A 60,948-nucleotide genomic window follows, 5' to 3' on the forward strand; every position below is an offset into this window, starting at 1 on the left:
GTAAGGCGTAGCGCCCTCGGGCACGGACTTCCCTAGTGTCAGGCATGGTACAACTTGTTTGGTTTTGGTGCCCAGAAGGTGATGCGAAGTGCTGAGCGAGGCGGTCTTGAGCTCGGAGGTATCTATAGGGCAGGTCAGTTCGGCGAGGTGTATCCTAAACTGTTACAAGGTGGGTCAGTTCGGCGAAGTGTATCCCGAGCTGTTACAAGGTGGGTCAGTTCGACGAAGTGTATCCCGAGCTGTTACAAAGTGGGTCAGTTCGGCGAAGTGTATCCCGAGCTGTTACAAGGTGGGTCAGTTCGGCGAAGTGTATCCTGAGCTGTTACAAGGTGGGTCAGTTCGGCAAAGTGTATCTCGAGTTGTTACAAGGGTCAGTTCGGCGAAGTGTGTCCCCTTGTTCCCGCCTAGGCTTGACCCCTTTTGCCGAGCTGTTGTTTCTGCCACGTGTCACATAATAGAGAGGTCGGGCCAAATCTTCCTTCATCAATGACCAAAATACCCCTCCAAACAACTAAAAATGGCTACTTTTTAGGGTATTTTGGATAATTGAATTATTTTCAATTCCTATAGATAGCCTTATCCGCCACCATTCTTATCCCACCAATTCAATAATTCTCTTAATCTCTTCTCTAGCTCTCATACTCTCTCAAGTCTAAATCTCTCAATCTCTCATACATTCTATGATTCCCCAATTCTTAACTTTATTGAAGTTTCAACAAAAAGAAGGCTTGTTCAACAACTCAAGTATCTCAATTCTCAAATTTGGGAGGCTTAAACTCTTGGAGTTGAAAGGCTTCAACAGTTGAAATCAAGTTGGAATTCCAAAACGACAAATTGGGTAAGTACAATTAAATTATTTTTTTTTTTAGAATTTAAAAAATGGCAGGCTCCTCCCAAAACCAATTCCCTAACATGTTCAATGTCAACAATATTCAGTTGCATCATGGTAGTATTAGCACCGATATGGATTCTATTGATATTGATGGAACTTCCACCCTTAGTATTGATACTAAGGGAAAGAAAAAGAATGCTACTAAGTTGATTAGCCCAGTTTAGAAAATATTTAAAATAAAGGAGGTTCAGGGGAAGAGAGAAAGAGTTGTTTGCTAAAAATGTAGAAAAAAAATTAGCTATTGTAGTAAGGGTGGTACTAGCCATTTGGGTAGACATTTGTTCACCCATGAGAAAGAAGAAGAAGAAGAAGAAGAAGAAGAAGAAGAAGAAGAAGAAGGGTAAGAAACAACACAAACACAAATTGGGTGGGGGGTTTGGTACTTTTAAATATTCTCAAGAAAAAATGAGCTAAGAATTAGCAAAATACATTCTACATGCTAAACAACCATTTTTGTTAGCTGAAGATACTAAACTTGAAAAATGGTTACGTAATTATGTAAATCCACAATTTAAAAATTTTTTTAGGAATACTATTAGATTAGATGCTTTAAAAAAAATTATTCATATAAAAAACATTTAATTTATATGTTATCAAATCTTAATTCTAAAGTTGCAATTACTTATGATATTTGGACTTCTAAATTTAACATAAGTTATATTTGTGTTATTGGTCATTTTATTGATGAAAATTGATTTTTAAATAAAAGAATTTTAAGTTGTACTAAGCTTGAATGGCCACAGGCCTAACTATTGTTGCAAGTATTTTAAATACTTTACATGCTTATGGAATTGATAATAAATTATTTTCTATTAGTTTTGATAATGCTAGTAATAATGATTCAACAATAAATATTTTAAAATCTCAATTAAAATTATTTTTAAATGGTAAATTATTTCATATCAGATGTGTATGTCACATCCTAAATTTATATATTCATGATGTTTTAAATATTATTTCTACTCATATTTCTAAGATTATAAATTGTATTATATATATTAAAAGTTATAGAGCAAGAAAACAAGAATTTAAATATTTATGTCAAAATTACGGTTTAAAATATAAACATTTTATATTAAAAGTTAAACATAGATGGAATTCTATCTATGCTATATTAGAAAGGTGTATTTCTCACAAAAAAATTCTTAGTGATTTTTATAATGCAAAAGTGCCTATTAATATTATATTTGAGTAAGATTGGGAAATGACAATTTGTATATGAGATTTTTTAAAACATTTTTATGTTGCAACTAATGAATTATTGGGTATTTATTATACAACTAGTTTTAATTTAACTTATCAATTAATGATGATTAGTGATTGTTTTACAAAATATAGAAATAATCCACAATTTAAAAGTATTGTTGAAAAAATGGAAAATAAATTTTAAAAATATTGGGAGGAGATTTCTCCTCTTTATTACTTAGCTACAATATTAGATCCTAGAATTAGGAAAGATGGTTTAGATATTTTACTTGAAGCATATTGTGAAAATATGAATATTGAAATTGAAAAAAAAAAATGAATAGTTTATTATTTGAAATGTATAGCTTATATGAATCTTAAGTAACATGGAATGGTAAAAATTCTACAACTTGTACAGTTGGATATTCCATTTATGAACTTGAGTCTAATAGTGGAAGAGAAAAACTTTTTTATTTAATAAGTAAGAAGCAGAAATCCACTACATCGACAACAAGTTCATTTACTGAACTTAATTTTTATTTACAAGCAAAATTTTCTACTTTAGGTGATTCTTCCTTCACCTCGAAGAGAATAAATAATTTTGATATTTTAGCTTAATGGAGTGAACTTGCAAAAAATTATTTAGTTCTCGCCGCCATGGCACATGATCTACTAATGCCTCTAGTGCCTAAGTTCCATCGAGGTCTTGTTTCAGTATAGGTACTAGGGTGTTGGACGACAAGAAAATCTTTATGAATGATGAAATTCTAGAGATGTGCATCTACTTTAAAGATGATTGGATGCTGAAAATAAATTATAAGATAAAGGAGGGCATGGCACTACACTTGATGTTTCACCTGAAGCAAATAATCAAAGTCAAGAACAATAGTAGAAAATGACGAAGTCAATATTTTTTGTATACTCAATAGTTGTATAGCATTTTTTTTTTCAAATTATTGTAAATTTTGTTTTAGTTTTATTTAATTTATTTGATATTTTTTAATAACATAGTTTTTATTTTCAATTTGTAATTATATTATATTTTTATATTTTATTAATTTATTCAATTTTCATATTTCATTCATCCAACCATTGTATGCTTTGTATTATTCAAAATTAAATGAAGTAAAATTCCTATTTTTCTTTCAATTTGTTATTCACTTTTAGTCTTTGGCTTTGGCTTCTTATTTGGTTAAGTATTTTTATTTTTAATTTCTTTGATAGATTTCTTATTTTCCAAATAATTCTCAAAGAAAAGTTAAGTATTTTAGTTTTACTTAACAAAAAAATAAAAAAATAAAAAAATATAAAAAATAATCTGACCCAATCGACCCACATTCAAGACCTGGCCTGGCACGGCCCAAGCCCGTTTGCAGCATGGCATGGACCCTCGTAAACTTGGGCCGTGAGTGGTGCCAGGCCAACCCCAAGTTATCCCGGGAGAGAGCGGCACGGCCAAGGACGGCACACCTCTGGTCTAAGCCTATTATCAAACCATTCCAATTTTACCATCTAATAAAAGTAAAAAGTACATAATTAATAATTGTAGCTGCAAGTTGTTTTCTAGATTGGAAAAGAGAAAATGGCTACCCATCACCCACCACCTGATAAGTGAAGCACGTGTTTCTCCCGGTCTAGTTAACTACCAGAATGGGGATGGAATCATGTGATGACTAATTTAAACAAATGTCACATCTGCAAATTAAGGAGCAGCTTCAAATATTGAGCATGGAAATTAAGGATGGATTAGAATTAAATCTAAATGGGTTTAAATTAATTAGTTGGTCAGTGGAAAGCAATTAAAACTGTACTGAATTGCTTGTCGGTATTAAAAAGGTGTCGAGGGTACAAGGGCTATCACATCACAGTATAATATATAGTACTGGTTCATCCCCCCTTGCATATAGGTTATATGTCGTTTTAAGTCTACTTTGCTGGATGGTCCAAAGATGATAGAGAAACTCATACCAGGCTAGTTTCAAAGGCCAACAACTGAGGGCCTACTTCTCTGGCCATCACCAAACAAAAACGTTTCCCATTTGAGAGAGAGAGAGAGAGAGAGGGGACCATGACAATTAACCTATCTTCAACAACTTCTGTGCTGATCATTTGCTATAGAGAGTACTGTTCCTTTTTGGAAAGCATATGTTATGAACTTAATTCGTACGAATGAGTGCAATTTGATCAAATGGATACATACAATATCATGATCATATTGCAACCTTTTTCTTTCTTGTGGGTAGGGAAGCGCGCAGGTCTATGACCAGTCATTGCAGGTTGAAGACAGGATATCATCACAGGTAAGTTATATAGGATAAGAAACCCCCCATGATTTTCCAACTTGCAAGCCAGCATTGTCCTATTGCATGCATTAAGTGTATTTATATGGCATTCACAGGATAAAGACTAATTCAAATTTTCACGAGTGGGCTCAGCCCATTAAAGGGACTATATATATATATATATATATATATATATATATATATATATATATATTTCAAAGGTAACTGATTTTCTTAGCATTCAACCAATATAATTAATTAGTATAAGTATTATTAAATATGGGTATTCCTATTAAGGTAAATATCTTGATTTTTCTTTATTTTAGTTTGATCAAATAGATAAAAGAAATCAAGGAATCAATTGAACTATTGTTTCTATTATTCGTTTGTGCAATGGAAAAGAAAATAGCGTGATTAGGTCAAAGAAATGATCTTACATATGTGCTTATCAATTATCATATGGTTAATTAAATATCACAATCAATGCTCTTTCACAACTTGATGTTTGGTAATGGATGAAAAAAGGATTCAAAACATTATGATGGATATGCAGGTTTCTTTCATATACAATTTTAGAGAAGGCAATCAAGCTATATTAACAATCTTATGATCAAAATGGAGGGACTAAGACACCCTTTCTTCATAGTAGATTATTTTTCTTCCTCATTGAGAATCTTCAGATGTATTAATCTTTTTTTTTTTTTTTTGCGTATACTTATTATGAACTATTGGTCCCTATGTATAGATTTTTGAGAGGGGTAAGGTGGTGTGTTTATATGTCCCTCCATAGGTTATTTTCTAATTGTTAACAAAATAGTGGTGGCTGCCCCTCCATTGGGAGTAAAGTTTGGGGGTTAAAAAATGTTCTTTCACAAGTAACTTGTTAAGACAGGACCATCTAGTGGCAGGTCTTGATTTTATGGTCCCAAATCAATTTGCAGCTCTAGTATATGATTGCACTTGATGAATTACTAACACTATGATAATCTAATTACTTGAGTCGTTCTAATTAAAATCCATGAGAAAATGGAATACATACAGAAATGAACATGAAAACAATGATATTATTATTTTTTTGTTAAAAATTATGGAAATGGGTAAATGAAGAATAGCTATGATGGTGATAGTGATAAGGAAATTTGAAAGGTAGGACTCATATTTAATGCATTATCCTTCATGATCATGAATTTCTCCACTAGAAGAACATATTCAAATTTTGCAAGTGGTTCTCCAAAGTATATCATTAGAATACATGGCCCATATGTTCTCTTTATATGGAAGTATGGCCACAAATATCAAGAATAATGGTGACTTTAGAAATATATATATATTATATAATAAGGAAGCAAGTTGCAAGAGAGAGAAAGAGAAAGTGAATGTTCAATGGAAAAATAGATGTGATTTTTTATAGGTATAGGGAATTTCATTCTCTCTAATTGTATTGTATTTCATTAATTCTGTAACCTTTCAAAATATATTACTAATGATAGTAATTAGAGTGATGATTTGGTAGATTTTTGTAGGTGTTAACAAATAAATTTAATAGATAAAGAAATAGAAAATCAACTAGGATACAATAAACAAGATTCTCTCTAAAGTTGATATTAATTGAGATTCCTTGATAAAACCTTTGAAAAAATGCATGCTTCAAAATTTTACCTCTCTAAATGTAAAATATATATTATATAAAATATAATATATTTATATTCATCACCATTATCATCCAAGCCTTATCCTAACTATATGGGGTCGGCTACATGAATTCTGTTTTTCCATTCCTGTCTGTATTGTTAAATTATTATGTGCATATTACATATTTATATTATGTCATTATATTATAATGTAAATATGATTAAATATTTTTTTTACCGTATATATGATATGGGGATACTATGTGGACCTGTATGGTCGAGGACAAAATTGTCAAAGCATAAGGTTGTTCAAATGACCTCTTTAACTTAAATTTAAATGACTATAGAGGGTAGATTACCAATGAAAAATAAGATGTTTTTCTTTCAAAATTTATAAGTGCTTTAGGATGTTTTATTGAAGGATTAATTACTTAAGTATACCATATGGTTTGACCAAAATACATAAGTATACCTTGTGGTTTGCAAAACTACTTGGATAAACTTTGTAAAATGGCCCAACATAACATAGTCTCCATACTTCTAAGTTTTCATTTGAAGGTCTAGTTCATGATCTATGTTATTGGATCTTAGGACGACAAGTGGTAGAAGTCATGATTAAAATAACCCCATTTAGATCATATAAATGTATACATGTTTTGAAAATTTAATGAACTGTGAAAGGCATTTGTTAATAATTTTAAACTTTCCTTTATATGCCAATTTTATAGAGGTTGTGAGTATCATATGCTTAGTTATTTGTTAATAATTTCTCTGTGTTATTTATTCAAATTTAATAAAGGACATTGTATTTACTTCTATGACTCGTTTGTCTACTTTTGCAATATTAAAGATGTTGCTTGAAAAACATATAAAAAGAAAACATGCACAAACTCTCTTTAGACAAATTTTAACAGTGTAAATCTAATATAGTTAGGAATAGAAGCATTTCTTATTTGTTTTAGACTCAACTCTATTAAATATTAATATATCTCTAATATAAAAAAGGCAAATATATAATAAAGAATATAGTGTCTAAGATATTGTTATGACTATATTGAATCTAGTAGTTAGTTTATGAGTATTAATGAAAATAGAATATTTTATGACTATTTAATGAAATTATATTAATTTTAGTAATCACATATTGTATGAAAAAAAAAATCATGTAGCTAGGCATAGTTATGATGCATAAATGCATAAATAACCATCATTTCTTTTATAGATCACTAACAAGGTAGCCTATAGTTTTTATCACAAGATTCTCTTAGTAAAAGGTATTTAAAATTTACTACAATTTTTGGAAAGGAGTATTCATTATAAAATAACTACATTTTTTATGCTAAGAGAAATAAGTAAGCATTACGATATACAGTTTCAACTGATATGTTGGCCTAAGATGCAACTAAATGAATTACAATATATAGTTGCAATTATTTTCTTAAGCTTAAAATAATTCTCAGATATAATGAAATCTCAAGTAAATATTTATGGAAAAAGACAAAAATACTAAAGGTATATCGTGATTAGAAAAAATAAAAAATAAAAAATAAATTTGTGATAAAATACTTTAACTTTAAAAAGACATTGCATAAATATTAGTGATGAACATGTTCCAAATGTCTTATAATGATTCCTTTTTGCTAGAAAGTGATTGGACTGGAACTATTACTTGATATGACGAAGATACAATGAAACATACACGCAAATCTGACCATTTCTTTTAAGGTTATAGATTTTTTTTTGTTACTCATAAAGTCAAAATATACACGCAAATCTACAAAAGTATCAATAAGGATCTTTCTCAAAAATAAAACCTAATGGTTCGATAAGTTTGATTAAATAATATATAATTTCATAAGCAATGTTCAATCTACATTACATATTTACTTAACATAATTATTTGTTTTTTTTTTTTACATCGATTTGTTTGTTTAGGAATCATTCTCAATTAAGTCCAATAGTTTTTTTTTTTTTTTTTAGAAGAAACAATTCCAATGGTTGACACTTGGTATTTGAATTATTGCTTGTGAGATTAATTGAAGTTTTACTATATTATTTAATAGGTTTTACATAGACTGAGCTTTGTCAATACTTCTTTATACTTTTGTGTGACTATCTGATATCTTTAGTGAAAAATTATTATTATGGCTGTGTTTGGTACCATTGCTGTTTCTACCTGAAGTGTTTTGGGTTAATCAATACCAAATGGTAAGAAATATATATAGTGTCACATCGAATATGGGAGTCACTTCAAGTAGAAAAATGTATGTGTGGAAACAACAATGCTACACATCAAAACCTATATATTACCACTAATTGTAGTATTTTATATGGTAACTTTGATAAAAAAAGGGTTATGATTCTCATAAATAGATGACTTTTGCCAACAAAATTAATAGGCGAAGATAACAAACTTTTTTTTTTTTCTTTTTTTGTGGTTAGAACTTTAGTATTAGAAGAAATGTGCTTCCTAGTCCCATTAATTAATTAGTTTCTTTACGGATTTAAATTTAAATTAATGGGAAAAAGGAAATAGAATGTTCCATAATATGTCATAATTGTTGTCAGCTAATTCCATTAAAATTAATTACATAATAACCTTTAATTTAAAAATCATTTTCAAGAAGGATTAAAATGGTTAACTAAGGAATTAATTAAAACAGTCACATATATATACCCCAATAACATACATATTAAACTTAAACCCAAAGAAAATAGATAATTAAATTAATGCATCTCTAAGGCAAATGTTTATAACCCTAAAAACACATTGAGGACAGAAGATTTGAAGATGGTAAATTTGTCAATAATATTGCTTTCATGTTTCGCCACGAAATTAAAAGGGTTCGAGCACCATTCCTCAGGATCCACTAAGAAAATGTGTCCTGGATTAAAAACTCGCCCTAACCTAGACAACCTAATTAATTGCATTTCTTTAGTGTCAGCTTCTCTCTCTAAGCGGGCCTTACTATCTTTTATTAGAGATATATCTTACATTGAGACAATCAACACTGAGGATGACCAAGACAGGCAGAGGTACATGGTACTCATATATAAATAATAAATATAAATACTGAATACTGGTTCCAAAATCCAATGTTGTTGTATAAAGCTCCCTTTCTCTTCACCTTTCCGTATCCAAGTTGAAGCTTTTTAATTTAGATACATGCCTCTCTCTATCTCTCTTTTTCTCTCTCGGTAGCTAGGGCTATATTTGAAGATGACATTTAATTATTAGAAGGAACCCAGATGGCCATATATTCAGGGGATGGAAATAGCTTAAAGCTGTCGTGCCATTTCTGCTGGGTGGAATAACATACAGCTGGTTACATATAAATTTCTTCATAAGAACTGTAGAAACTAAACAAGATTAATTAATTAACAAAGAACAAAATAATTAATGAACAACTGTAAAAAAAAGAACCTAAATGAGAATTTGATTATTTTTCGTCCCACCTGGTTTCAACATCTTCTGCTTTTGTCTTGTAATAATGTACACATCAGACCACCTTTGCAAGTTGGCACACCCACCTCCCCTCAACTTTCCTTTCTTTCCCTTTCAGCATTTACAGGGAAAAAAAAGAAAAACAAAAAGGAAAAACAAAATCAGGGAATGAAAACTGCTACAAAGCTCCTAATACGCGCTGTTTCTTGCTGCAGGGCTCTAATGAAGAAAACTCATCAACATCTCTCAATCTTTTTCCATTCCAACTGTTAACCACGCTGCTTACTGGTATTTTGAAAATATTGACGCCAAATAATCTAACCACCTCGACCGGTTGAGCTGCTGGGTTTAGCGGGTGAACCAGCTGTGGCAACGCCATGTAAGTCGACGCTGCTCTGGGCTTCCAGTCGATGAAAAGCTGCTTGTCCGGCACCGTCGATCGCTGAAAACTGACTACATCGCCGGCCTTCAAGTTCTTCTCCTTCACGAATCGGCTCCACCCTTTTGTGAGCACGTAGCTCTGACTGCTATTCCAATACGAGTATCTGAATCGCCACACCTTCCCTCCATTATCCTCGAAATTCAATAACACACCCTTGGAAGTGCTTCCAATCTGGAGCGGGAAGTGCTTCTCTGCGTGTTGCTTTGGTATAACCAACCGGTTTAGCTTGCCGACATCGCTGGGCGTGACGGCCTTATCGAAGAGCAGCTCACGAGCCTTGGCCGCTCGGTCTGAGCCACCAGAATCACCGAAGTACCCATCACCTCTATTTCTTTTACTCACATCGCCATTGCGCCCATAATTACGCTTACTTTGCTCGAGCTCGTCATTGTATGTGTGTTTTCGGAGCATGTCGACAATCTCAGCCTTGGAATGCGAATTCAAGAAGATTGTCTCGATGTCATCCTCGTCCGTCTCCGATAATGGCTTGAAGTTGGTGACGGCGTCCCGGCCGCGGAACCTCTGCGCTGCGATGTCGTAGGCCCTGGCTGCCTCCTCCTCTTCATTGAACGTGCCCAGCCACACACGTTGGTGCTTCTCATATATCTGAGCCCCCCAACGTCCGTTTGGCTGGGGGACGACTCCCTTGTACTGGGACGATGGGAGCTTACGAGATTCGGCTTCGACCCCGCTGTCTGAGTCTATGACTACACTAGCGCCACTCCCCATCCGGCATAGCCTCTCGGTTTCTTTTTTCTCCGGTAAAGAAGACACCGGCGCCGGCGAGACTGATATGGAATTGCTGCTGCTTTCATCGATGCAACTTCCGTCCATTTCTTTTTCCTTTTTTTTTTTTCCTTCTGTTGCTTCAATTTCTTTCTTTTTTCTTTTGCACTAAGCAAAGCAAAAGGAAGGAGATTACACGAGTGGTGTTCTGTGACTGTGATACACAAAGAGATGTTGAGGATATGTACATATATAGGAGAGACCGAGAGAGATGGGTAGGGTAGTCTTTGAAAGATAGAGAGAGAGAGAGAGAGAGAGAGAGAGAGAGAGAGAGAGATCAAGACGACTCAAGAGCTAGCTAAATATGAGTTGGGTTGATTGAATGATGGATGAATATATAAGACTGGGCAAGGTGAAAAACTTTTTTGGAATATTTTAAGTTTTGATATAAGAGTGTTGGGTGTGGGTCAACTCATGAAATGGTGGGAAGATTCATGGTTAGAGAGGAGGGGGAGGTGGGGCTGAGGAAGGAGGAGAAGGGAAGGGGAAGATGAAAGCTTATAAGTATGTATGTGTTTATAGGTTGTATATGAGAGGTGTGGGACCCATTCATGCAAGTTGATGGGATTCACATGACTGTGGACCGTGTTTTTGTAAGTTCATCCCCCCTGAGCTTTGCTGCCAGTGCTGACTATGTGGATAACCTCCTCTCTCCTCTCTCCTCTCTCTCCTGTTTTTATCTCTAATTAGGCCTTTAAAATTCATTTAATATAAATTTTATTTTCTTTTATTATGCATCAAAAGATCTTCTCTCTTATATTTTTTAACGGTTTTAATGCACTAATTATCATTTAGTTTTTTTCTTTTTTTTTATAGGTAAACTTCAGTTGGTGGGTGAGAGAGAGAGGTGAGAAGCTTGCTTAGCTTAATTCTTCTCAGCTAAGGAATAAGGAAGGATATATGATGGGATTTTTGGGCCTGTTGATTTACAAAGAAAAATGGATAGGCATAAGCTTGAAGACAAAGCTCATTCGGCAATAAATTCCCTCCAGACTACGTGTCAAGCCATGATTGGCTGAAATACACTAAGGGCTTGTCTTATTGGCCGTGTTCACCTTTTATATCCCTTCATCAGGTCACAATTCCAGTATCTCCAACCAACATTGACAGATGACAAGTTTCTTCCTCTGCTGGGTTTCTTGTTTGGCATGCGGCTACTTTTGCTTGTCCATGCTCCAAAAGGGATGTATTATGTATACAAATACAACTAATGGAAGGTTCCAAATTTTCCTTTTCTTTATATTCCACATATAAATGAAGCTTCTAATGTTGCTGATTGCTGTTCATCGCTTTTGAGCTAATCTCTTTCCACCTAATCCATCCACATAATAATCACTGTGCTTACGGTCTCATCGGACGGTGCCGATTCTCAGCAGCCAAGTTGATAATGGGAAGTGATGGGTGGGGCTCATTAAACAGTCTAGATGCATGCATCATGTTGCTATAGTCATCTGTTAGAAAAGAGAGAAAAGAAACAAAGAAAAGGATGAAAACAGAACACCAACAACAGTTGATTCATTGGTCACTAGGGTTTTACATTTTTTTTTTTAATGTATTGTGATTCCGTACGGACGAGCCTATGGCCCATCTAAAGGGTCCCACAACCACAAGCTACTTGTTAGAAGCAGACTGAGATGGAATCGTGGTGCTCAAGACGGTGGGTTTATGGGCTTCATGGGAGCTGCTGCTGGTTTGGTATTTCCTGCGTTTCATGGGACCCGCCTCCAGATTCCATTCCATCAGTCTTATCTATTTTCCGGTTTCCTCCCCCCTCACCGGGCCTCACTTGGCTTATGCCCAATTATTAATTACTGCTTAATTAATTAATTTGCTTATTCAAACCAAACGCAACCCCATTTCATTTTATCATTTATGTGAGTAGACGTATTTAGACTTTGAGAGGGTTGCTCGTTGTATGGGCCGAGCGATCTTGCGGAAACGCTGTCCTTCCGTTATTGGCACCCCACAAACGTGGGAAAGGAAATGAATACGATACCCACCATCCTTAATGGACCCTACCCAATATAAAGCCCATAATTCTTTGATCTGGGGTGGGCTACAGCCCGTAAACCCAACGACCCAGATGATCATAACCTCTAATTAAACAGAGAAGGTGAGAATTTGCTTAATATATACATTATAATCTCTCTCATTCCCCCCCCCCTCTTTCTATTCGGATCCGGGTAGATCCGAATAGGTAAATACTTGTTGTTAGCTACCCTTGCTTATTTATATATTGTAATGTTGGATAAACCAAATTACAAGGAGAGAGCATATCTGCCTCGTGATGCTGTGGATTTTGTTTTATTTTTTACAAGTAGTCTATGTGGTAAGGGTAGTACTACCAATCAAAAGCTTTTCTAGTTCTTGATAGAATAAGAAATTGATCCCATTTCCTCTTTTATTAAGCTTTATTGAGCTGTTGTTTTCTTGATACTGTTCTAGCACTAGTGACCTAGTACAATTACAGTCATTAAGTTGATTAATTATATTCAAAAGTAAATATTCTAAGAATATTAGAGCAAATAAGTACCTCTTATTGGCTCCTTCATTTCAACCCTAGTACATGGTTTAGGGAGGTTCTTGTCATCTTCAAGCTTTGTCGTTTTAATGGAAAACAAAACCCCGGGTGGTACTCTGGTAAGAATCGACCCAACCGGATGACTACGGTGATCGTTATTTTTTGATGGTTGGAAAAAATTAATAAAAACATCAAGGAAGGAAGAGAAGTCAAGTGGGAGAAGAGAGATAGTCTTCTTCTAACCATTAAGTCAGACTTTAACATGTGAATTCTTTCCACTTGAGTCAAATTTGATGGGGTCCTAACGCGGCAACCCATTATAATACAAGTACTAATGAAGTGTTTTTAGTAAATTGCCCCCCTCTTCAGCAACTCATCAGTATCAAATCCTATCAAGCATCATGAGCATTGTTACATTTTGTTTTTTTTTTTAATTATAAATATCTGTAATTTTTAGCCAGTTCATCGCTTTCGTCAGAAGCGAAAATCAACTCGTATTATTATTTATTGTTGTTATTATATAAAAAAATTCTTAATCCTCTCCTCACATTATTTTTTTAATTTACTTTATTACAATATTCAGTTAACATATCTTAAACTTATCTTCCTATTTCTTGTTTAATCCCACTAACACATGTGTTAATTGGTCCAAAACTCTCTCAAAACCAGTTGAAGACTGAAACAAAAGTATCCTACCATAAGTGATAACTATTACTTGCTTTTGGTGCTTCTCCACTGTGCAATTCCTAATCTTGTGCCTCAATTTCGTCTATCATCTATGAATAAAAAAATTTAAAAAAACCCAAAAGTTGTTTAATTAATTGATTGATAATTGGTTAATTAATTATATTTTCAGTTCCCACTCTCAAGGGTTCTTCTGTTGGGGATGAACCAGTCAGGGTCAGGGTTGAAAGCACCACAAGTCCACAACATAAGCAACTGTCCCCATGTCATGTTGCTTCTGAGGAGGATATTATTGAGGGTTAGAAGTTGTGGGCATCAAATTTGATGATTTACCAAAAACAGAAACCCAAGAGATCTGAGTTGTTGAGTTTCAGATACTGTCCAGATGTGAAATGACATCAATGGTCAATAACCACGAGGTTCTCTTGCCCACAAGTTCAATATTTGGGGGACCCATATGAGACCTTGACATGGGACACAGCCATCACTGTCTGATCACGATAGAACTGCAGAATTTTAATTGATTAAATTGACGGATTTACCCATTAAATCATAGCCGTTCAATTTGTAGACTAATGACCTAATCCCACCCTTGCTTGTGATTAAACCAGGTCCTTTTGGTTTTGGGTAGCTGGGAAGTCACTTCTGATTCTGAATCGACTCTGAACATTCTGCTTTGGGATCTCCCGCACCAGAATTTTACTTTTAAGTCCAAGGAATTATACAAGGAAATGTTTCAATGTAGGGTGGTATTTTAGTAATTAAGGGGGCCGAAAAAGTGGGCCAGAGAAAAGGGGGCGGCCCAAAAAGGTCATTTTCCTTGGATAATCGAAAACATCGAACATGCCCACTTGGGCTGGGGGATTCGGCACTTTTCTTTCAGGCTTTTACTTTTTACCTTTCCTATTTTACCCTTACTTTGAACCTTCCGTCACGCAAGCGACACGCTTTATGAGTTTATTCTGTTGCCGTCGACGTCGACATCGCTTTTCCTTTCCAGTGGTTGGGCTTGAATATTTGAACCCTGGGAATTGGATCGAGTCGCTGCGATAAAGCCCGTGGGCCCCCACAGCCAGATAATGTTCTCGCTCCTTTTGTTTCTTCCTTCCAGCTTTCTATCTCCAAAACAAAAATAAATAAATATAATAAAATAAATAAATCAGAAAAGTTTAGACGGCTCGATCGAGATCTTTGACCGTTGCTCGATCTTCAATCGACGCAAACAAAGACCCGCCTTTTCGGGTCAACCCACGTGATGATATCCAACGAGCTGAGGGTGCTCCACTTAACGGAGTCTTTACTCTTTGATTAACTTCGATCAATTAAACTAATTAATATTTTTTCTTGATGTGGAGACTTTTTAGCTCTAGACTTAGATTAGGGTTTGAATAGCAAAAGATTTTCAAGCAAAAAGAAAAAAAAACCCTAATTTGCAGCAAAGAAAGCTGGCTGAGTCAAAGAAATAATTTGGGGTTGATTTTATGTATTTCCCTATTATTATTATTATTATTATTATTATTATTATTATTATTTTATTTAAGTTGATTAATTTAGAATAATCTAATTAGTGCAAACAGTGGGAGGTTGGAAAGGAACCCATGTATGAATAGTTGGTTTTGTTGACCCAAGTAAGCTCAATTTACACCCTCACCTAGAACTGGTCAGAAAATGGGGGCCCACCTACTCCTATTTGCAACATAATTCACCGTTTGGTGGCGGAAACATTGTCAGAGGACCACACAGCTTTTGCCTTGTGAATTTATTGGTTGAGTGTATTAGAGGGCATAGCAACAGTTGCATGCTATAATGGGTCGGGTCGGGTCGGAATAACTATGATCCGGCTATTGTGGACCAACCGGTGGTGGTGGATGGATTAACCGTACCCGTTCCTCCTTTCCGGAGAAACAAAGCCAATTAACGATTAGATTTATTCATGGCCCAGGTTGGGCTTGGATCAGGATTTTACTCTTTATTAATAGTTTTTTTTAGGCTTGAACTCAATCCCGACCCAGGTTGGGTTTGGATCAGGCTGTTGCTAGGTTGAGCTCTAACCTCTGAGAGATGAATTTCTCAAGAAAATGAACATAATGAGAGAGGAAAGGGGAACGTCGGGCTCGTGTAGGGTTTTGGGACTCGGGAGTTTAGAAATTAGAAAAAAATAAAAACATGTATATATATATTATAATAAACATTATATATTTTATATTATATAAATTAATCTGGCTGGACTAGGCTTTTTTGACAAATCCTGAGCCCGGCCCAAAACACAACCGGACTTGGTGTTTTGAACTTGAGGTCAGACCCGCAGGCTTAATTACATGTCCAAACCCGATTGAGAAAAGAACCAGGTTGGGCCATCGGACTACCCGTTTAAGTTCGAAGGAATTTAAACGGGCCGGGCTCTTATTGGAGACCGGATCTAAGGAAGTAAAGCAGGTGGCAAATTTCATGCCAATGGTGATCATCATTGCGAGTTAGAATTGGGCTTTTAGCGAGCACCGCTTCATTATTGTTGATAATTGGTGGGGTTTGTATACTTTGGTGTCAACAAAAAGGGGCGGGCCCGGGCCCGGGAAATTTTGGACCGGTTGACGAATTGGGTCAAGGTTTGCAGCCCCTGATTATGTGCATATAGAACATACAAGTTGACATAGAAACAAGTTGAGAACAATTCAATGGGTCTCAATGAAATTGACCTAATCAAATAGAACGCAACCCTCTTCGATCCATAGACCCTCTTTTGCCCCATCTCCCAAGGCACAAGTTTCCTAGGGTGGGCCCAATGGCCAATCAAGATAGGCCCATTTGACCCCATGCCTTTCCTCCTCAATTAATGAGGGAACCCTTAGCTTGGGCCTTGAAGCATATTAATTTTTAGGGAAATTGTTTAAAATTTATCATGAATTTTCAATATTTCTCTTAAACTTATCACAACTTTTCAAAATGTCTAAAATTCATCATGTCAGTAAGTTTTTATTTTCCAAAATTCACCTTCCATTAGTGTACTGTTAATGTTTCTTAACAAAGGTGTCCATGTCATCATAAATAACAATTTTCATGACCAAATTACCTTTGAATGGTGAGTTAGAGGAAAAATTGTCTTTTTTAGTTTTCAATTTTTTTTTTTTGCATTTTTAGTGTTTTGTTATAATTTCCAATGTTTTTTTATAATTTCTGTTTTTTTTTACATTTTTCTATTTTCTACAATCTATAAATTTTCTTATACTTTTGTTATTTATTTACAATTTTTGTGTTTTTCTATAATTTTTGGTGTTTTCTACAATTTTTATTTTCTGAAATTGTTTTTCAATTTCTATAGTTTCTATAATTTGAAAATAATTTTTTATTTTGTTTGCAATTTCTATAATTTTTTATATTTTTTGTGATCTCTATGTTTTTATCTATTTTATATTTGAAAATACTTTTTTGAACTTTTCCTTTTTTTCATGTCTAAATATTAAAATGGTAATATATTAGCACCCGCTGGTTTATTTTGTATATATTTTATATTTTTTTTATAAAGGTTAAAACGATAATATATTAACACCCATTAGTCTGTTTAACATCAAGTTAGTGACATGATGAGTTTTAGATATTGTGAAAAGTTGTAATGAGTTTAAGAGAAATGCTGAAAACTCATGATGAATTTTAAACAATTTTCGTAATTTTTATAATCAACGTGATTAATTCGCTGACTAATTAATCTTTCTTTATTGGTTTCTCCACCCAAATGATGAATACTGGATGATAGATGATTGAAAGCCCCATTGCCAAGATGGCACGCATAAACGTTACAACTTACAACTTATTACAAGTCATTACTCGTCCACTTGGTTTGTATTGTGGTGGACAACTTCCTACGTGACATCACTTTATTTTCTTTTGTTGCAGATAAGCACTTACCTTTCTAACTTAACTTTTTTTTTTTTTTTTTTCTTTTATCCTTTATTTCTTTCTGTAATTTGTCTTCTTACTATTATTCTTTTCTTTCTTTCTTGATTGGTTGCTACTACTTGGTAGAAGAAATTCTCTTTTGGTTTGAGCAGATTTCGAGGTCAATCAACAAGGCCCAATAATTCCTACAAGTTGATTCATCCAACGCGTTTACATAGTGTGGTCTGGTCGTACTGTTTTTGAATGGTGACTCTGATGGACAATAGATACAGTCTGCAAGCCAAAGGCCAGGTGGGTTTGATTCTTTTTGGAGCCTTGTTGGTCCTACTCAAAGAGGAATCCACCAAAAGCCAGCATGATTTCAACATGCAGCAGCAAGAGGGAAAAGAACAAACCGTTTTGGGAGGGGGCGGATTTGGAGGTACAAATGGGGCTTTGTTTTTTTAATTATTTCATGGTTCCCCATCTGGACCAAACGATATATAGAATAAGAAATCATGTCATTTGGGGGATTTAATATTTAAATTTGTTTGTAGCTTTGTTGTGTGGTTCTGTTGTTGACACCCTTCCAAATGATGGACTTGTGCATTATAAAATTCAAATTCTTTGCAATTTGGTGAAGTCATTTGTCATCTATAGGTCCCATAATTTAAATGGTCTGAATATATACGTTTCGATTTTACACCAATTTGTCAAGTGGGTATTCGGCTACCGTGTCGATAGATGGATCGTGTTGGATCGGGTTGGGTTGGTTTGAATTAGATGCAATCAAACCTATGCTCCAGTTTTAAATACATATAATAATGGGTAATAATGGTTTATTTTATATGGGAAGAGACATGACGCAGATAAAAGGCTTGCTAAATATCAAAGCATAGATTTTAGTATGGTTTAAAGTATGAAGCTTTATTTTTTATGTCACATCACCTCACCTGTTAATATTTAAAATAGATAAAATCAACTAACAATTAATATTTAGGCTCAGTTCGTTTTTGGTTAAGTTACTTATTTCGGTAGGTGTATTTATTTATATTTTTTTTTGAGTAAATAAATTAATGATCATTTTAGTCATAAAAATCTATTATTAAAAGGGGCATTTTTATCCTATCAAGTATTGATAATTTTTCCTCATGTCAAAAAGTTATTTATTTATTTGAAAAATAGAATAATAAATCTTAAAAAAGAATATAAATTTTTTGATCAATCAAATTTATTTTTACTTTTACTAAATTTCCCCATTTCAAAATCCAAACAACTAACGCTCCTCCACCCCATAGAGTATCTTTAATTCTAAAAACTGTTATATGTACCGCTACTTGCAATATTGTACTAATTAAAATCCAAGTGAGGCAAAAGGACAAGCAGGTGGTAGGAGGTAGGCCAGTTGGCTCAAATTACTTATCGCTCCAAGTTACTTTTAATGGCAAGACAAATAACTGAAACTGGCCAATCAGATAATTGGCAACTTAATGGAGTCTGAATCTGAAGTGGGTAAAATTGACTAATTCACCTGGATAATCTCATCTTCCATATAGTTAAAATAGTAACAAAATAAAGCTCTTTTTCCTATTTCTTTTAGGGTGAATCTATAGCCACTCCAGTTTTTTACTATTTCCACTTCCTTCTTACTTCTTATGTTTTCTTATTGCCTAATATGACATTTCAATCGTACCTAACTTTTGTCAACATGCAATGGGAATTGGGAGAGGGTCTGAGTGTAGTGGAAATAGCCAATAGCAATACCCTTTACATCAATGACCTGCATTACTTTATCTTCTTTGAAAATTCAATCAAATAAAAAAAAAAAAGAAAGTCTAGCAATAAGAGAGACTTGGACCAGTGGAGGCAAGACAAGGTCTTATTAGAAATAAGCAGTAGTGGAATTAGTGGCTTGTGCAAAAGACATAGCGTGTTAATGCAGTCAGCAAGTTGCAACTGAAAAGATTATTTCAACAGAAAAGAACCCCAAAACCTGAATTTTACTCAAACAATTAACTACTCAGCTAACAAAGAGATAATGGACTCAAAAAGAAATATCCAGGTGGTAGTTCAGTTGGCAGCTTAAAAGGTCATAACTTGTTGTTCAAATTGGCAACATGTGGCAAGAAAATTAGCTGATCAAGGAAAATTGATTTTATGGCTTCCATTCAAGGTTTAAAATATCAATATATACATACATATGCAGCATGGGCAGAATGGCCCAAGTTTCATGCCATAATTCTGCCGTATCAATCTATACGGATGCTTTGAACTTTGCCTCCATTAATCAGGGAATCATCTTTATGGAGTCCAGAGTCTGAAGTGGTTGAGATTGGCTTAAACCACCCTACCACCCCCCCTCTCCCTAGCTAGCTAAATAAAGGTTTTTTTTTTCTCTAATTTATTTTAATCTATTGGGGCTCCACTTTTTGCTATTACTGCTCCCTTCTTAACATTTGAAGTTAAAATATTTGAATCAGGCTTTAATTTTGGTCAATGTGCAATGAATAAGCAATGAGAGAAGTGGTAGCAGTATTTTTTTATTTCTTTAATGAAAATTTTGAAATGTGTTAATGTCCAACAATATTTTCTTATGTTCAAAAAATTGATAAAAAAGAGAAGAAGAAGAAGGAGAAATAGAGCTGAAAAACTTTACAGTTAAAGCACTCAGGATGATGCAGATGAAAAACTTAACAGAAAAAATACTAAAAGCTTGAAGTTTACAAGGACAATTTAGTTACTCAGCTAACAAAGAGATAATGACTCCCCAAAGGGATACCTAGGTGATAGCTGAAAAGGACCTTACTTGCTGGTCAAGTCACCCTCTACTTGTAAAGTAATTCCCACTGGAGTAGTCCCACCAAATAGCAAAGTACTTGTGGAAAAGGTCGAACACATGGCAGACATAACTAAACAAGTAAATTGAGTCTGTATCCATCAGAAAATCCCCTATTTGATGGACTGTTTGAATTGGTCCAAATTTACTGAAGGAGGTTGGTTGATTTTCATAATTGCAAATTTGGCTAACTGAATTACTTGTCGTTGGCTTGTCTCTTAGTGAATGAATAATAAAATATAAACCAAGGTCCTTAATTGTTGAATGACATGTTGACATGTTGTGGTACCTCATTTAATTATTGTATCCACTAAAAGACAAACCAATAAGATTCAGTTTAGCCAATTCAGCAGTACCCAAACGCCCCCCAAGTCTACATGCGATGAATGCACTAAAATATATATTAATCACAATTAATTTTGGTCTATGTGCAATGAATGTGCAAGGAGGAATGACAATGGCATTGTTCTGCAATGAAAACTCGAAACATCATCAGTGGCTGACATTGAAGGGGGGGGGGGGGGAAATCCAACAGATGCTGAGTCATATAGCTTACTGACTACCTGACAATAACATTGGAATTAAATCCGTGGCCAATGAGGAGTCTCTCCTGTTCCATGGAATGGACTGAACTGACTGAGTCATGGCTACATGGTGCTGCCACTAAATGGGTCATTCAGCAAAGAAATTTAGGTAGCCACCTGGGAAAATTTTCCCATTTATTAGTAAAAAAATGGCAGAATTATAAAAAAAAGGGAAATTAAACAAAAGGTTAATGAATGTAATTATTTGATGTTGGGTTTGTTATGAGGTACCCATTTGCAAATTTGTGGGACCTAAAAAAATCAATTGCTCCAGTTGTGGATACATGTGGATCGGGTCAGGCTGAGGGAAGGCAAGAAAATTGCTTACTGAGCCTGACCCAACTGTCAACTAAGCGAGAAGGAGCCAGGTCACCAACATAGATAGAAAAATCCATTTAGATCAAACAGAACTAATGATGAGAACCCTAGCCTGAAAACCCAACTACTGTTTGGGATAACTTATGATAATTTAAGTGCTGATCAGAAAACATCATTTAGGCCAGAATTATCTCTCTACTTTATTGTCCTTGGGGCGGTGCAACAGCACAGCCACTGCTTATGGGATGGCTTATCCCTGACTATCCAATGGATAGAAGGTTTGGTGGGTTAATCTTGAGAAAATATTAATTATACAAATCTTGTAACCCAGGATGTTATTTTGATTGTTTTAATTAATCTGGATAGTTAGGAAGTAGTACTACTAAACTTTGGAGAGTTGGGAGACATGTACTACATCAAAGCAAAAATAACTTGCAAAGGTCAGGTTTATTGAAATAATTACCTAGACAAATCTCTCTCTTTCTCTCTCTAAATGCAAATTGAGGTTCATATGTCCTATGGACGTTTCAACCAATTGGGTTGTAAATATGTGAGGGTACCATCATCTGGTCTGGAATGGAGGCAAGACTTCATTATTCATTGTGAAATCCGCCTTTTCTAAAAGTGCAAATGTGGGATTATTATGCTAAAAATAATAAGAAAGAATAGAATTTGAAATATTTTAATCACAACTACAAAATATTCTCTATTGTCTTAATTGGGCACTATATAATCAGAAAGGAATTTTAAAATTATAAAGCTGGGTTAACTTGAGTCAAAAGGAAAGCCAGTGAAGCAGACTTGGTTTTTGAGAAGATACACACAAAACAGATGCATGGACTACTACTCAAAGTCACATTCCCCATTAAAGAAATAGTCAACTTGGAATAAATTGGTTTTGAGTACACCTTCCACCCTTTCTGGGTTTTTTTTTACTCAAGCCCTTTGTGGTCAATACTTGAGCACGTTATTGCAGCTTCTCCTTCACATGTTAATGGCTATAGAGCTGTACGTTTTATTGGGTTTAAGTCTTCATTCAATTTTCTATAGTAGAGAGCAGTACCCCTCTCTTGTCCAAGTTGACCTCTCTCTCTCTCTCCCCCCCCTCCCTCCTCCCTCTCTGACACACACATAGACATTAAGTAAGAGACCAATAGCCTGATGGGAAGCCGGGAGATCCCTTTCAAACATTCAATGTAATCAGATGATCTTAAAATGTGGAATTCATGGCAATCAGCTGGTTGCTTTGATTGGACCATTCAGCAGACAAAAATGACCAATGAGCGGAAGGAAATGTCAACCCACGTAGGCCATGAAATGGTTATGTGGGTTCTTCTGTCTTGCTAGGCTAAGCGCCCACAGTAATAACCATTGACATTTCATTCTAATGGATTCAATTTCAGCTGGTAACCCAGCTGAGCTAAGTCAACCTCTGCTAAGTTCATGGTTCCGTGTCAATGTTGCAGTAGCTGGGTTGTTTGCCTGTTTGCCACACCATTCAATCCATTTGGTGGTGTTGTTGAGTATCTTTCACTAATATGAACTCAACTTCGCTGTCTGTAAAACTCATTCCTTGTCTAGCTCTTTCTTTCAGTTCACATTAACTCAATAAATTGGTTCACAATAACTATATATCTGATCCCCTTAAAGCTTCTTTTGTTTCAAACCTTCAATCAGAAATGGATAAAAAACTTCTTTTTATTGAATTATTTGAGATACATTTTTTGTCTCTTTTACAGTGAATACGTTGGTTTCCATGTCATTACTTGAAAACAAATCAGCTGAAAATTTTGACTTCCAATTTAAGGATAAACAAACACAATCTATGGGTTGATGCATTTTGCTAGATTTTTAGCTATCCTGCTAAGAATGGGATCCCTAAGCTAACCAAGGTCTTAAATTTTGTTCGTTCCAGACTGTTGGTCCATGATAAAACTTTTTGAAATTTTGGAATTTGAGGTAACTTCTGTTCTAAAATTCTGGCACCAAAGTATTTTCGCCCAACATATTTCATTTTTCGTGTCGGTGGGTGTTTTTGAAGCCAAATTTTGTTGACATTTAAAATCATTGAGATAACCACTTGACCAGAACCTAGATTTAACACGGGATCTGCAGCTGGATTGCCTGGTCCAAGGGTTTGGTTTTACCCGTTCAAATTCGGGTTTCAGCTTGATCAATGATCAGTAAGAGAGTTGAGTACTGATTGTGGAAGCAGCCCATACGGCCCATACCCACTTTTCACCAAGACATGAATGACCTTATGATCAGATGAATGGCAATAGAAATGGCAGAGTCTGAAATTTGTTTGTGATGTCCAGAATTTGCTGCAATGAGCCGTACTTGTATGGCAACTCTTGCTGGGCGTCCCTACATTATCTCCTGCTGCTCAAACAATAGAGTGTGGAAGCATGTAGTGTCAATAGGTACTCAATTACCTGGATACCTTACAAAACCAGCCCGTTTAATAGAGCCCGGTTCCAAAAATATCGGACTTGATCATTATCGGATCCATAGGATAAAATTCTGTAAGCAGATCTTTGTTTTTTTTCTTTTGGTGAAGTGAGCAGATATAATTGGGAGTCCTAATTAATGAACTTACAAGCCTATAATTTTCAAATTTATAGAAGGGTTAAAAGTTCAGGTAATTCTACTTTTCCTCAATCTTAGGCTCAGTTTGGGAAGAATACAGAAACAAATATGTACAACGCAAATACAGGTTTAGAAATATAAAATATAAGACTGCACTCTACATATTTGTATTTATACTCCTTCCAAACTGAGCTTTAATGATTTATACATAATCAATGTAAGTTATTTGATGGGTGGGAGCTGGAATCTGCTGTCATACCCGGCCAGACAAACCCCAGAACTGATGCATATATTTGATGGGCCGACACCCCTGCATAATGACCAGCGTTGTGATTACTAATCAGTACCTGGAGTTTCAGTTCACCCACGGGAGCAACTGATTAGGAAGGAAGCTATTTAAAGCATGGAAGATGGAACTACAAGACTAGCCACTTGGCAGAGGCATTTGGGACAGTAGATTTTGGAAATGGGCGGTCCGCGTTGATGACCTAACCGCAGTATTTGCAGAGGTTGGAAAATGGATAGTTACAAGACAAGCGAATACCATTCAGTGTTTTTGTATTTCTTGAGATTCAAATCAACACAATATGCTTATGGATTGCCAAAATTTGGGTATGATACATGGGAGCATCCAATGCACAGCTTGGGAATTTCCCCAATAACCTGAGATGCATTGATTTACAACTTCGCTTTCTAGCCCCCTGCTGTGGAGGTGCAGAAATTTTGAAGAGAAGCACTGTGAAAGCATATAAAATCTCGCCTTTCAGCAACCAAACTTCCTCAGTAATGGGAACTATGTGATGCCTGACCTTAGCATGCATATCATGGCACTCAAGGTGTCCTTAGGAACTCGTGGTGGGCAGGTGACTATGTGCTTCAATTTCAATATCCTCTCCTATCAGGAAGGAAGTCTGTTAACGGGAATTCACGGTAGATGGAAATCCATTGGCATTATGCGCCCCCATTTCCACAAGCATCAAAGACTTCTGCCTTTGGTATCTATTTCTCTTTGCTGCAAGTGCTGTAGAAAGAACCAAATAAAGCTCAGCTGATAACCACACCAGACATGAGTTTCCCAATGAACAAGATTGGCAAAGCTATATCACTATGGTATCCACAGATGAATTATACAAAACAATCCATGCAAAGTTAAGCATGCTGTAAAGCCTTATAACTTTTTGCACGATGAAAATGGACAGGAAAGCATTGCAAGTTGTTATTTCAAGCTTAATGTTACACTAACATTTATACCTAGAAACCAAAAGGTAAAGAAGGTATGTCACAAATGACAGAGAATAACAACTATTCAACATCCTTTTTTCTTTATTGGAAAACATTAATTAAAAACAACCAAATTTAGGCGGCAAAGGTTCCAAACATGCAGTGTTTGTCCACTAAGAACTTGTTTGGCCAATGAGCCTGTACCTTTCAGTTATATTCTGTACTTTTCCAAAAGACCAGTGGACTAGATATCCTACTAGAAGCCTTTTTTTACATAAAAAGGCTCCAAAAATATATCACTGGCATAGCCAAGCCTCTGAGGACAAGGACTTTGTGTTGTTGGGTTCTATATTTCTTATAGGTCCTAAATGACATTCAAATTGTTCATATCAATATTTTATTAGTTCTATGACCATCTCAGCGATGAATAATTTTTAAATAATTAATTTATTCCCATTGGGGATATAATAAAGAGTTAATATATGGAAACATAACGGCCTCTACTAAATCTATAAATTGCAGATAATCACCACAAAACCCAATAAAAGGAGTTCCGTAACCTACCTGCATTACTCTTTCAGATCACTTCGTCATTTTCAACTTTTTTTGGTAGGTAAATTTCAAACTTGAATCCATAGTTAACTTAATTTTCCCGTTTTCTCCATATCCATAGGATCTTGACCAACCCTTCTAATTTGCCAAATCCCACTCTAACCCCTAAACAACATGTCTCCACACAGAGTTAAATGGAAAAAAATTCCATTCCTAGACCTATTTCTTGATTTTCACAAATTCTATTAATCCATGGTGAAACCAACAGATTTCTGGATCTGGCTTAGAAACCTTATAGATCAAGTTACACAGCTTAGAGATCTTCAAAACTCTCCTAAAGCAGCAACTCATCCCTTTGTGTGATTACTCTGAGACCTGAGACCACTGAATCCATTAGGACCTACCCATCTTACATCATTAATATATTATAAAATTCTACTTTCATATCAAATATGTGGAAAAAAAAAGCTTCCAGTACATAGAAGACATGTGAAAACAAAGTAGTTTAGTGCTCCAAACAAACAAAATAAATAAACAATATCACAGGAAAAACAAAGGCAAAGCTGACAGACTTATATTATTTTAAGCAACACTTACAAATAAGATCTTGAGGAAGAGAGAAGTCGTAATCATTTCTCCCCCTCCTGATGCAGAATATATATATCACCAGGAATAATATGACAATAACCAAACATGATAGACCTATTGCAATTTTACCACCAGTTGATAAGCCTCCCTTTCCCCAAAATAGAGGACATGGTGGTAGAGAAGGTACGCCACACAAGCCTTTGTTACGGGAGAGACTGAAAGGGAACACAAAAATTCACCAGATAAGAAAAGTAGCAATGGAAAGAAGACATTTCTGAACATTAATACAATTAATAATCTAGTTTCATGATTATATGGTGCAGATAAAAATATTGCAAGATATAACCAGTCTAACCACGTGTCAATACATGCATGCATACAGATCATTTCTAATTCATTCCTGGACCTAACCTCTACTTGATTGCAGAAGATAGAGAGGCAAAAAGTTGCTCAGCATTCGAAATCAGGAGAGCCACTGTTATTTGGACACCACATTTCTGCAGGAATTTTCAGGATTGGGAGGTAGAGAATGCTACCAGCTTCTTATGCTTGCTCCAAGATACTCAGCTAAACATAGAAAGGGAAGATGGTAGGGTGTGGAAGTGGGAGTCCGGCGGCTATTTTTTCTGATAGATCCTTTGCAAGCATCTCATGGAGAAAATGAGTATCACATTCCCGTCCAAAATTGTGTGGAGACCCTAGCTCCATCAAAAGTTTGCTTTCTGGTAGACAGAAGCTTTAGGTAACTGTTAAACCAAGGGCAGTCTAATTAGGAGGAGAATAAATATTTAGGATTTGTCCTGTGTCTTGCACAATCAGGAAGAACACATGATCGACCACTCCTTCATACACTGCCAGGTTGCATAGAAAATATGACCTCATTCCTACAAGGCTTTGAACCTGAGACGGGCTGCAACCAAATCAATCAATGAGTTCCTGGAAGCCTGGTGGGGGAAAGGACTAAACAGAAAAGGAATTTTTGCATGGACAATTGTACCGGCTGCAATAATATGGTCTGTATGGACTGAAAAAAACAAGAATATTTTTGAAAATAAGAGTTCACAAGAGGATAAAAGATATTAAAATGTATGGCAGGCAGATTTGGGTCATGGTTGTCAGTTGAGGATTTTAGGCAGATCTCAGAATATACATTCTTGGGTAGTCATATCTGGTTCTATACTTTGGGGGGGGGGTCCTCATTTTGTATCATTCTTTATAATTTTATTGGGTGTTCTGTATATAGATCTTACTGTGCCTCAATGTATTGTGTTGAGTGTTTGAAGCTAAGTATATCAAGATTCAAATACAGCTTAGTCTCACAATCTTTTAGAATAGCTAGTTCAGCATGGATATAGACCACCAGGTCCAGAAACAAAGTGAATCACTATAATCTTATGTTGACATTGAGGGAGAACAGTTTATGCATTTATTGGCTTCTATCATATAAAAAAATTTGGTAAAGAAAAATAAACAAAAATTGTACAAAATAACATATAAAGCAGCGTTATCATGGAAACCAAATAAATAAAAAGTTCAGAAAATGGATATAGAGTATAACATTACATACTCGATGGCTCCACCATGTACACCAATTGAGTAAAGTTCATATGGTACTTGTCCTTCAAATTCATTATCATTTAATAACCTGAAACACAAATTACAATGTAATGTACAAGCTCAAATGATTAAATAATGTATTTGAGAAAATAAGGTATATTTTATTGGGATAAGTAACAAAATTTTTATTGATTATAAGAAAGAATAAAGAATTGCTTAATCACGGAGATAGTTAACAACCCCAAAGACAGTAGACCCTTAAAGTTCCATTCCCTCCCTTTTTTTAGTTAAACAGTAGTTAGCTTACATTTGGGTCCCCAACCATCCCCCAATACAATTGCTGTCTATTGACCCCTTGTTTGGCAAGGCCATCTACCATAGCATTTGCAGGTCCTGGTACCCAACTATAAGATATGGTGCAAATAAAGTAACATACATCCATGCAAATTTACATAATATGCAAATTTGTAAACAACACTGTTGAATTTCATCTAAGTGTAACAATTAAAACACTGCAACTTTGAAAAAGGAAAAACCACTAGAGAATGTAAAACCACGAGCAAGTAATATCAATTGAATACGAGTACCATTTCCTTCTGTTCAATACCATATCCACTGTTAAATCACGGGCCCTTAAATCATTTCACTATTTCAGCTCATATCTTTTTGGTTTGCCCCTAGTTCTTCCAACCCCCCTTCAATTTGTAACAGATCCTCTCTTCTCACTATTAATATATGTATCTTCTCTGCACATGCCCAAACCATCTTAGTCTACTTTCCCTCATTTTATCCCCTATTGGAGCTACTTCTAGATTTCTTAAAATAAATATGTTTCTGATCCCATCCCTTCTAGTTTTTCTACACATCCATATCAACATTTGCATTTCTGCCACACTCATTTTATGGACATCATGTTTCCCAACAGGCCAACACTCTGCTTCCATAGTCCATACAATATTGCTGGCTTTATACCATTTTATAAAATTTTCCTTTTAGCCTAAACGGTATTCTCCTATCACATAATATAAGATTATAGATGCACTCCTCCATTTTGCCCATCATGATCTAATTCTATGAACAACATCCTCAATTTCTCCCTTTTTATCAATAACTGCAGGATTTATATTAAATTTAAAAGAAGAAAAGATACAAAAGGTATAAAATACACACAAAGTTATTCATCAAAAAATATACACACAGTCACAAAAACTCTTGTCTCTCCCCAACGAACTTCTTGTTTTGCAACTGTGCCCATAGAGTTAGCATAACACTTTATCCATTGAATCTTCGCTTCCATGTCTTTTGTTATCCATTTAAATTTCTCTTTTAGACTGCTAAAGACCCACATCCTCAGATCCATCACATTGCAACCAACTCACCACCAGTTTTGGATCTCCTTCAACAACTAATTTTCTGATGTTTAACCGTCTTGCTCTTTGTATTCCTTCCATCACAGCCAGAACCTCTGCTCTAAGAGAGTTTTCTTCACCAACTGGTCCTAAGTAAGGAGAAATTACATTACCTCTCTCATCACACACCTTCTACGCCTGAAAGTCCTAGATTGCCCATACTACTTCCATCAAAATTGAGTTTCATGAAGCATATATCCAGTGGACACCAGGTTGGTTTAGTTATTAACCTACTAGAAGACGATTCAACCACTACCTTCCACTTCCCAAGCAAATCATCCATTGAGACATGAAAGAAGGTGTCCATGGATTTTAACCAATGTGCCACTCTGAAGTCTGATCAAAACAGTTTCAATAATAACCCTTTTTTTTATCAGAAATGGTAACTTTCATTAGACATTTAAAAGAGAATACATTGTCACCACCCAGTCAAGGGTGTTTACCCCAAGAAAAGTATTTTCTGATTACAGAACATCCCAAAACAAGTTTTCCCTGAAAGTTCCTTGCTTTGCAAGGGTGTCGACTAGTCCATTCGCTGACCTCCTTGTCCACTTGAACAGTGCCCCAACCTCCCTTGCTAAGCAGTTTATTTCCCTCATGAATTGTTGATGTACCCAGGCCCCCAAGTTATGTGACTGCAACCACCCAATTAATAGTTTAGAGTCCCCTTCTACCTCAATCTGGTGTAAGCCCCATTGTTTAGCCAGTCTTAGACCTTGTAGCAAGGCCAAAATCTCTGCTCTCAAAGAGTCTCCATCACCTATCAGACCTGAATACAGTGCAACCAGTCTGCCCTCCCTGTCTCTGAAAGCTCCTCCCACCCCAGAGGGATCCGGGTTTCCTAAGGAACTCCCATCGAAGTTCAGCTTCACCAATTGATGTGCAGGAGGGATCCATTGCTCCTTTAACACAGACCTCAATGAGGAAGGGTTTGCCACAGTGTACCATCCTCTAAACAAATCATCAGCTGAATAATCTTTAAATAAAGGGGATGCTTTAAGCCAATGAATGACCTTGGTAGATATGCAGTCAATGATTTGCTCCTTAGATCTTTCAGAACCCTGGAATATCCTATTGTTTCTTTCTTCCCAGATTCACCACAAAACAGCTGCTCTTGTTGCTCTCCACATTGCTCTCCCCTTCTTCTTTGGAGGTCTAAAGAAGTTCGGATCAAAGAGTCTTACTACATCCGAAGGAGGGGTCCACCTGCATCCAAAGTGAGAGGAAAACCAATTCCAAACAAAGGCTACAAAAGGATAGGATATAAATAAGTGTGTAATGGTCTCGCCACAGGCCAAGCAGAGGCTACACGCGTGGGGTGAAAGGCAATAGTTTGGCCTTCTTTTTTGCAGCATATCTAAGGTGTTGATTTTCTGGAGTACTACCTCCCAGCAAAAGGCCCTTATTTTTGGGGGTACAAGGTTACATCAAACCTCCTTTGTTGGGAAGGTTCCTGTCAAGTTAGATGAATGGAGAAGAACATTGTAAAAAGAGGCACTAGTGAAAACCCCAGAAGGAGAGGCTGACCAAATTCTACTATCCAAGCAAGACTGATCAAAGAACAGAGTATTAAGAAGGGCAATCAGATCATCAACCATACCCATTTCGGACTCCCTCAACCCCCTCCTCAGACCCAAATCCCAAGAGTTACCATTCAGATAGACAGAGGAAATGGTTTTTTCCTTATTAACAAAAGAGAGTAGATGGATGGGAATCTATCTTTGAGGGAGACATCCCCAAACCAGACATCTTCCCAGAATCGAACTTTATTCCCTGCACAAGCATCAAGTCTGATAAATGGAAGAAATGAGGGTAAAACGCCATGGATAGCTTTCCAAGGAGATGACTGGGATGCCCTAGGGTCAAGACCAGTTTCAATAATAACCTCCTTAAATCTTTCCTAGTACTGGAATAACCTTAAATTCCTTTCATCCCGTATTGTCCATAGACTCCATACAATCACTGCCATTGTGCATTTTTACATAATCCTACCCCTTTTATTTGGCCATGCAAAGAATGTTGAGGCAAATAGGCTCTGAACATTATCAGGAGAAATCTACCGGCACCCAAATAAAGAGATAAACCATTCCCAAATACAAGCAGTAAAAGAACAGGTAATTAGCAAGTGATAGTAGTTCTAACTGTTGGCCTTGCACAAATCTATGAGGGGATAAAGACCACTGTGGTCTCTTCTTTTGAAGTAAATCACAGGTATTAATCTTTTCATGTACAACGTCCCAACAAAAAGCACTAATCTTGGGTGGAATAAGCTTACACCAAACCCCCTTCACTGGGAAAAGTTATGAAGAGTTATTATCAGTTTCAGACAAAGCCTTGAAAAGGGAGGCACAAGTAAAGGAACCGGATGGGGAACATGTCCAAATTTGGCCATCAGGTTTGGAAGGATTAAGGAAGACCTCTTCTAATAGTTGCAACGGGTTAAAGATGTGAAGAGTTTTTGAATCCCTTAAACCCCTTTAGAAACCCAAGTCCCAATAGATGCCATTAGCAGAACTAGAAGGAACAAGGAATTAGGAAACATGCTGATTTTTGAAATGGCTCAAGGCAAAAAGAGACAGAAATTGATCTTTTTAAAGGGGAAGGACCCAACCACGCATGTTCCCAGAATTTAATCCAGTCCCCACTGCAAAGATCATACTTGACCAAAGGAAGGAAAAATAAGGTAATATACCACTAATGGCCTTCTAAGGAGAAGCTTGAGTTGCCCGATTCAGTGCTCCAACATCCCATCCATTGGTCAAGAGCCCATGTATACTCAAAACCACCCTTGTCCATAACTCATATCTTTCTTGAGGCAATCTCCAAAGCCACTTCTCTAACAAATCTAGGTTTCTTCTTTGTAAACAACATAAACCTAAACCACCTATCACCTTGCTTCTACTAACCACTTCCCAACTAACTCTATGATCCTTTGTTCTCTTCCCCTGGCTCCCATAAAAAAATCCCTCATCAGCTTCTCAATCTTTCTGCACATGCTCACTTGGACCTTAAAAACTAAAAGGTAATAATACATTGGCAGATAGGGGTGTATAATCAGTCAGTTCGGTTCAAACCAAGGACCTAACTGACTATTCAGTTTTACCATTTCCTCTAAATGAATTATATTTTCGAACCGAACTGGCCCTACTGAATTTGGTTCAGTTTGGTTCGGTTGGACCTTGGTTCCACATAAATGACAAGCATTTAATAGGTATTATTAATGAAAAGTTAAAATGGCCCCAGAACCCAATGGTTTTAATTAATTAACTATTAACTATTATTAATTAAAAGTTAAAATGACCCCAAAGCCCAATGGTTTTAATTAATTAGCTACTATTAATTAAAAGCTAAAATAGGCCCAAAGCCCTATGCCAATGGGGAATTGGAAAATTGGCCATTTTCAAAAATAATTAATGATTAATGAACAATTAATGACTAACAAACAATTAATAATGAGTCTAGGTTTTAATTAACTATTATTAATTGTTCATTAGGAAATATAATAATTAATTAGCATAAAGTATTAAATAAAACATAACGTTTAATATACTTAACTAAATAACAGCATTAATTCGGTTTTCAATTCGGTTTGGTTGAAAATTTCAGTCAAACCAAACCGAAACCGAAACCGAAAACCGATTTTTTTTAGAAAATAAAAACCAAACCAAACCGATAGTCGAATTAACTGAACCGAATTAGCTTATTCGGTTTGAACACCCCTACTGGCAGATTAGCTAAGGTTGACTGGATTATAGTGATTCTACCTCCTAACAATAGGTACTCTTTTTTCCAACAATCAAGCTTCTTCAAAATTCTTTCTATTACCAGACTCCAAAAACTAGCTTCTTTTGGGTTACCAGACTCAAGTTCCCTATCATCCAAATTAATCCTTGCCCCGCAACTCTTATCAAAATTAATCTTCAAGCTTGGCATTATCTCAAAGAGTTGCGCCATTAAATGAGTGAGTAGCACCTTGTCTTTCCCAATCTCCAGCCTTTCACCAATTGTCTCAAGCCAGCCCTTAAGATAAGTCTACTAAGAGCATCCGCTACAAGTGTAAACAAGAAAGGTGAGAGAGGGTCCCATGCCTAGCAAGAAAAAAGGTCCACCAATGTACCATTCACTAACAGCAAGTACCTGCAAGCATTCAAACAATCCTAGATCCATTTATACCATCTCTCTCCAAAACCACAATAAGATAAGACTTCTATCAAAAAAGTCCAATCCACTAAAACATAGGCTTTATCTAGGTCCAACTTGCATAGCACCTTTTTTTCTTGACCTTTCTTCAACACATTCATTTGCAATCATAATTTGATCATAAATTTGTTTATTTGCACAAAAGCCCCTCAATTTCTCCCTTGATATTGATCATTGAACCAAGGTAATGAAAGAGGTCACATCGCAGATATTGCCTATTTGTGTCCTAACTTTCACTCCTATTATAATTAAATTTACATCGCAGATATTTTGTTTTAGCCATACTTATTTTGAAACCTCTAATTTTTTACGAGTATTAAAAAAACTCATCTTAACTCTATAGGAGTTGGTTGTGCGAAGATAAGAAGTTTGTGGATAGCTTTGTAGCATCATGTATTGCCTGGAGATGATGCTTGCTGCAAAATTTTCATTTGACTTTGATGGTAACTAGGAGTCAAGGATGAATACAAGGGCAGGTTCATTTTTTGGGGGGCTACGGAAAGCCTAAACACTAAGACTGCTACTATCAAACTAAATGGAACAAAATTATTGGATTGGTCTCAATTAGCCAAACCATACATCGGAGGTGCAAGAAAGTTAAGCTACCTTACAAGGAAGGAGAAAGAAGCAGCAAGAATCAGACAATCCTGAATACTCCACGTGGGGTTAAAAAATCTGGTAGCCATGTCATGATTAGTGAGTTGTATGGAAACATCAAGAAGAGTTATACGTTCTTGGCAACAGTTAAAAAAAAGGGGGGGGGGGGGGATAGGGTGTTTGAGACCCACTCTCAGGTCCAAGATACAGACAAGCAGTTGCAAAGAGAGGTAAACAGTCTCTTTTAGGGGGGAGAGATCTATTTCCATGTACTTCTATTCCTCACATGCTCTATACTTAGAGATAGAGCAATATGAATGTTTAGAGTCAAAGCATACCTAATGATTGTGAGATATAGAGGACTATAGTTGAAATTTACCACATTAGTATTTAATAAATATCAAAGAAAATTTGCTGTATAGAAATATAATGAAGTCAAATGTGGAAATTACTAGTATCCAATTTGCAAGTCAGCAAAAGATGGCATTATCTAAAACTGACAAGCTAGCATACATCCACTTCGCTCAAGTTTATCAAGGATTTTTAATTACTATACAGAAAGTATGATCATTAAAGCTGTTAAAATTGCTGCTAATATTAAAGAACCACAAGAAAGATAAAACTAAAATAGAATTGGAATAAAACCAAAATTATGCAGTATCACCTAACCCTATCAATTGAAATAAGATGTCATATGTAAAAGTAATAAAGGTAAATATAAGACAAAACATCTATCATTATCAATCTTACTTGGAAACTGAATGACAGTAGATGCAGTTGGATATAAAATAAATTATCCATTTGTTTAAATCTACTATTAGATAATAGAATTTAAGTATTTAACTAAGGATTTATAAATAAGTAATCCACTTACACGAGTTGCAGACTTGAAGATATAAGACTATCTGGTATTGATCCAGATAAAAAATTGTTCGACAAATCCCTACAGATACCATATAAGACATTAATAGTCAATAATGAAGGATCAAGAACCAAGATCAGGGTCACTTTGTACTTTGTGGAACCACTAAGAGCACGCCTGGAATGCCAGGTGAACAAAAAGAACCATGTTCCCAATATGCCCAATTGAGTAACCTTTTCATATAGGTAAACTAGAGGAAGTAATTGAATTCTTTCAAACAAATAGGAAAAATGTCAGAGCAAGATAGAGATCAAATTCTAGAGGTAACTTATAAGGTCCAATTCAAAGAAAAAGAATTTGTCTTAGTTATATGATAATATGAAAGATCATTTTGCACTACAAAATAATTTCATTAGCTACAACAAAGCTCCAGATCCCAAATGAAAATTCTATACCTGGAAAGGAATAACTAGATGAGGAATGGAATCATAGAGATAATGGTGGAATTTCTGAATCTAGTAAAAGAATATTGTAAAAAAATGCTTTGAGTTCTCAAAAGAGCAAAAGAAACGAAAAAGGAAGTCCAAAAGCAGCAGGCAGGGCAGATGGGCTTCCAGATGTTTGATCACTTGAGATGAGTTTTGTCCATGTGATAAAGATCAATTTTATCAGTTAAAGGCCAAGTTACCCACTTCTAGATCATAAAAGTTCAGGTTGGTAAGAAGCAAAAATACCAAATTGGTAAAACCAAAGATTTCCCAAGAAAGATGTATCTTCATATTCGTCCACCCATCAACCCATGATCAGATGGGCTCAGTATACCCTAACCAGGTTAGGACCAGGCTTTGGTTGTGAAATATCAATTCATGATGGGTTCAGGCTATGCCACATTTCATGCCATGTCATAGATTTTAAGCACTTTATGTAATTTCCTATTGCTTTTTAACTTGTTATTTTATTTCTTAATGTTTTCCAATCTCTAGTCTTGACCCTCCTTGCCATGCTTAATGCCCTTGCCTGCTCTGTTCATGGAGTGGGTGAGGTTCCAGTTGGGATATAGTTAGGTTCGTTAAGGTTCTTGTAAGCCCAACCTCTACTGAACCCTATGACACCCCTACAAGATGTGGTTCTATTTCAACCAGGTCTCACAGTTCAAATTGCAGTACATATATTGAAATTGACAAGGGGGAATCGCTTGATGTAATGCTAAAATCTCAAGGTGTCAAGCATGAGCATGTTGGTCGAATCTAGATCGGTCACTGTATAAAAGGAAAATGGCAAAGGTTAGGTCTATATTTGGTCTACCACTCCCAAGACCCCAGATAGTTGGGACCAACATTGAGTAATGATCTATGTTGAAGTTGGGCAAAATGGATAATATGAAGCTCATAGGAGAAATGAAAGTATTAAGCTAAACAAGCACAAACACCCTTCTTTTCTATGGTTGCAGGACAAAAGGAGGAAAAGCATATAGTTCTGTTAATGTCACTTCACCCATTACCAAACATAATTGAAGGCCATGAATATTAATGTAGTCATTTAACTCCTAAAAACACAGAATTCTAAATGAAAATCAGGTATTTTGCATCATGTTGCTCAGGTCAATTTCAAATCTATAAGCCCAATTTAAAGATATTATAGTACTAGAAGCATGTTATACTTACAGACGTGTAAGATATTTTTGACCAAGTCCTGAGGGTATGGTACCATGCAAAGAATTATAACTTAAGTTCCTGTGGAGAAACAATGCAAATAAAATCAACTGTAAAACTCCATGATATGAGAAGAAAAATCAAAACTAGAGCATGAAGAAGTAGCAGAGTATCTTAACAAACAGTTAATGTGTAACAATTCTTTAATATCAATTACCAAGAAAAACACAAAGACATGTTAATTTTAAACTGAAAAATCAAAGCTACAAAAATCACAAAATAAAAAACAAAGTGAAGTGACAATGAGATTAGTGGCTGTGGGGAATTCAACAAGTCAAATGGACTTATGAGGCACTATTCTATAGAAAAGGGAATAAAGTACTGTTTTCCAGGTGGAGGAGAAACAAGGTTGGGGAAAGTCCTTTGTTTGATACCAGGAAGATAGAAGGGTTTGGTGTGGGTAGCAACGCAGTGTCCTCTAAGATTTCCTTTTTGATGTGGGTAGAAATGCAGAATAAATGCCTTACTTCTGACACCTGCTAAGGAGAGGGATGGCTGTGGACAACCCCAACTGCACTTTTTGTGATAGCTTTTCTTTATTCACTGTAAATTTGCAGTCTAGATTTGAGAAGTGCTGAATAAATGGTTTACTTCTCACAACCTGCTAAGGAGAGGGATGGGATGGTTATAGATAACTGACAACCCCAATTGCACTTTTTGTGATAACTGATCTTTATGCATTGTAAATTTGCATCCCAGATTTGGACAACCCGAACTACACGTGGTTGCTGTTTTCATTGAGTTCATGCACTCATTCATGATCTACTCATCTTATATTGTAAATTGAATTTTGAGTTATTTGAACAGTTCACCATGTAAAAGGCCACTGGTTCTGAAGTATTGTTACATTTTTTTCTTTTTGATTAGTAACAACCTTTATTAATTGATAAAAGAATGAAATATGTACAAGCATCAAGACATCCTTAAGCCCTGGATGGGTGAAGAATGGATACACAAAGGTTAAAACCTATATAGATACCAATTGGATTAGTTCAATGACTTAAGAGGTTGATTTCAAAGTATTGCACTTATGTTAGTTGCAGTCTTGTTACATGGAAGAGTAAGAAACAGGCTTTGGTGACAAGATCTAGCTAAGAAATAAAATATTGAGACATGGCACACAGTCTGTGTGGACTCTCCTAAATGGATGACTTGTCCATGCAGTCATGTTTAAAAATAAAATAAAATATGAAACAATTATTTACAACAATACAGTCTATAATATCAAACACTTAACCTAAACCAATGGCAACATGACAAAAATTTCAGAAATTAGAAGTAAATGATGCCCTCTCCACATCTTCAAACTCGGGATGCACCACCAAAATCGACCATGCAGTTCTCAATAAAGAATTAGAATGATAGATGTCAACATTTGTAAATTCTAATAGGAACTCTAAAGGGGAAAATCTTAAGAAAGCAAGTGCATGAAGGTATCATTTTTTTTCCATTGTTGAAAAATAATCTGAGAGTTCCAAGGTCAAGAGTGTCATAGCTAAAAATGAGAATTTGATGATCTTAAAAATGATTAATTCCCAAATGACAATGTAAAAAAGCCTTCACCACAGTAAATTCCCATCGGTGCAATAAAGGAATGTATCAGTATTAGATAAACAGGTTTTCTCATATTTTTTTTCCATTCAAACAACCAAAAGCCCATTCTTCCTACCTAAACAAACTTCAGACCATTTTCCTAACCCATAACTACATCCAAATTGGCTGTTTCTCTAGAGATAAATTTTGAAGACCTCAGGTTTCTATAAACCTATAGAAATGTCTCTAGATGAGGGATGATGCGGCGGAGCTTTGGGGGGGGGGGGGGGGGGGGGGAGGGCACAAAAGCTAGTAAACAAGGATTCGAGGGAGGGGAAAAAACTTATAAACATGGATAGGAGGTTAAAACATAAGTAGGATTTACATGGGGATAGTGGGAATTTTTAAGGCATTGGAAGGGGGGCATGGCTCCCCTCTGCCACCCCCTAGCTCCACCCCTGATTGTGGAACCCTAGGGGATCAGGAATTAAGAATGAAGGTAGAAATTTCTCTATGCTATATGAAAGCTTTTAGCAATGAATCCATGCAAATGGGATTTTGCTTTAGAGAAACATAGATATGATGTTTTTATCATTATATGAACTTTGATTTGCAATATATCAAGTACATTGATATTGTCGATGTATCTTACCAAATTTAAAATTCATTGATACTTTCTATAGAACATAAGGGATGATAAGATATCAAATACATAGATACTTACAGGCTTACCAAGTTTGACAAAAGGCCAATCTGCTCACTGATGTATCCTTTCAGGCCTTGACTCCCAAGATCTCTGTTGAGGTTGGTTCATAAAAGAAAGAAAAAAAAAAAAAAGAAAGAAAGAAAGAAAGAAAAGAAAAGAAAAGAAAAGAAAAAAGAACTATTATAAGGAGCATAAGTGTAAAAAGCTGCCTAACAAGCTTAACCAACGAGTACTTATGTACTTAAATAATGATTAAGGCATATATTTTAAGCTAAAAATACATGAGGAACCTAATTACTTACAATTTAAGAAGGTTCTCCATTAATAAAATCTTTTAATCAATTGGTGACCATTCTATAGGTGTATACAGGATTTTCCCCAGTTCCAATTGATCTGGTAGCACAATCATGCTTATCAAAGAAATAAAATAATAGCATTATATTAGTAGAATGTGAAACTGTTACAGTTTAGGGCATGTTATTCAAACTAATACAGGTCTAATTTTCCTAGTCACACCACGCATTGGATATTGCAGTTTAGTTTACAAAAATACTCTTCTCCAAGACACAGGTTGAAGTGCCTTTCCTAGTTATCTTCCTGTATTAAAATAAGTTCCTGCAACTGCAATTCTAAAATTTTTACAACGTTCATGTTACCTTACATTTAAAGTGACTTACTAATAGGATGTACTTGGTAAATTAAGATGCCACCTGGGAGGCAGATTCTGTGAGGGAAAAATAAACAAGGGGAAGTTCTTACATTTGAGATACCACCAGGGCAGACTTATCCTTGTTTGGGTGGCAAGTAACACCTTCCCAAGCATCCCAAGTAGGAGGAGCACATGGATCCCCATTCCAACCCATTCTATCAGGAACTCTTAGCGATTCTTTCAATGCCCGCATAGCAGTCACTATACAGACAAATCCATTAATCAAAACCAAGTACAGCAACCATGCTAATAATTCTGACTTTTCCCAAGTTCTAAACAAAAAATAGCATATGATCAGATTAAATGAACTTTCAAGATTCACAGAGATTATGCTCATACCTTGCTCAGTAACAGTAGCCAGATCCCTTGGAACCAGGGCATAATTCTCAAGACCACTAATCAACGGACTACCAGCTACCGGAACAAGCTTCACACTCAAAGTTGTACTGTTCAAGTTCTTCACAACATAATGCCAATTGAAAGCCGTGAAACTACCAACCTGCTTAAAGATATCAATCCTACTCACATTCCTCCCATTGATATGCACATCAATCACACGCTGCCCAGCCGCAGTGATACTCGAATCAATTTCTGCAAAATGGAACCAAACCAAGTAATCCATTTTCGCGTCCACCGGTAACTCGTACTCCAATGCTCCATCACCCACAACTGTAACCGCCGTCTGATACAAATGCATTGGAAAGTAATTATGTTCCTGATTCGTCGCACGTATATTGTTTCTGGTCGCAATAGCCTTAATTGAAACCCCATTCCCCTTGAGGAAATCCACATCGGTTTGCCAACCACGCCCGAACAAATCCGTGTCATTGGTTAACCCCGAACCCAGCGAACCAGAACCACAAGTCAACCGCCCGTAATTGATCAGTATAAGATGATCGCCGGTGGTGGAAGAATCGTAGGACAACGGATCGACCTGAATAATCTCAAGCGATCCGATGACGGGAGGATCAGTGGCAATGCTGTAAAAGCAGATATCGGCCTCTCCGTCCTTAACGAAGGCGAATAGATCAGAGTAAGCTCCGGTGCGGCTAAAATCCTCTTTCCATGGAGAGCGCCAGCTGAACACGAGGGTGCCTTCGACGGAGACGTCGAAGCTGGGGGAATGCAGCTTGCCGTCGTAATTATCGTAGACGAAGAACATGCGGAAGTGGTAGCGGCCGTTGGGGACGTTGAGGATGTAACAGTTCTTCTTGCCGAAGGAGATGGGGAAGAAACGAATGGTCTTCTCTTGCTGCTGGAAGAAGAGGTGAGGTTCGGCGACGAGGGAGGGAGAGCCGCCAGTGAAGAAGCGGTCGGAGAGCCATGAGTCGTTGAAGTTGTTGGTGAAGTTGGACTGGCCACCGCAATCTATTCGATACGAGGTGTCTGCGAGACAGAGGAAGGGGAGAGTTGGGGTTAGAGAGACGGTTAAGACAGTTTAAAGAGTTAGTTGGTTAGTGAGGGGGAGCTTACCGTAGGGGTAGGGGTTAAGAGGAGGAGGAGAGGAGAGGAGGAGAGGGAGAGAGAGTAAGAAGAAGAGGGACATGGCGCTTGTTAGTTTTGGAGTTTGGTGTTTGTTTGGACATGAATTGATAGGGTGTCGTCTATTGTCTTCCTCTGGTGCTGGTGGTGGACTAAAAACAGAAAACTTTGGGAGGAAGGGAGGAAGTCAGTCAAGGGACTCAGGAGTCAGGAGCATAGGAAGTGAGGCGAGATTTGCGGGAGAAGTTGTTGGATTCATGAGTCGGTGAGTTGGTAGTACATGCCTGGGGGAGGACGGAAAGTGGGGCCGGATGGAGTGTGGGTCCCAACTACCAACTACTTTTCTCTGTAGACGGTTGAGAGTAAAGAGATGAGATGATCAGATGAGCGAGATTGGGTGGGGGTGTTTCAGTGCATTGTACCCTTGGTCAAGTTCCCCGATTTTCGAATTTTGTCATTCTTTTTATATTTTTAGATTATTTATTAATGTTTTAATATTTTATAATCATATTCATATTATTTATTATTTATTATTTTTGAAATTTTAAAACACAATAAAAAATAAAAATACAAAATTAAAACCAATTTTTTAACATATTACATATAGAACCCACTAATCATTTAATTTAGAATCCGTTTGATTTACAATCGAAATCAGAATGGTCTATGAAATGGGAATGAAAATTAGAATATGCAGAAATGTTCTAACACTACAAATCATCATAAAAATCAAAGACTCTGAATATCAAACAACCGATGGATATTAATGTCAAGGACCACACAAGGCCATCGAGCATAGAGATAGACCATAACTGGAGATATTAAGGCTAACTGTCAAACAAGATCCTAATACAGTTATCGCCTTCATAAGAAAAAATCTCACAACATAAAGCAAATATGAAATGCCTTTCCAATATGTGTATGTGTATACTGTATAGGAAGATTTTATTGAAAAAAAAAAACAATTACAAAGAGGAATTATGTCCATTTAGATCAACACAAGCCTTGAAAAGGGGATTCTAAATTCTTTTTCTTATTTGGTGAAAAAGTTATTAGCGATTAAAAAGGGGGCCCACAACATATGGTCAATAATGGGCCGAGAACCAAAGAACTAATGGAACAGCCCACAGTATTAATTAATAACCCAAGCACTAATACCCAGCTCATTGCTGTCTAACTTATCGGGATCCAAGAAGCAAACCACCATATGAAGCTAATTCTCCATAGCTGAAAGTTGAAGCTTGGCTGTAAATACCCTTTTCGTATGCAATGTGATTGTGTTTTATGCAAGTTTTCAGTAATATATATATATATATATATATAAAGAATTGCTTGCTTATAATTAGTTAGTCGGTGGAGTATTAATAGGGTAAGATAATTAAATCTGAAGGTTTTGTATATTAATAGGCATTATGTTTATAGAGTGTAGACTTGTAGCCACCTCCTTGACGAGCTTTACAAGTTCTTAATTCCAGCGAGTTTTGTGTTGAAGACTTTGCAGAAAGGGTGATTGTTGAATTTTCCTTCTTAGTCAATAAATAGACCGGGTTGGAGTGGTGTTTGGGGCATGAATCATTATGGTCCTCATCTAATCCTCTTCCCATCCCAATTAATTTTATTTTGTCATGTGGCTATGTGCTTTAATCATTTCTCACTACTTTTAAAGCAAAAATGAGATAAATTATGAAATATATCAAGAGAATAGTTTTTTTTTTTGGCTTTTAATAAAGATAATAGATTTAATCTAAGCGAAGATCTCGGATAAAGTGTGACTGCACAACAGAATTGTTTCCTCAAAACACACGGCTATGGGCTATACATACATGGCTAGTCTCCCTCTTAGAAAAAAAAGGAATAAATAAAATTCTGAGTCAATATAGATAGATATATATAGAGAGAGAGAGATGGGCCTTATTCTGGCTCTCAAGTTTTTTTTTTTCTGATTCATGTAAGAAAATTGGCACATGTGACATGTCTTTCAATAAAAATAAAATCAATTCAAATTAAAAATCCAGCATAGGGCCCATGAATTGTACTTTGAAATAAGGAGGTATGCAAGAAAATGGGCTGAGAACAATGGATTGACTATTGAATTTCGCCACATGGTCCATGGAAGAACATGTGTCTTGCCGAAACACATGGACCCATTCTGGCCCATCACATTGACCTGCGTGCAACGTGCAAACCAATTTGTTACAAGTTGCCCAACAAAAGAGGGATCTCTTTTGTATTGACTGGAGTTGTGAGGCACTTTTACCCTACATCATTTGCACGAATTGCTCCTAATTCTTTTTTTTTTTTTTTTTTTTTGTATGTGTTTCCTTCTTTTGGCTGCATTTGTTTGTTGTGCAAATCTTGATTGAGTGCAAAATTTGTACTCGGTTCAGTTTTATTGTTATTTGTTTATAATTATGATTTGTATTTTAACATAATACGAAATTTCTACTTGTTTCTTTTATACTTGCTAGCAGTGTAAATTTTGCATGCAAAAAAACTGATCAGCAAAGGCTACATCCATTTGCTCTTACATTAATTCTATAGATAACTCTCAAAGTTCCATTTTCTTTAATTTAAAGTGTAGGTCTCTTCAGTTACTTCTCACAAGCAAATCAGGCAAAGCCAAATTTATAACAAAATTAAATCAGAATCTACACTCGACCTCTTTCATACTCCCATGCATTTACACCAGTGCAAATGAAATATATAATGCACAAAAGAGCAGATTTCTAGATCAGGCCCAATATTTTTGGCCCAACCCATAATGTACATACAAACATATGCACACACATATGTCTGAATTTGATCCATTTCTTGAGTTATTTTCCAACAATCTCTAATTATGTTAGCCGTCGTCCATAGAGGTGTGGTCCTTTGGGCTTTGATGCTTCTCCAACTTCCTAAAAGTGACCCTTCAACTGGGCTTCTCTCAATTAATGCGATGTGTAGTTGAAAATTTATTACTTGAAAAGTGAAGAACATCTGAGGCTTTTAGTTGATATTATATATAGAGTTTTAAACACCTAGGTGCCTTAACGGATATCCTGCAAGCAAAATCTCTGCAAGGCATCCAGCCGCATATTGTTATGTGCCCTATATCTGGCTTTTTTTTTTTTTATGAAAGAAATTTCTTTTTAAAAAATTGGAAAAAATAGGGATGCAATTTGGGCGGGCCCAACCCAAGCCCAAACCAACCCAGTCTAAAATTTTACACAATATGGGTTAGGATTTTTTTAGTCCTTGAGCTGGGTTCGGACCCAAAAATTTGAGCTTTTTATTTTTATAGTTGGGCTTGGATTTTAGATATATTTACATATTTGCATAAATATATATGTACATATATCATTTTAGAGTAGATTTATTGATCAACTCGAGTGTATCAAATTACAATGGGAACTGGTTTCAGATAAGGAAAATCAGGCTTGACCTTGAGCTTGGGCCTTAAGCCTAAATTTTAGGATTGGGTTTGGACTGACCATAAACCTGGCCCAACCCGCCCAACTTGCACCCTTGGAAAAAACTCTAGTTCTCTCATGTTGAGATGATTTTGGACTATGTAAATTGGAGTTCCTAGGGAAATTCAAATGCATATCAATTGGCAAAATCTATGAATCAGAACCTTCTAAATGAACAATTGAGCTTCATATTTCAGTAAATATGTTTTTATAAAAAAAATAATTTTAAGTTATACTACCACCAATAAAAATCAAATGGTAAAACTGCTACATTCTTATTATATACTTTATATAGACATAGATATATTGTTTTTATTAATAATGATTTTCAATATATTATACAATCATCACTTATATTTTCTTATTAAAAAAGAAAGTTTACTCGTCTATTTTTTTCTCCATTATTATGTATTTTAAGCATTACAATACTGTAAATTAAACCATTATAAAATTTAAAAATATTTTATTTAGTAGGTATGCTAAAATAATTGAGCTTTTTTATTTTTGAACGTAATCAAATTTCTTTATTTTGTTTTAATTATCATATTTCTATTTCATTGTATCGGTTATTCTTATATTTTATGACATTACATGATATAGCCAACCTACGGTCGTTGAGGAGTTGATTCATTACGCAATTCCTATCTATAGGAATTGCAAAAAGAAAAAGAAAAAGAAAAAGCACTTTTATGGATGGGGTTGGAATTCCTATAAAGAATGTAAATCGAAAACCCATGAATTTTCTAATCCATACGTCATGGAGACATGGACACCTCTCATAATATTCATACAGCTGGTGGATTTTGACATCTTTGTCGGTTTTTCCAAACATTCGTATAGATTTTGGACGTGCTTGGATTGACAAAAGCAAAAACATCCTGAATATGGATGGGAATTTATTCTCCTTATCTCGACTTTTTCTCCTTTTTTTTGGAACAATCCATATGTAGGAGCATAAGTATCTAAATGTTTTAATATCAAATAATCTTTTTTATTTATTTTTTTGTTCAAAATTGCTTCAAAGGATCGGTTTTAGGCTTGCCTACCCGGCTCCCCTTGAAACAGATCAAAATCTGAAAACACCCATTATTTGATGTTTTAATGGCATGCCAATACAATATGATGCATTTTATATGAGATGTATCATGCCCAAATTTTGAATCTTGATACAATCTTCATTGTCTTTTATACTTAATTTAGTTGTTCCCTTGTTTATTTTAGGTTTTAAACTCCTCATCAGACCCCTCACAAATATTTGAAATCCATGTTACATCAAAATTTAAAATTGCAACATGATATGTCTGATATAAGGCATATCATATCTTTAAAGGTTCGATACAAGATATGATGGGAAATAGGTGTTGTTGTATTTCTTTTATCCATTGTATCATATTTGTATCTGCCCGTATCAGCTATGTGTTGAGCACCGAAAGCATAGATACAAACATAAAATGTAAAAGTAATAAAGGGGGAAAAAGAAATAAGAAATATATAAAATAACAAAAATTTTAAAAATGCATTTTTATTTGCCTATCATATCCATAGAGCAATTGAAATTTCTTTTTCAATAATTATTATTTTTTAATATATTGTACAAATTTTTATTTATTTTTGACTTTTTTGTATTTTTTTGAATTAAAAATAATTAGTAGTTATTTAAAAAATTAATTATTAATTATATTTCCACTTATAAATTGTTCCAATGCATGTTTTATGGTTGATAGGATAGTTGGGCTTTTCCCATCCCATAAAACTTAAGAATTATAATTTATAAATTATAGTTAAACATATGATTTTTAATGAAAATTATAATTTATTATGATGTATTTCTTTATAAAATCTATTAAAAATTATTTATTTAATGTATTTATACCTCGTTGGGGCATTATATTTAGTGTCTTTGATGTATTTTTATGGTTTATTAAAGTATTTATAGTATTTTCATGCATATCTTAATTTTTTTCCTAATATACATACGTATCCAAGGCGTATATCTCAAAATTACATTTTTGATACACTTGATGTTTCCAATATTTTAAACCTTGAATAGTACAACTCTTAAAATGTTTGGGCATTTTAGGTTTTGAATTCCTAACTCTTCGTATTTAGCATTTTGGTGACTCAGAAAATTGATGTATACATTACACATTGATACATTACGACATTTTGAACCTTAATTGAAATACACAAATATTTATATTATATGCACACTTTTGTGTTACTAATTCATTGTTTAGTAGAGTAGTACAAATTAGGTTGCTTGATTGAATCGAAAAGTTAACCACAATGGGCTTGGGCTTGGCTTCGAGCCCATTCAAAATCTAAACAATTCTCAATCCAAGTTGCGTTCCTATACTTGACAAATGACAATACAACCAGGATGAATCAACAGAATATATAGTGTTTGTAGAGGTAGAGGGAACTCATATTTGGTACTCCCAAATCCGGTAAGAGACACTATACTTAACAGAGATACTAGGCCTAGAACTGCAAACTAGCTCTAGTGGAGTAGTGGTCTGGTGAGCAGCTGTGAACCTGCCACCTCTCTTTAGGTTAGAAAAATTGAATAACTTTTTTATTATTTATTTTCCAATTGAATAAGTAATTTATTCATCTTCCAATTAAGTAAGTAACTTATTCACCTTTTTTTAGTTGAACAGCTGGGTAAAACTTATTCATATCCCAATTGAGTAAGTAATTTTTCCGATTAGAAAAAATTTTTACAAAACTGATGGACTATTTCACCCATTTTAATAATTACTTTTATTATTTATTTATTTATTTTAATAATTACTTTTTTTATGGATAGAAATCTTATTTTATTATTTATCTATAAATCCTAAAAATCAAAAGACTCTGGTTTAAGACTAAAAATCCATAAAATAGCTGGTTACTGGGTCGGCTCTATCAAGCATCTTCCCAGTTCCCACCCCTGTCGGCAAGAGAGTGCAACTTTTGGAAATGTGATCCGTGACATAGCAGTCAGCAGTGGATTCAAAGAATCAAAATGCCAGCAACAGTGTCTGGGATTACCATCCAATAACCATTAAAAATGGGTGTGGGTGTGGGTGTGTGGGTGTGTGGGTCCCCAGAGTCCGTGAAAAGGTGTCACAAAAGCCAAAAGGCCAAACCAGATCATCTATGAGTAGACCTGTTCATGGATTGGGTTTGGACCGGTCTTTTATTCTGTATTAAGAGATTTTTCTAAGGCCCGAAACCGAGCCCAGTCTGACCATCGGACTTTCAACTTGGGCCCGAACCCGGCCTAATGAAAAGCTTGAAGCCCAGGCTTGGGCCCGAATCCAAAATTTAGCCCATGCTATTACTACTAATGAAGCGGCTGAATAGAGAGATAAATTATAAAGAAAAAATAAAAAAAACTATATATATATTAAATTATAAATATATATATATATATATATTTCAATAAATATTATATTATTTATATATTTTATATAAATATATAAAATGCACATTATGTATTTTATAAAATATATAATGCTGAATCGAACCGGACCGAATTCGGGCCGGATTTTTTTGACAAATCCCGAATCCGGCCCGAAACACAATTTTTTATGCCCGAAGTCAGACCCGCGGGCCTCATTACATGACCAAACCCAACCGAGGTACGGGCCGGGCCGGGCCGAACCATCGGATTACCCCGCCCGTGAACAGGTCTTATCAGAATTCATACGAATGCTGAAATGCAAGTATTGAGAAAGCCCCGGACATGAGCTCTCCAGCTAAGCAACCGCAGTGAAAACGTCAAATCCGTCTCTTCCACATAACAACTCTTCCGTTGTCTCACATTGCGCCCAACAAACGCCTTACGATATATTCAACTGTGTATACATCTCACACTGAGAATTTCGCCAGATACTCGGACACTCGATCACCATTCGACACGTTTCAAAAAAATCATAACCATCAATCTCAACCGTCTATTCTTGAATCGTCAAAATCGATATTATGTACGGCAGGAGGTGGGGTGTTCAGTACCATAAAATTCCTCTTTCGCAGACAGAAGACTCGTGTCTCCAGCCTGGCTTGTCACAAATTTTTTCCTTCTCTCTCTTGTTGGATTACACCACCGCACCACCACCCACGATGTCGCCGAAACTTCGGTTTTTTCTCGTTGTCCTGCCTTTCCTTCTAGTATCCGCCACCGGCGCCACCAAGCCCCTGCCGTTGACCACCACCAGAGGCCTCCCCAAGTTCAGAGAAGCTCCAGCCTTTAGAAACGGCATCGAGTGTCCCAAAGCAGACCCATCATCCATTATCCACATAGCCATGACTCTCGACACCACCTACCTCCGTGGATCTGTTGCCGGAGTCCTTTCCGTCCTCAAGCACGCCTCCTGTCCTGAAAACATAGTCTTCCACTTCCTTGCCTCTCACCGCCGAGCAGAGCTGCGACGTACCATTCTTACCACCTTCCCGTACCTCAACTTCCAGGTCTACCACTTCGACACCAATCTCGTCAAAGGCAAGATTTCATCCTCCATCCGTCGAGCACTGGATCAACCCCTCAACTACGCGAGAATCTACTTGGCCGATCTCCTCCCCTCCGGCATCCGTCGGATTATCTACTTCGATTCTGATCTCATTGTGGTCGACGACGTGGCTAAGCTCTGGGAAATCGAACTGGGCACCCACGTTCTGGGCGCACCCGAGTACTGCCACGCCAACTTCACCAGCTACTTCAACGATAAGTTCTGGTTCGACCCATTTTTCTCCCAAACGTTTCGAGGCCGAGAGCCGTGTTATTTCAATACTGGCGTGATGGTCATCAATATCCGCAGATGGAGGGAAGGGAAATACACAGAGAAGCTAGAATCATGGATGAGGATTCAGAAGCGGCAGCGAATATACGAGTTGGGCTCCTTGCCTCCATTTTTGCTGGTCTTTGCCGGAGATGTGAGAGGGGTGGAGCACAGTTGGAACCAGCATGGTCTTGGTGGGGATAATCTGGAAGGTTTGTGCAGGGATCTGCACCCCGGACCGGTGAGTCTACTACACTGGAGTGGGAAGGGGAAGCCATGGCTGAGACTGGACTCAAGACGGCCGTGCCCGTTGGATAGCTTGTGGGTGCCCTACGATTTGTTCCGCCATGAGCCATTATTTCCGGACAGCTAATTAATCAGTCGGCATTGTAAAGATTGATGCATGATCGTTCATGGCGGAAGCTTCTTGTATATAAGTGGGATGACGGATGCATGGAATGGGAGGGATCAGAAAAAAAGAGAGACCAAAAGAGTGAGAAGCAACGGAGACAAGAAGATAAAAGGAGAACAGTGATGCAAGTGAAGGAGCTTCTTGGATCGAGTTCTGACTGGGGTGCTGTACAGCGTAAAAGACTGAACAGATGATTTAGGATCATTAAGGGTCCTGATTAACGGAAGATAAGGATGAGTGATGATGATCTATATATATGTAGAGCAATGGATAGAGATTAAGAGAGATTCTTCATTGGAGTGGGCCTAGAAGATTTTTGAAATTTGAGTGATGTGAATCTAATTTTCCATTTTGGATGATTTTGTTTCCAAATTCCAAAGTGTGCATATTGTGATTACTATTATTATTAAAGATTCTTAATTATCGAAGATTTTTTTTGAGTTCACATCCGCGCCCCACAATGCGATTGTTGTGGCTGTGCATTTGTTTATAAGTTTAAACAGCTAGAGTAAATATGTTATATGGAAAACTGGAAAAGAATAGTTTTTTACTTAACCATTGTCCATATATTGATACTTAGCAAAGCATTCTTCAGTCATTTGACTCATTTTAACTATTGTCGCCGGCGGACAGTGGAATAGGGGAGAATGGATGGGGAGAGAACAAAAAAAAGTGCAGAACGTCTGATCAGATTGGAGGCAATTTTTTTAAATTATCTCTGCTGTTTAGCTAATTAACAAACTGTACTTTTAATATTTAACTATTATTTTAAACCACTTTTTTCCATGATTTGTTATAAATTTTAAAATCCAATATTACCTTTATAGCACAGGCACCCTCTCATCCCTTCCGGCGCCATGTAACCTCTCGTCTCTTCAATTTTCATGATCCGCTTGTTTGATATTTTATATTTTGACGATGGTTTCGATTCTGGCGTGATGACCACACCCCAAATTCTACCATGAAGAGCCAAGAGAAGACCAAACTAACTCTCTATAAATGCGTGAAGATTTCAAAGTCTGCAAAAGACGGAGGAGAACAAAGAAGTGAAGCTAATACAAAGCAAACTACCACCAGAACAAATTAAGAAATCCCCAAAACAAACTGCCACCAGACCTCGTCTACGAAAAGCAGATGTGGTCGCCGGAGATGGAAATTCCTGGAAGCTTGATGATTGTGGCATGATGGCCTCTGCATAAGGAGGCAAGCCGTTCACGGAGCTGAAGTGGTTCGATTGGGCGACGTGACTTGTATTGGAAGATGAAACCCACAGGAGGTGGTTTTACTGTTCACCTCCCCTGTTTCAATCTGAAACGCAGGTGCGGCGTAAGAAGATTCAGGTTAAAGGCGAGTCCGCCGATAATAGGACCACGGTTCGAGTAGACAGGCGCATCGTTAGAACTGAGAAGGAAAGTTCAAACCGCGCGACCACAATCTCCACCAACAGTATGATCGCTCACTTGAGTCGATCATACACCTGAGTCTCGTACCCGGACTCCACATCTGCAACCTCAGGCAATGGATTCGTCGCCATCCGAAGTGACACCTCCATCATGGTGTATGCCTCCAACACCGGAGTGTTGAATGCTTCCTCCAGCCGAGTCACTATAGATGGTATCAGTGAGGCACATTGCGGGAAAGAGAGAAGAAGATGAAGTTTAACGTTTCAGCTTGCAGAAACCTTCATAAACAACAAATATATAATCAAAATCTTTAACAAGCGAGAGATGAGACGTTTTGCCATCTCGATCAAGAACTTCTACCAAAATTTTTAAAATCCGCAAATTAAAATCAACAAATATTAAAAACTCGATAATTTGTTGGTTATTTAACCATACCTGAATCGCCGGGATGTGGGCAACGAGGGAAACAAAAAACAGGGGTGAGGAAGAAATAGAGAGATAAAAAAACCAAGAAAATATTGAAAAAGAAAAGAAATTCTTTATTACAATTAACCATCGAATACAACAACTAAAGCTAAGTTATATAGATGTAAGAGTGGGAAAGAGAAAGAAGAGAGAGAAGAGTAACAAACTAATACAGGCAGCAAAGTTTGAGGACCTTGACTTTGTAAGATGTCTGCTATTTGAGCATGTGTAGAAATGTATTGAGGCTTAACAAAGCCCTGTTTGAACTTGTCCCTCACCAAATGGCAGTCGATTTCTAGATGTTTTGTGTGCTCATGAAAGACTGGATTTGCTGTGATGTGTAATGCAGCTTGGTTATCACACCAAAGAGGGATGGGGAGCTAGAGAGGGATTCGAAAATCTGCAAGAATGTAGGATATCCATTGGACTTTATAGACTATAGTGGCAAGACATCTGTATTCAGCTTCGGCTGAGGACCTGGATACAGTTGTTTGCTTCTTAGTCTTCCAAGAAATAAGTGAAGAGCCCAGGTACACACAGTAGCCTATAAGTGACTTTCTGGTTTGTGGACAAGATGCCCAATCTGCATCACAGTAAGCTTGGAGATCAAACGTGCTGGAAGAAGAGAAAAACAAGCCTTTGCTGGGACAACCCTTAAGGTATTTGAGCAAGTGAACAGCTGCACTCTAGTGATCTTGAGTTGGGGAACTGACAAATTGACTCAAATGTTGGGTAGCATAAGAAAGATCAGGCCTGGTGAGATTTAAATACAACAATCTGCCAATTAATCTCCTATACCTATCAGGATTAGGTAGTGCAGGACTGTTATAAAAAAACTTCAATACTTTAGAAAGAGGAGTTTGAGCAGGTTTAACCCCTAATAAATCTGCATCTTAGAGTATATCCAAGGCATACTTCCGTTGGTTAATATAAGTACCAGGTGTGCTCCTTGCAATTTCAAGCCTGAGGAAGTATTTTGCATAGCCAAGGTCTTTAATTGTGAAGGCAGAATTAAGAAATTGTTTTATTGAGATAATTTCACTCTCAGTTGTACCTGTCACAAGCACATCATCGACATATACAAGGAGAGCTAAAAATGAGTTGGAGGTATGCTTGACAAAGAGACAGTGGTCATGTTTGGATTGCAAAAACCCAAACTGTTGAAGCTTATTGCAAAATTCAGAATTCCACTGCTTGGAAGCCTGTTTAAGGCCATAAAGTGATCCTTTTTAGCTTACAAACCTCTCCTTTTTGTGCCTTCTGATAGCCTTCTGGTGGAAGCATATAAACTTCCTCATCCAAATAACCATGGAGAAAGGCGTTGTTTATATCAAGCTGACGTATTGGTTAATTCTTAACAGTAGCATCTGCTAGAAAAATTCTAACAGTAACAAGCTTTGCAACAGGACTAAAACTATCAAAATAATCAATGCCAGCTATTTGATGATAACCTTTAGCTACAAGCCTTGCTTTGTACCTTTCAACGGTACCATCAGGGTTCAACTTAACCTTAAAAACCCATTTTGAGCCTATAGCTTTCTTCCCTTTAGGAAAAGCAGTCAGTTCCCAAGTCTGATTTTGTTCTAGAGCTTCTAGCTCTTTGTTCATAGCTTTAACACACTCTGGATGAGTACTAGTTTGAGTGTAAGACTTAGGTTCGGGAATAGTTGATACATTTGCTAAAAAACTCAAATATGCACTATCAAAAAATGGAGATTGTGTATAGGGAAAAGTAGGTTGTTGTAATTGGAACTAGTAGGGGGTAATGAGACCGTATTAGAAGTAGGTAAATGTTCAGAAATTGACAAATTTGTAACAAAGTCCTTGAGCCAAACATGTTTGTTTTTTATTCTTGTGCTTTGTCTCATATGAGGTAATGTAGGAAGTGTAAGTGAAGAATGATTAGTTGAATGAGTAGAAGGAGACAAAACAGGAGTTGGAGAAGTATCATCAGGAGTAGGCAAAACAGGATTAGATTCAATTTGGGGAACAAAATCGGCAGGAGTAGTTGAATTGGGAATAGGAATTGTAGAAGAAACAGGAAAATCAGAATTAGAAATTGGATCTACAATTGGTAAGGGACAAGTAGAAGGTTTAGCTGAAAAAGAACGATATGGGAAAATGTTTTCATTAAATATAATATCCCTGGAGATAAAAAGTTTTCTATCATTGAGGTCATAGAGTCTATAAGCTTTTTGTCCTAAGCTATAACCTAGAAAAATGCATTTAAGAGCTCTTGGTGCAAACTTGTCCTTATGGGGCTGAGTGTTTGAAGCAAAACAAAGACAGCCAAATGTCCTTAGATATTCATAGTCAGGTTTCCTTTTATACAAAACTTCAAAAGGTGTTTTCCAATGTAAAATTTATAATATGTGTGGCCATTAGTAAAGCATGTCCCCAAAATATTTTTGGTAAGTTTGTTTGAAACATCAAATACCTTGCAATTTGTAGGTGTTTGTGTTTTCTCTCCACAACACCATTTTGTTGTAGAGAATAAACACAACTTTTCTGGTGCAAAATACCTTGGTCAGAAAGAACAATTTGAAAATCTTTATTGAGAAATTCAGTGCCATTATCAGAACGGATACATTTAATTTTCTTATGAAATTGAGTTTCAATCATTTTGAAAAATGTAATGAATGAAGATACAGTCATGATTTTATGGTTAAGCAAAAATATCCAAATACTTCTGCTGAAATCATCAACAAGTGTAAACATATAATGTGCACCAGTAATTGAAGGATGCTTATAAGGGCCCCATAAGTCCAAGTGCATCAAGTAAAAAATGCTCTCTGAATGAATTTTACTAACTGGAAAAGGCAATCTCTGTTGTTTAGCCAAAGGACTGATTTCACAAATAGGTAGTGATGCATTGGCGGGAAAAAAATCAAGGTGTTGTAAGGCTGTAACAGATGCATGTCCTAACCTATTATGCCAAAGAACTAATCCAGGAATAGAAGTTTTATTGAAAAAATGTGACTTATAATATGTAGCAGCTTGAAAGGTTCTATTGCAAGCATTTTGAGTCAGCACAGTGTGCAAACTCCTTATTACAAACAAATGATTGAATTCTGTTAGCAGAAAAGGAGGACTTGTCTAAAATGTATAAGTTATTTATCATTTTACCAACTGCTAAGATCTTCTCATTCTTCATGTCCTGCAACAAGCAATAGGTAGGGTAAAAAGTGCATTTAATGTTGTTTATAATGACTAATTATTAACAAATAACAAATTGAATTTAAAAGAGGGAATGTGTAAAGTATTTGTCAAAATCAGATCAGGACTAAGTTTCACATGGCCAATATGTTGAACAAATTTTATGGTTCCATTAGGTAAATGTATAGGTATGATCTGAGTTACTGGTTTAGGTTGAGAAAGTAATTTTAAATCAGTGCACATGTGGTTTGAAGCACCAGTATCAACTATCCAAGTTCCTTCATCTAACATAACAAGTGCACTATCCTTAGAGTTAAAAGCATATTGAACTTTCATACCTGCATAAGTATCCAGGTGAGCAAAATTGACATGGTTGCTATCAACAGTCATTTTGCTTTTGACAATATTCATGAGCTCTTGTCGAATCATGTTATTGAGATGAGGTGCTTGATCTTGATTTTGGTCAGCTGGTAACTCAGTATCTACATCTAGAGGAGTATCACCTTGATAAGCATTATTGGCCCTGTATCTTCATGAAAAGCCTCTTTTACCTCTTCCTTGAGTGTTTCCCTTTTGTTCTTTCAGCTCCTTGTACCAATTGGGGTACCCATGAATCTTGAAACAAGTTTCCTTTGTATGACCATCTCTATTGCAATGATCATAGTGTCTATATTCAGTTTTGTCATAATCTTGCTTCTGTAATTTGGATCTACCATAACCTCGTGGTGTCCTAGTAGCACCTCTTTCTGTTCTATCTTTTCTGTAATTCTGTGATTTAGCAAGCATAGCCTTTCCATCAATAGTTTCAGCAAAAGCAACGTGAACATCTCTTTGTTTTTCCACCCTAAGCACCAATGAATATGCCTTGTTAACAGTAGGCAGTGGATCCATTAGTAGGATTTGATTCTTAATATGATCATAAGAATCATTTAGTCCCATTAAAAATTGCATCAGCCTATTGGAAGAAGTAATGTCACACATTCTCTTAGCTACACCACAAGTACATTGAAGAAGTGGCATGATACATGTCAATTCATCCCAAAGTTTCTTTAGTTTGGTATAATATTGTGCCACAGTTAGATTTCCTTGATTAATTGTACTAATATCTCATTGCAAATGATACTGTAAAGGTCCATTTGAATCTCCAAACCTTTTTTCCAATTCTAGCCAAAGATCTCTAGCAGATGTAGAGTATAGAAAAGCATCAACAATGTCCTTAGAAATAGAGTTAAGTATTCGAGAAGTTACCATACAATCCACTCTTGTCCATTGCTCAAAAGTAGGTGAATCAGGTTCTGGTGCTTTGCAACTTCCACTGATGAAACCTAATTTCACCTTAGCTCCAAGCACGATCTTCATTGATCTACTCCATGTCAAATAGTCGTTTCCAGTTAGTGGACTAGACACCAATATCATGCCTGGATGATCTGAATTCTGTAAAAACAGAGGATCTCCATTATTGCTTCCAGTATTAGATTCTTTTCCCGTACCAATGCCATTGATAAGATTTCCACCATTATTGTTTGGTGTTTCTCCTGCTCTTGTCACCGAAACATCAAGATCAGCCTCCATCGTTCTTCAATTATCAACTTGATAAAAAAAAGAGCCCAAGATCTAGTGTGGCTCTGATACCATGAATAGAAAGCAAGAAAATCAGAGAAAATATTGAAGAAGAAGAAGAAGAAATTCTTTATTACAAGAAACTGATCGAAAACAACAACTAAAGCTACATTATATACATGTAAGAGTGGGAAAGAGAAAGAAGAGAGAGAAGAGTAACAAACTAATCCAGCTCAGCAAAGTTTGCTATGAGTTGTTTTAATAACCTAACTAACTAAACTAATACAAACTATTAATACTAACTAATAAATAATTCTCTACAGAACGAATGAGAGATAAAGGTAGAAAAAATGAGAGAAAATGAAGATTGAAAAACAACTAGGGCACTATCCATTTACATAGGGAAAATTTGTTCCAGATAACTATTTTCATCACCGCTCTCATCGCTCTAGTGTTCACATCGTAGCCGCTGCTGCAGATTTGATATGGTAGACCCAAAATCTCTTCTCGGACTGTTATCGCCACTCCTTCCACCTCTGAGACCCAATACATGAAAGGTTGTTTCTAACTGTCGGCAAGACATTGCAGCGGTGACCGTTAGATGATGGGTTCTCTTTCTTCACACGAATGGATGCTGACAATACTTGACGGATGGGAAAAAATAATATTTTAACATAACTATTATAATTTAGGGTAAATATCTTAAACTATCCTTAACGTAATGACACGTGGTATCCTATTATTTAGCTATTGTCTTGCGGTACCTTTAAGTTTTCTTACAATTGTCGCCAACGGAAGAAAATAAAATGTTAAATTTGCCCTCTTTTTCCTCTTCAATGAAGCAAGGCCAGAATTGGCAATGGCAACGACAACGACAACAGCATGGTGGCTGTGGTGACACTTATGGGATGCAATACCGTATTCATGATTAGATTTGAAGAACTCTATAGAAATAAAACTTTAACAAAGGGAAAGGTAGAGGAATGGAGAAAATTTATGATTAGATCTCGCTACCCAGATAGCCCCTCCTTGTTTTCCTCCCTTTCAAAAAACAACCATCAAGAGTAGCTTCCGGAAAGTCAGCATGAAACGTTACAGTTCGATGGAGACGAAGGGCTTGTTGCCGCTCGATGGAGACAATGGAGCAAGAAGCAACGTTGCAGGGAACAAGCAACAAGAGTAGCTTTCAGAACAAGCAGCAAGTAGCTTCCAGAAAGTCAACAACAACGCCAAGGAACATTACAACTTGATGGAGACGAAGGGCTCATTGTAGTTCGATAGTGATGCAGCCCAGGTTGTGGAGCACTCCGAGAACTGTTGAATTATCCTGCAGGTATGGTTAGCACAAGAAAACCACACGAACAGAGATAAGAAATGAAAGAAGCAGAGAAGAAGAAGGGAATGAGAGAATGTATGTGTATATTTTTCTGTATTCATTCGACTCAGTACAAGGGCTTTATAACAGCTCGTCCAATCACCAGTTCAACTAACCGCCAGCTCATGCCAACTAATACAATGAACATAACTATCTAGCATTCCAACAGAATTTCCTGCCACTTTCTATGCTACATCAAATCCTCTCTCTCAAGAACCTTTGTCCTCAAAGGTTAAACCCAGGATACTTCTTGTAGAGATCATAATAGAACTCTCAAGTGGCAGCTTCAGGAGGGTAATTCTGCCATTTGACCAGGACCTTTGTAGCAGTCACATTCCCTCGCTTGACCATTTGATGATCAAGAATAGCTTCAGGGACTTTTGGGGCATTAGATGGAACCATGAGAGGGGGCAAATCAGAAGCAACAACATTCAAATAACTCTTCTTCAGCTGGGATACATGAAACACATTATGAGAGGCCATACAGGTACCATTCTTTACAGAAAAACATTATTGAGAAGTTGGTGAATGAAATGTTGGAGAAAAGGTATTATACAACCTAGTGTAAGTCCTTATGCTTCCGTTGTTGTTCTAGTGGGAAAAAAAGATAGTTCATGGCGCCTTTGTATAGATTACAGGGAATTAAACAATAGAACTATGAAGGATAAGTTCCCTATCCCTCTTTTGGATGATCTCTTGGATGAGTTATCTGGTGCTAGTGTGTTTACTAAACTGGATTTAAGATCTGGTTACCACCAATTTCGAATGCATAAAGAGGATGTAGTCAAGACAGCTTTTAAGACACATGAAGGGCACTATGAATTTTTGGTGATGCCCTTTGGCCTCACAAATGCTCCATCTTCATTTCAGAGTTTGATGAATCATTTCTTTAAGCAACATCTTAGAAGATATGTCTTAGTCTTTTTTGATGATATTCTGGTGTATAGTCCAGATTTGCAGACTCATTTACATCATTTGGAAGCTATTTTTGAGTTGCTACAACTGCATTCTTTGTATGTTAAGAGAAGCAAATGTTCCTTTGTTGCTTCTAGAGTTGAGTAGTTGGGGCACTTTGTTTCTTCCCAAGGGGTTGCTACTGACCCTGCTAAAATTTCAACAGTTAAGAATTGGCTTCCACCTACTAACTTGAAACAACTGAGGGGATTCTTGGGATTGTCAGGATATTATAGGAGGTTTGTGCAGCATTATGGTCATATTGCTAAACCTCTCACTGATCTTCTTAAGAAAGATCAATTCTCATGGAATGAACATGCTCAATTGACTTTTGATCAATTGAAGAAAGCTCTCTGCTCTGCTCCAATTCTAGCTCTTTCTGATTTTTCCAGGACTTTTGTCATTGAGACTGATGCTTCAGGTGTGGGTATTGGTGCAGTTCTTGTGTGGGATAATCATCCTATTTCTTATATAAGTCGCACCATCAGTCCTTTGCATCAAGCAAAATTAGTATATGAAAGAGAGTTGCTAGCTGTCTTGTTTGTGGTCTAAAAGTGGAGTACATACTTACTGAATAGACATTTTATTATAAGGATAGATCAAAAGAGCATCAAATATTCGTTGGAGCGGAAGATTTCTACTCCAGCACAGCAGGAGATAATGACAAAACTAATGGATTATGACTTTGAAATTCAGTACAAAAAGGGGCAGGAAAATAAGGCATTGGATGCTCTTTCAAGGATGCAATCTTCAGAACTTTTGTTATTGGCTTTGAGTGCACTGAATGCATATTTGTATCAACAGTTGCAGCAGGTTTGGAATATTGACTCAGCTTTACAGAAGCTGATCCTTGAGCTTCAACAAAATCCAACAGCTCATCCTCATTATACTTGGAGTAATGGTCAGTTGCGCAGAAAAGGAAAATTGGTTGCGTGTTCTTCTGCTACTCTTAAGCAGTGTATTCTTAACTGGATGCATGATTCACTATTTGAAGGCCATTCTGGTCGTGCAACAACTTTGTAGAGGATTAAGTCACTATTTTATTGGAAGGGAATGTCTAAGGATGTTCACCAATACATTCGGTCCTGTAGTACATGTCAAATTTGCAAATATGATTCCTCATCTTATCCTGGTCTCCTACAGCCCTTACCTATCCATGATAAAGTTTGGTCTGCAATATCAATGGACTTTATTGAGGGGTTGCCTATTTCTTTTGGGCATGATGTTATTTTTGTTTTAGTTGATCGCTTAAGCAAAGTTGCCCACTTTCTATGCTACATCAAATAGCCCCTCCTTTGCCACTGCTGCAACGACAACCAAGGGGAGGAAGAGAGAGAACGGGGAGAGAGAGAGAGACAACGAAGGGGAGGAAGAGAGAAAGAGAGGAGGGAGCCTTTCGTTGTTGCTGCAATGGCAACGAAGGGCTCGTCGCCGCTACCTCTTGGCATAGTTGTCACACTCAGAGCTCGTTGCAGCATCGGCGAAGGGCTCCCTCCACGCACTTGGAGCTCGTCGCCTCTCTCCGTTGATGAAACATGGGTGAGAGAGAACGGGGGAGAGAGAGACAACGAAGGGGAGGAAGAGAGAAAGAGAGGAGGGAGCCCTTTGCCGCTACTGCAACGACAACGAAGGGCTCGTCGCCGATCCCTCTCGGCACAGCCGTCGCACTCAGAGCTCGTTGCAGCATCTGCGAAAGGCTCCCTCCATGCACTTGGAGCTCATCGCCGCTCCCTCTCTCCCCTTCGTTCTCTCACCGGCATCAGCCCAGTCACCGAGATCAGCCTCGACTAAGTTGGGTACATTATTCCCTCTCTTCCTCCGCCTGGAACCTCCCTTACTAGAAATCCCCATTGGTTTCGTTGTTCCATATCATTGTTCTCCCCTGCATCTAAAACGGCAGATGAAGGTGAATAGTGAAGTTTCCGGTGATTGTTTCAGTTCGATGGGGAGAGAGAGGGAAAGGAAGAGGGTGAAGAAGAAGTCGCCGACGAAAGTGGTTAGATACAGACGACAATAGTGGTGATGATGGCGGCAAAGAAACAGGGAGTGGATGGTGAAAGAGAAGGGAGAGGGACAAAGGGTAAAATTGGGTTTTGAAAAAAAATCATATATTGCGTGGTGTCACGTGTGTATGAATTTTGATGGAACATTAACGAATATTAATGTAGTTGAGGTAGAGGTAGTCAATTGTCAGAAAATTTAAGGATACCGC

General features: G+C 36.5%; 2 protein-coding genes, 1 long non-coding RNA gene and 1 pseudogene across 4 annotated transcripts; 1 reads left to right on the top strand and 3 right to left on the bottom strand.

Moving 5' to 3' along the window:
- Positions 1-9,346: 9,346 nt before the first annotated feature.
- LOC148863547 (AP2/ERF and B3 domain-containing transcription factor RAV1-like) lies at positions 9,347-11,909 on the bottom strand. Its single transcript, XM_088980550.1, has one exon. It carries the CDS (start codon positions 10,709-10,711, stop codon positions 9,614-9,616), a length of 1,098 nt encoding a protein of 365 aa, XP_088836676.1. The 5' UTR covers positions 10,712-11,909; the 3' UTR covers positions 9,347-9,613.
- A 12,684-nt stretch (positions 11,910-24,593) lies between these two features.
- Positions 24,594-41,444, bottom strand: LOC148863548 (receptor-like protein 4). The gene is made up of 9 exons (XM_088977776.1): positions 41,188-41,444; positions 40,054-41,100; positions 39,765-39,915; positions 39,024-39,095; positions 36,719-36,787; positions 35,067-35,135; positions 27,997-28,074; positions 26,439-26,644; positions 24,594-25,089 (listed from the first exon to the last, which is right to left on the bottom strand). The coding sequence occupies exons 1-9, from the start codon at positions 41,258-41,260 to the stop codon at positions 24,983-24,985; spliced, it is 1,872 nt and encodes a 623-aa protein (XP_088833902.1). The 5' UTR covers positions 41,261-41,444; the 3' UTR covers positions 24,594-24,982.
- A 6,659-nt stretch (positions 41,445-48,103) lies between these two features.
- On the top strand, positions 48,104-50,268 carry LOC148863549 (putative galacturonosyltransferase-like 3 pseudogene; annotated as a pseudogene). Its single transcript, XR_016109817.1, has one exon. The product of XR_016109817.1 is annotated as a putative galacturonosyltransferase-like 3 pseudogene (transcript).
- Positions 50,269-50,800: 532 nt separating this feature from the next.
- Positions 50,801-51,780, bottom strand: LOC148863550 (uncharacterized). The gene is made up of 3 exons (XR_016109818.1): positions 51,662-51,780; positions 50,940-51,504; positions 50,801-50,842 (listed from the first exon to the last, which is right to left on the bottom strand). It is a non-coding gene; the product is annotated as an uncharacterized LOC148863550 (long non-coding RNA).
- Between the last annotated feature and the right edge of the window lie 9,168 nt (positions 51,781-60,948).

Source organism: Nelumbo lutea, chromosome 3 (genome assembly GCF_056320005.1).
Source record: "Nelumbo lutea isolate HS-2025 chromosome 3, American lotus-T2T, whole genome shotgun sequence".
Taxonomy (NCBI): Eukaryota; Viridiplantae; Streptophyta; class Magnoliopsida; order Proteales; family Nelumbonaceae; genus Nelumbo; species Nelumbo lutea.

Excerpts from the sequence above, each read along its gene's own strand:
- LOC148863547 (XM_088980550.1), bottom strand. The coding sequence starts at position 10,711 with ATGGACGGAAGTTGCATCGATGAAAGCAGCAGCAATTCCATATCAGTC.
- LOC148863548 (XM_088977776.1), bottom strand. The coding sequence starts at position 41,260 with ATGTCCCTCTTCTTCTTACTCTCTCTCCCTCTCCTCCTCTCCTCTCCT. Across the intron at positions 28,075-35,066 it reads TCTTCAAGTCTGCAACTCGT|GTTATTAAATGATAATGAAT; the intron begins GTAAGTGGATTA and ends TTTGTGTTTCAG. Across the intron at positions 26,645-27,996 it reads GTACATGGTGGAGCCATCGA|TCTCTCCCGTAACAAAGGCT; the intron begins GTATGTAATGTT and ends GTTCCCTTTCAG.